Consider the following 72,089-nt stretch of genomic DNA (forward strand, 5'->3'; position numbering starts at 1 on the left):
CCAATCAGACTCACACCCGATTTCTCAACAGAGACTATGAAAGCTAGAAGAGCCTGGACAGACATCAAGCACTCCTTAAGAGAGCACAAGTGCCAGCCAAAGCTGCTATACCCAGCAAAACTATCAATCGATGGAGAGACAAAGATATTTCAAGACAAATCAAATTTCACACAATATCTGACCACAAACCCAGCACTACAACAAATTATAGGTGGAAAACCCAATACAATGAGGGAAAAAACAGCCTAGTAAAAACAAGAAAACTCCTAAACAAGAAAACTAAAAGAAGGAAAAAACACAGACAAAAATTAAACCCAAAAAAGCAATAATGGCAAGAAACAGAAACAACTATTTCTTGATATCTACTAACATAAATAGTCTCAACTCCCCAATAAAGAGACATAGACTATCAAACTGGATACATAAACAAAATCCAGCCTTTTGCTGCATACAGGAAACTCATCTCAGAGACAAAGACAGACACTATCTCAGAGTAAAAGGGTGGGAAAAAAACATCAAAGCAAACAGCTCCAAGAAGCAACCTGGAGTGGCTATTCTAATATCGAATAAAGTAAATTTCCAACCAAAAGTTATCAAAAAAGAAAAGGAAGGACACTTTTTACTCATTACCGGAGAAATCTGTCAGGAGGAACTCTCAATCCTTAACATATATGCTCCAAATAAAAGAGTACCCACATTCATAAAAGAAACCCTACTAAATCTCAAAAAATACATCTCACCCCACACAATAATAGTGGGAGACTTTAAGACCCCACTCTCACTAATGGACAGATCATGGAAACAGAAACTGAACAAGGACACTGCAAAACTAGCAGAGACTTTGAACCAACTAGAATTAATAGATATATACAGAACATATTATCCTAAAGTAAAAGAAAACACCTTCTTCTCACCACGCCAAGCACCTTCTCGAAAATTGACCACAGATTTGGACACAGAACGAGCCTCCATCGATATAAGAAGATTGAAATACTCCCATGCATCCTCTCAGATCACCATGGTCAACGACTGGTCTTTAACAAAAACAAAGACAACAAAAAACCCACATACACATGGAAACAAAACAAAGCTCTGTTAAACGATAGCAGGGTCAAAGAAGAAAGAAAGAAAGAAATTAAGGATTTTCTAGTATTCAACGAAAATGAAAACACAACATACCCAAACCTACGGGATGCAATGAAAGCAGTATTGAGAGGAAAACTCATAGCCCTAAGTGCTTTCAAAAAGAAACTGGAGAGAGCCTACATCAGCAACCTGACAGCACAGCTAAAATCCCTAGAACAAAAGGAAGCAAATATACCCAAAAGGAGTAGACGGCAAGAAATAATCAAAATTAGGGCAGAAATAGAATAAATAGAAACAAAAAGAACCATTAAACAAATCAACAAAACCAAGAGTTGGTTCTTTGAGAAAATCAACAAGATTGATAAACCCGTAGCCAGACTAACTAGAGGGCAAAGAGAGAGTATCCAAATTAACAAAATCAGAAAGGAATGTGGCAACATAACAACTGAAACTGAGGAAATTCAAGAAATCATCAGATCCTACTACAAAAACTTATACTTCACAAAATTGAAAACCTGGAGGAAATGGACAAATTCCTAGACAGATACAAGATCACAATGTTAAACCAGGACCAAGTAAACTATTTAAATAACCCTATAACACCTAAAAAAATAGAAGAATTCATCAAAAGCCTCCCTACCAAAAAAAAGGTCAGGTCCAGAAGGGTTCAGCACAGAATTTTATCAGACATTTATTGGAGATATAACACCAATACTCTCCAAACTATTCCAAAAGATAGAATCAGATGGAATATTACACAACTCATTTTTTGAGGCTACAATAACCCTCGTACCTAAACCACACAAAGACCCTACAAAGAAAAAGAACTTCAGACCAATCTCACTTATGAACATTGATGCAAAAATACTCAACAAAATCCTTGCAAACTGAATCCAAGAACACATCAAAACGATCATTCATCATGACCAAGTAGGCTTCATCCATGGGATTCAGGGATGGTTTAACATAAGGAAATCCATCAACGTAATCCACCATATAAATAAACTCAAAGATCAAAATCACCTGGTCATCTCACTAGATGCTGAGAAAGCATTTGACAAAATCCAACACCCCTTCATGTTAAAAGTCCTGGAAAGAACAGGAATCCAAGGTCCATACTTAAACATAATAAAATCAATATACAGCAAACCAACAGCCAACATCAAACTTAATGGCGGGAAACTTGAAGCAATCTCACTAAAATCAGGGACTTGACAAGGCTGCGCACTCTCCCCCTACCTATTCAACATAGTACTGGAAGTCCTGGCTGGAGCAATTAGACAGCAAAAGGATATCAAGTCGATACAAATCGGAAAGGAAGATATAAAAACATCACTCTTTGCGGATGACATGATAGTGTACTTGAGTGACCCCAAAAATTCCACCAGAGAACTCCTACAGCTGATAAACAAGTTCAGCAAAGAGGCTGGATACAAAATTATCTCAAACAAATCAGTAGCCTTCCTATATTCAAAGGACAAACATGTGGAGAAAAAATTAGGGAAAAGGTACCCTTCACAATCGTCACAAAAACTATGAAATACCTTGGTGTGACTCTAACTAAGAAAGTGAAGGACCTGTATGACAAGAAATTCAAACCTCTAAAGAAAGAAATTGAGGAGGATATCAGAAAATGAAAGATCTCCCATGCTCATAGATTGGAAAAATCAACATCTTAAAAATGGCCATCCTACCAAAAGCAATCTACAGATTCAATGCAATCCCCATCAAAATTCCAACCCAGTTCTTCATGGAATTGGAAAGATCAATGTGCAATTTCATATGGAATAACAAAAGACCTAGAATAACCAAATCCATCCACAACAACAACAACAAAAAAAAAAACATCTGCGGGAATCACTATCCCTGACCTCAAGCTATATTACAAGGCAATTGTGCTGAAAACTCCATGGTACTGGTACAGAAATAGGCATGTGGATCAATAAAATAGAATAGAAGATCCAGAAATGAGCCCTCATGTATATGGTCACCTGATTTTTGACAAACGAGCAGGAAACATTCAATGGAAAAAGGACAGCCTATTCAACAAATGGTGCTAGTCCAACTGGCACTCAGCATGCAAAAGAATGAAACTAGACCCTTTCTTATCTCCTTGTACAAAGCTCAAGTGCAAGTGGATCAAAGATCTCCACATTAAACCAGATACACTGAAACTATTAGGTGAGAAAGTAGTGAAAACCTTAGAACACATAGGCACAGGAGAAAATTTCCTGAACAATACACCAGTGGCTCAAGCTCTAAGGTCAAAGATTAACAAATGGGACTTAGTGAGATTGCAAAGTTTCTGTAAGGCTAAGGACATCGTCAAGAAAACAAAACGGCAACCAACACAATGGGAAAAGATCTTTACCAACACCACATCAGATAGAGGCCTAATATCAAAGGTATACAAGGAACTCAAAAAGCTAGACACCAGAGATTCAAATAACCCTATTAAAAAGTGGGGTACAGAGCTAAACAAAACGTTTTCAGTTGAGGAACACCGAATAGCCCAGAAACATCTGAGGAAGTGCTAGACATCCTTAGCCATCATGGAAATGCAAATCAAAACAACCCTGAGATTCCACCTCACACCAGTCAGATTGGCCAAGAGCCAAAACTCAGATGACTGCAGATGCTGGCAAGGTTTCGGAGAAAGAGCAACACTTCTCCACTGTTGGTGGGGTTGCAAGCTAATACAACCACTCTGGAAATCAGCCCGGCGGTACCTCAGAAAATTGGATATAGCACTATTTTAAGACCCAGCTATTCCACTTCTGGGCAGATACCCCCAGAGACACTTTAATACATAACAAAGGTATAAGCACCACAATGTTCATAGCAGCTCTATTTATAATAGCCAGAAGCTGGAAAGAACCCAGATGTCCTTCAGAAGATGAATGGATACAAAAAGTTTGGTACATTTACACAATGGAAAACTACTCAGCCACCAGAAACAATGACTTAACCAAATTTTTAAGAAAATGGCTGCATCTAGAGAATATCATCCTGAGTGAGATAACCCAGTCACAAAAGAACAGACATAATATGAAGTCACTGATAGTGGGATGCTAACCCCAGAGGCTTGCACTCCCCAAGAAACAACTCACAGACTGTATGAAGTCCAAGAAATAAAGAAAACAAAACAAAAAAAATATTTACAAATCAAGAAAACTTTAACTATTCCATGTTACACGTTATTTTACATGTACTTTATGCTCATTTTAACTATTAAGTTTTCAAGGCATACTATCAAACCTTGAAAAAAATCAAGTACTGACTAAAAAATATATTCATATAGTTTTATGTAAAAATTATGTTAAAATCTGAAAAATATGTACTGACAAAAATGTATAATTTTAAGCAAAAAAAGGTTTAAATCTGTACATTTATCTTTGTTTTGTAAAATAAAGTTTTTTAAAAAAATAGACATGAAAGAACCCATACTGGAAAAAAAAAGAAACTGCATTTTCCTGGTAAACAGATAGGAATGTGAATCAATGGAATAGAATAGAAGATCCAGAAATGAACCCTCAAATATATGGTCACTTGATTTTTGAGAAAGGACTGTAAACATTCAATGGATAAAGGACAGCCTCTTCAACAAATGGTGTTAGTTCAACTGGCACTCAGCATGCAGAAAAATGAAAATAGACCATTTCTTATCTCCTTGTACAAAGCTCAAGTGCAAGTGGATCAAAGATCTCCACATTAAACAAGGTACACTGAAACTATTAGATGAGAAAGTCAGAAAAATCTTAGAACACATAGGTACAGGCGAAAATTTCCTGAACAAAACACCAATGGCTTGTGCTCTAAGGTCAAATATCAACAAATGGGACTTAACGAAATTGCAAAGTTTCTGTCAGGCTAAGAACACTGTCAAGAAAACAAAATGGCAGCCAACAGATTGGGAAAAGATCTTTATCAACCCCACTTCTGATAGAAGTCTATTATCCAAGGTATACAAAGAACTCAAGAAGTTATACACCAGAGAATCAAACAACCCTAGCAAAAAATGGGTTACAGAGCTTAACAACAAGTCTCAGTTGAGGAATAACGAATGGCTAAGAAGCATCTAAGGAAGTGCTTCACATCATTAGTCATCAGGGAAATGAAAATCAAAACAACCCTGAGATTCAACCTCACACCAACCAAAATGCCTAAGATCAAAAATTTAGATGACAGCAGATGCTAACAAAAATTTGGTGAAAGAGGAACACTTCTCCACTGTTGGCGCGGTTGTAAACTGGTACAACCACTCTTGAAATCAGTCTAGCGATTCCTCAGAAAATTGGACATTGTACTACCTGAAGACCCAGTTATTCCACTTCTGGGCATATACCCCAGAGAAACTCCAACATTCAACAAAGACACATGCACCACAATGTTCATAACAGTCCTATTTATAATAGCCAGAAGTTTGAAAAAGCCCAGATGTCTTTCAGTTGATGAATGGATGCAAAAATTGTGGTATATTTACACAATTGAGTACTACTCAGCTATCAGGAACAATGACTTTATAAAATTCTTAAGAAAATGTATGCATCTAGAGAATATCATCCTGTGTGAGATAACCCAGTCACAAAAGAACAACATAATATGCAGTTGCTGATAATTGGATGCTAACACCAGAAAGCTCTGAACACCCCAGAAACAACTCACAGACTATATGAAGTTCAAGAAAGACAAAGGCCAAGAAAAAAAAATCATTATGCTTAATTTTTACACACCAAGAAAACTTTGACTAATTCCATTACATCTTGTTTTATATGACTTTATGCTCATTGTAACGAGTAAGATTTTAAAACATACTATTAAACCTTTCAAAAAATCAAGTACTGTCAAAACTGTATTTATATACTTTTATGCAAAAATGCTTAAAATCTGTACATTTATCTTTGTTTTTTAAAATAAAGTTTTTAATTAAAGAAAAGAAATAAAAGAAGTGTCAGTTATTTATTGTGTCATTGTTCTACTAGCAACTTACATATTATAATATTTTGTATATTTTATATATATATATATATATATATATATATATATATATATTACAAGAACCTTGTTTAAAGGTACTTTGATGTGTTATACAAAGGTTAGTTGAAGGAACCTAGAATTAACTAATAATATTTATATTTCTGGTGAATTTTTGTGGCAAACTCTAGAGATCTATGCTTAGAAACCTTTGGAAATCAAGCATCTGAATTTATGTTAATGTCTAATTTATAATTTTCAAATCTTTCTGCTTCATAATAAGCATCTCTATGTTGTACACAGAGCAGAAGGCTTTCTCTTATTTGTTAATTGAATATAATTTTATTTACATTTTAAATGTTATTCCCTTTCTCAGTTTCCCCTCCATAAACTCCCTTTTCCATTTCCCCTTCCTTGCTTCTATAAGGGTGCCCCCATCTTCCTATTCTCTCCACCCTCTCCTACATCCCTTCCCTGACATTTCCCCTAAACTGGGGCATCAGGCCTTGGCAGCACCAAGGGCTTCTCCTCGTACTGATGCCCAACAGGCCATCTTCTGCTACATATGCAGCTGGAGACATGGGTCCATCTATTTCTTCTCTTTGGAGAGTGGTCTAGTCCCTGGGAGCTCTGGTTAGTTGGTACTGTTGTTCTTATTGGTTGGCAAACACCTCCAGCTCCTTCAATCCTTTCTTTAATTTCTTCATTAAGGGTTGATCCTGATTTCATTTCAGTGGTTAGTTGTGAGCATCCACCTCTGTATCTGTTATGATCTGGCAGAGATTCTCAGAAGACAGTTTTATCAGTCTCCTGTCAGCATGTCTTATTTGGCATCAACAACATTGTCTGAGTTTCATGGTTGTACCGTCTCTGTATGGCCTTTGCTTTAGGCTCTACTTCAAATTTGTCTTGGTATTTCCTCCTGTGGATATTCTTGTTTCCCCATCTAAGAAACAATGAAGCATTTTTACTTTGAACTACCTTTTCTTGAGCTTCATGTGGTCTGTGAATTGTATCTTGTGTAATCCAAGCTTTTGGTAACTTATCATGTGTGCATGCTGTATTTGTGTGTGTGTGTGTGTGTGTGTGTGTGTGTGTGTGTGTGTGTGTGTGTGTATGTGTGTGTGTGTATGTGTGTGTGTGTGTATGTGTTTGTGTGTGTGTATGTGTGTGTGTGTATGTGTGTGTGTGTGTGTGTGTGTGTGTGTGTGAGAGAGAGAGAGAGAGAGAGAGAGAGAGAGAGAGAGAGAGAGAGAGATTGGGTTATCTTACTCAAGATATTTTCTAGTTCCATCAATTTGCCAAAGAATTTCATGAAGCCATTGTTTTTTAATAGCTGAGTAGTACATAATTGTGTAAATAATGTACCACATTTTCTGTATTCATTCCTCTGTTGAAGGACATCTGGATTGTTTCCAGTTTCTAGCTATTATAAACAAGACTGCTATAAACATAGAGGACCATGTTTCTTGCTGTATGTTGAAGTATTTTTTGTATTATAAGCACAAAAGTGATATAGCTATGTGCTCAGGTAGTACAATGTCCATTTCTATGAGGATCCCCCAGATTGATTTCCTGAGTGGTTGTACCAGCTTGCAATCTCACCAGAAACAGAGAAGTGTTCCTCTTTCTTCACATCCTTTCCAGCATCTGATGTGATCTGAGTGTTTGATCTTAGCTATTCTGAGTGGAGTGTGGTGGAGTTTCTCAAATCTGAGAGCACAAGCGAGATCACCACTTCTGCTCAAAATGCAGCCTCCCCCCAAAAAAAACTGCCTAGAGAACTCAGCTCACAGAAAACAAGGACCAGTGTGGGACAGATTTCTTCTGATTTCTTCATGTGTCCTGAGCTGACCCTGTGCTACAGTTCTTTATATCCACCACCCCCACCCCAGGGAGACAACTAGTCCTGCAGAAGTGCTGACACACCGGAGAATACAGATAAAACCACCACTTTTGCTTTGAGTTCTTTCCTGGAACACTTGACACACAGGAATAAAGAAACAATTTGGCACAATATACTTTGAGTTTCTATCTGCATCCTGTACTGAACATGTGCCACAGTTTTCTGTACCCAAACCATGCTGAAAGAGAGCTGGTTCACCAATGGTTCTTACACACAGTTTGACAGGAGGATCAAAGCACTGTAAAAATCAGAAAGACCAACTCACACTAGAAATAAGCAGATAGTGAGATGCAATTCCAAGCACCAAAGCAACAGAAACAAAAGACACTTGGCATCACCAGAACCCAGTTTCCTCACCACAGCAAGTACTGGATACCCTAACACACCAGAAAAGCAAGATTCTGATTTAAAACCACAACTCATGATGATGTTAGAGGACTTTAAGAAGCTTATAAATATCTACTTTAAAGAAATACAGGACAAAACAGGTAAACAGGTAGATGCCCTTAAAGAGGGAACAAACACACAAACAAAATAACCACAAAAACTTTTTAGAGATTTCACCTAACCCAAAAATAAACAGCTGCACAAGCATAATTCCACTTCTAACAACAAAAATACCAGGAAACAACAATAATTGGTACCTAATATCTCTCAATATCAGTGGACTCAATTCCACAACAAGAAGGCATGGAATAGTAGACTGGACACAAAAAGAGGATCCAACATTTTCCTGCCTACAGGAAACATACCTCACTGACAAAGACAGGGAAAAAGGCTAGGAAACTATTCCCCAAGCAAATGGTCCTAAGAAACTGCAGCAGCCATTATAAAACAAAATTGAATTGACTTTCAACTAAAAGTTATCAAAGAAGATTAGGAAGGACACTTCATACTTGTCAAAGGAAAAAAACCACCAAGATGAAATTTCAATTCTGAATATCTATGCTCCAAATGCTAGGTCACCTAGATTTATAAAAGAAATCTTACTGAAGCTCAAAGAAGACATTATACCTCACATAATAATAATGGGAGACTTCAACACGGCACTCTCATCAATGGTTAGATCATGGAAAGAGAAACTAAACAGAGACACAGCGAAACTATCTGAAGCTTTGAACCAAATGGATCTAATGGATATCTTTAGGACATTCCATCCCAAATAAATAAAGAATATAACTGCTTCTCCACAACTGATGGTGCCTCCTCCTAAATTGACCAAATAATTGGTCACAAAATAGGCCTCAACATATCCAAGAAGATTTAAATAATCCCATGCATACTATCAGTTCACTATGGACTAAGATTTGTTTTCAATAACAACAAAAATGACAGAAATCCCACATAAACTTTGAAGCTGAACAATGTTCTACTCAGTCATAAATTCATCAAGGAAGAAATAAAATAAATAAACAAATAACTTTAGAATTCAATGAAAATGAACATACAACATACCCAAACTTATGGGATACAATGAAAGCAATGCTAAAAGGAAAACTCACAGCTCTGAGTGCCTCCAAAAATGAAACTGGAGAAAGCATACACTAGCTGCTTGATAGCACACATCAAACTGTAGAACTAAAGGAAGCAAATACAACCAAGAGGAACAGATGGTACGAAATTATCAAAGCTGAAATTAACCAAGTAGAAACAAAAAAGAACTATACAAAAAAAATCAACAGAACCAGAAACTGGTTCATTGGGAAAAATCAACAAGATAGATAAACCCTTAGTCAGACTAACCAGAACACACCGAGACGGTATTCAAACTAACAAAATCAGACAGGAAAAAAGGAAACGTACCCACAGAAACTGAAGAAATTAAAAAGAATTATAAGATCTTATTACAAAAGTATATATTTAACAAAATAGTATAGTCTGGATGAAATATACAATTTTCTAGACAGATACCAGTTATCAAAGTTAAATCAGGATCCGATAACCCATCTAAATAGTCCCATTACACTTAATGATATGAAATCTGTCATCAAAAGTTTCCAAACCAAAAAACAAAATGAATCAAAACAGGACCAGATGGGTTAACTGAAGAATTCTATCAGATTATCATGGAAGATCTAATAACAATACTCTCCAAACTGGTCCACAGAATATAAATAGAAGGAAAACTACCCAATTCCTTATATGAAGCGACAATTACTGTCATACGTAAACTCCAAGACCCAACAATGACAGTAAAGTTCAGAACAACTACCGTTGTTGAATCTACATGCAAAAATACTCAATAAAATTTTCACAAACTGAATCCAAGAACACATCAAAATAATGGTCTGTCATCTGTCACGATCAAGTAGGCTTCATCCCAGGGATACAGGAATGGCTTAATATAAGGCAATACATCAATATAAACTACTAAATAAACAAATTAAAAGGAAAAACCACATGATCATCTTATTAGTTGCCGAGAAAGCATTTGACAAAATTCAATACCCCTCGATGTTAAAAGCCTTGGAAAAATCAAGAATTCAAGGCCCATACCTAAACATAGTAAAGCAATATATAGCAAACCAATAGACAATCTCAAATTAAATGGAGAGAAACTTGAAACAATCCCACTAAAATCAGAGACTAGACAAGGTCACACCCCCCCAACCTATTCAACATAGAAATTGAACTCCTAGTCAGAGCAATTAGACAAAAGAACGTCAAATGGATACAAATTGATAAGGAAGAGGTCAAAATATCACCATTTGCAGATGATATAATAGTGTACTTAAGTGACCCAAAAAATTTTGCCAGAGCACTTCACAGCTGATAAACAATTTCAACAAAGTAGCTGGATATAAAATTAACTCATGCAAATCACTAGTCTTCCTCTATTCAAAGGAAAAACATCCTGAGAAAGAATTTAGGGAAATGACACCCTTCACAATAGTCAGAAATAAAATAAAATACCTTGTTGTGACTCTAAGCAAGTGAAAGATATGTATAACAAAAACTTCAAGTCTCTGAAGAAAAAAATAAACTATCTCAGAAGATGGAAAGATCTTACATTCTCATAGATTGGCATGATTAATATAGTAAAATTGACCATCTTGCTAAAAGCAAACTACAGGTTTAATGCAATCCCCATCAAAATTCCAACTCAATTCTTCATAGAGTTAGAAAGAGCAATTTTCAAATTCTTTTGAAATTAAAAAAAAAACCCATGATAGCAAAAACTATTTTCAAACATAAAAGAGCAGCAAGATTTTTATTCCTACACTTGTACTACTTATGACAGTAAGATTGACCTTCAGGAGACTTTTACTATTTCTAGAAATCTCTGTCTTTTCTTGATAATGAAAACACTAACTATTTTCTACTTAGATAAAGGGACATAAAGTTGCTGCTCTCACACAGTTAATGAGAGTATTCTTTTAGTTAAGTGTGAGAATAGGACCTCTCACACAGATCACCTGATTCTCAAGATCAAACTGGTTCTAAGTATCATAACTGAGAATCCCCTGAGTATGATTTGTAAGAGCTTTGTTCATATTTTCATAACCCAAAGTCCATCACAACTTTCAAAGTTACTTTATCATATGTATTTGTAGCTCTATTTTAAAATCAAACTAAAATCGTATTCCATCCTGTTCTTTTCAAGTTGTAATCAATTTTTAGAGTTAAGAGTATACAGACAACCTGAACAGCACTTTTCAGACATATTTTTTTCAGATAATTGGAACATTGCAACTCTAAATAAACTTAGTCATTTCCCTCATCTGAAAACATGCCCATAAGCCTCTTATGAAGCTCTCTGAAATCATAGATCACTTTGCATTTATATTTCTTTAAAATCAGGATTATTTACCCACTCTCATACGGTGATACTTCACATGCTAGCATCCTCCAATTCCACAGTCCCTGAAATGCTGCATATCAGTGCTAACTTGCAGTCTCTCTGAGCCCTCACTTCATTTACTGTGTAGAATTGTATCTGACACATTTGCATTTACTCCTGAATTTCATAAGGTGGAATGCCTATTTTAAAATGGATGCTTATTTGACATTTTGTTGTCTTTTTGCTTTCCCTAATACAAGACCATGGTTTCTTTCTATGATAAAATTATTCTCCATCTCTCTGGACTCTTTACAGAATAATCACCTTTGAAACATTTGGTGGAAAAGGTGAGAGACTCACGATGTTCATAAATACCAAGGGAATTACATTTCACCTTTTGTATATCCAAATTAATTCAAATATAATATTAGTATGTATTGTAGTCACTCTCTTTACATTATTTACATTAATTACTACCATATGTAAATAGCTGTATTGTATTTATATTTTCATTTTCATCTTATTAAGCTTCAGTTCACCAGAATATAACAGACAAATTCTCATTAGTTCAGCCAGTTTTGATACTTTAACATTAGGATCATTTGGTATCCATGATTTCCAAAGTTTCTCCTTTTATTAACAATTAAAGCAACATCATGAGATAAATTTAAATTCAGGTTGTAATTATAAATTAGATATTAAAGTTTTTTTAAATACTAAAATATACTTGAATACATATGAAAAAGACATGAAACAGTTATAATTTTCTAACTTTCTCAGGTAAATGAACTTAATAGTATAATAATTGTATATACAACACACACATACTTTATACAGTAATGAAAACCTAAAAATATTGGTTGAATTAATTAATTGACCATTAAGTAAAAAAGTAGCTATATTTTATTTAAAATATTTTTGAATATATAATTATTCTGTGACATTGAAAAAGTGGATCACTAAGTAATTATATTTGGCAAGATAATCCATATCAAAGTTATAAAATGCTTCAGTGTAGAATATATTTATTACATTTTTGTTTTTTAAGTAGAGAGGCACCATGTTATTGAACTCACTGATACCATTATTTCTTATCAGAGAACATTGGTATCCATTTTTATGATATATAATTTTTTCTTGTAATTGTAAAGAAATAAAATTTCTGCCAACCAAAATTATATTCCAAATGTTTATATACAACCCATGCAACAAGTTTCAGAAATTATTCTACTAAATAATTTTGATTCATGTTCCAGGGACACAGGCCTGGAGAGACTGTGCTGTGAGTAGCCAATGCACAGAAAGGTATAGGCCCGAGCACTTGGAAAACGCAGCCCTCCAGTTGGTTCAGGGGAGCAGGAATCCTGGCATAGGGACTTGGTATCTGCCGAGAAAGTCATTGTGTGCAGACCAAAAGCTCATGCCATTTACCACCAGGAACAGTGGAGATCCAGCGGCACAGGCCAGGGGATACTGCCCTGTGAGTAGCCAAAGTAGAGAGAAGGCCAGACAAAGCACACAGAAAATGCGGACTTCCAGTTGGTTCAGGGTAGCAGAAACTCAGGCATAGGGACTCAGTATCTGCCCGGAAAGCCCTTGCATGCCGTCCAAACGCTCAGGCCATTTGCCACCTGGAACAGCGGATATCCAGGGACACAGGCCTGGTGAGACTGCACTGTAAGTAGCCAAAGCACAGAGAGGACAAAGCAGAGCACGCGGAAAACGCAGTCACTCTGTTTGTTCAGAGGAGCAGGAACTCTGCTATAGGGACTCAGTATCGGCCTGGAAAGCCCTTGAATGCAGACCAAACACTCAGGCCATTTGCCACCTGGAACAGCAGAGTAGCCAAAGCATAGAGTGGTCTAAGCTGAGCATGAGGAAAACCCAGCTCGCCCATTGGTTCAGGGGAGCAGGAATCCTAGAATAGGGACTTGCTATCCACCCAGAAAGCCATTGTGTGTGAACCAAATGCTCAGGCCATTTGCCACCGGGAACAGCAGAGATCCAGGGACACAGGCCTGGTGAGACTGTGATGTGAGTAGCCAAATCACAGAGAGGGCTAGGCGGGTCATGCAGAAAACTCGCCCTCCAATTCAGTGGAGCCAGAACTCTGGCAAAGGGACTCGGGATCTGCCCGAAAAGCCCTGGCTCAAAATCTACACACACAGGCCCACAGTAAGGCACAAGCCCTTGTCAATGGGAGCTGGCGTTTGCCCAGGAAAGACTGCTTGAACTTCAGACCCTCTTACACCTAGACTAGAGAGGAATCTGACATATAGGCCCAGGGAGAGAAAATCTGGAGTCCTCAGAGAGCAGAAAGTACTGTGCTATTGAGAAAAGGGTCCATAGTGGCCTAAAGAAAGAGCCAGGTCCCTGCCAGTAGTACTCAGGACCTGTGAGCACAGGGTTGAGCTACCAGAATAGCCTTACAAGAGCTCCCACATCTGAGTCCACAAAGACAGAGCTGAGTCACTGCTAACAGAACTCACTGCTTGCCCACCAAAAGCCAAACACTCAGAATCAGTTCTCTTCCTGAAGACTTGGGCCCTCAGGTACATGAGAGACATGGGTACCAATCAATGAAAACTAGAACATGTATAATCACAGACAAGATGGAAAGAGGAAAGAACAGACATAATATGCAGTCACTGATAATTGGATACTAACCCCAGAAAGTTCCGAACACCTCAGAAACAACTCACAGGGTATATGAAGCTCAAGAAAAACAAAGACCAAAATTAATTAATTAATTAATTAATTAATTAATTAATAAAAGCCTTAGTTCTTCTTAAGAAAAAAATAAACGTATAGCACTCTCTCAGAGTGTGGTACACCTGGACCTTAATCATTAATAATCCAAGAGCTAAGATAATAGCCTAGTGGCAATGTTTGGTATTCACAGATCATTATGCTTAATCTATACTCAACAAGAAATTTGTTTCCATGTTAAGTTCTGTCCTACATGTACATTATGCTTATAGTAACTAGTGGGATTTCAATGCATGCCATCAAACATCTAAAAGAATTAAGTACTGACAAACATATTCATATAATAATATGCCAAAACACCTTTAAAATTTGTATATGCATACTTTTTTAAAAATAAAGTTGTAAGGAAAAAATTTGATTTTTAAGTAATCAAGAAAAGATAATTACTAAATCTCTTATTAAAGATGTTGGCATATTCCCAAGTACCCATGAATGTGTAGTTCTGCACATGCTACCAGTGCCTTGTAGATCCAGCAAGAAAAAGGCTGCTCTGGGGATCACCTTCACTCTTCTGATTGTATTTCAAGCCTGGTCCACAATAGAAAATACAGTTCTGAACTTCAAACACAATCAAAAATATCTATGGCTGGAATGTCATAGGTCATATAAGTGAAATTACTACTATTGCTTTGCTCTACGGATATTATGTCAAACACTGCCTTCAAACTATTTATGTTTATACCCATAGATTAGTACTTGAATTAACCTCCCTCTCAGAAGTTTTTTTTTTTTTTTTTTTTTTTTTTTTTTTTTTTTTTGCAGTGGACAACAGGCAAAGCAGACATTCATTACCAAACCAATTGCAAATAATAATTCACTTAAGTTAGCAGTTCAAAGTATGAAGGTGACATTAAAAACTCCTACAAAGGCACAGAGAACATCTCAAATAAAAGATAGAAAAAATGTAAGAGCCAGAAGATGGGAAACAATGAATATAATGCTTTCTTTTGGATTAGACATGTTTGTTGTACTTACAAATTTAGTAGCCATTATTAATTTCATGAAATATGGAAGACAGCAACCCATGCCATGACTTCTGAGTTCTGTTCTGTAACTGAAAAGAGAGAGGGAGAGAGAGAGAGAGAGAGAGAGAGAGAGAGAGAGAGAGAGAGAGAGAGAGAGAGAGAGAGAGAGAGAGAGAGAGAGAATGTGAGTGCATTTGGGGGTGAACCACCATGTATACAGTTCAGAAGTCAATGTGGAGTGCTTTTCAGGATAACTTTCCATTTAATTTTAGACCAGTCTCTCAATGGTCTTAGAGATCACTGACCAAAGAGATTTCCTGGCCAGTGATCTCCAGAGATCTGCTTCTCTTACCTTTAGCACTTCCAGTTAGAGACACAGTCTACTATACCTAGCCTTTGTTTGTGTGAACTTGATGCTTTTGTGAGTGATTTCAAAATCTCACTCCTACAGAAATACAGCATTAAGGCATTTTACTGTTATCTTTAAAGATTTAAATCTTAGTTTCAATTGATGCATATTTTGAAATATCTATGAGTTACTATGCAATATTCTGAGTCATATTTATATAGAATAAATAGTTAAATTAAAATAATTAGCACATCTATCATATTAAAATCAAGTTATAATAATTAGCATATCAACCCCTATTAAAGGCTTATAATTTGTTTCCAGTAAACAGATTTAAAACTTCTCTAAAAATAGAGAGAGATTATTTTTCATTCATTTTCTTTTGTTGTGTCACAAAATGGCATACATTTCTTTTAAATTATTACATTCTACTCATGTAAATAAATACTACTCTACTGTTTCATGACTATGCTTTGGAATATTTTCTGCATGTAAATTCATTACATATGCCATTGGAGTAAGCACAGATATAATAATCTTGTATATAATTACATTATTTTAAGATAAATTTTCTTTGTGGATTTCTTAAATAGGATACACTGATTTATTATATTTTAGTAAATTTATATATTCAGATAAAACACACACACACACACACACACACACACACACACACACACACACACACACATATATATATATATATATATGAAACAATTTGTTTTTAATATTATAAAGGTAATTTAATGGTAAGTTTAAAAGTTGCAGAAATAAAACGCTATCTGTGGTTATCCATGCCTATAGTCCTAGCATTTGGAAAATAGATCTAGGAAGGTCTTAATTTACAGTTAAGCATCAGTTACACAGGTATTCACAACCAGTTTGTTCTACATATAAGATCTTATTGAGAGAGAGAGAGAGAGATAGAGAGAGAGAGAGAGAGAGAGAGAGAGAGAGAGAGAGAGAGAGAGGGAGGGAGGGAGGGAGGGAGGAGGAGGGAGGGAGAGAGGGACAGTGATTGACAGAGAATTGTCTTTATAATTTCTTAGGCCAGATTTAGAAAGATATGCTGTGGACTTGCCTTTATAAATCTAACTTGATTTTGTGTTAAAAACACAATTTAGTTTCTATTACCAATCTACCCAAAGGTAGCTCGTTATAGCCATCTGAGTATTCACTTCTACTGTGGCATCCAACTGTGGTTGTTGACTGGAAGTTATGTATGTAAATATGGGAAGATGTTATAGTGTGCTTCAGTGGATCCAACACGCACTCATTGTCACGTCAATCAGCTGCAATGCACATAGTCTTACTCCAAAGTGCTTGTTTTATTTTCTGTTAGCTCTGTAACATACTACATACCAGTTTGTGAATGGGTCCTACTGCTGGTGTAGCCAAGTGTTGATGGTGTCTAGCCTTTGTCCCTGCTCACACCTCATCCAGTGTCTGCAAAGACACGCCAATGGCAGCACTTCAAAGCCTTCAGGAATTCTTTCATGCTAAACCTAAGTCCAACTGTAGAACCTAAAATTAAAATTACATGATTGTTTCCTTACTAAACCAGAAACAGTCTCTTGATGTATCTTTTCTGCTCACCAGGTACAGGTTGGGCACCTTTTTATTCCAGTTTTCTAACCTTTTTAATCCTCCTTATGAGAGTTTGTTATGAATTTCTGTTCCTAGAATGCTGTATCAACTTATTGTGGTCTACATGGTATGGCAGGACATGCAGACCTCAACTTCATTCTTTCCTCCTAAAACAGGAAGACAAATAAGCCCTGCTTGTGAGTCTTACATCCACTAGATGACTCCATGCCATCCCACTTACTTGTATAACTTTATGTCTGTCTTCTACATAATTTTAGCTTCAGAATCTAAAATTATGTGTAGATTAATAAAGAAAACAATAAAAATACACGACAGAAAACAGTATAAAACTCTTGCTGTTTTGTATCAGTGTTGCTATCTTAAAGAACACTTTGTTTAGTGGAGACCAAATATAAAGTAAGAAATATTTGCATGAACGCCTGTGAATAGTTTTTTTTAAGTATACCAAGCTTAAATAGCACAGAGTACAAGAAAGACTCTTGCTGTGACCACAACTTTAGAATGTTAATAATAATATATTTGATTTGACTGAATAGTCTAGCTAAGAGTCACCCATTCAATTCTAGAGAAAAATATTCAATGTACATAACTTATAAAAAACTAATTAGACACTACTGTTGTTTCTTATTACTGTAAGTCACAAAGTTTCTTTAAAGTTGCCCCACAGAGTAAAATGTATATGTTCAAACAGAAAAAAAGAAGTTTCAAAGTGTCTCCTTTCCAACTCTAATAGCAACGAAGTATATTTAATTTCACTTAAAAAGTCACAGGGTCAGCTCTAAGCTTAATAATAGTATTTAGGTAACAAAGACATGGGCTCTGGTTAGAGGATTCTGAAAATACTCTACAGAAGCCCGGTATCCATTAACGTGTCAGAGATGACATGAAAGAGTAACAGCAGCTGACAGGTCACACTATTAATCTGCTCAATCTGGTCATCTTGTCAGTGGAGTTAACTGGGCTGAGACACAGGATATTGTCCCAAAAAGTGCTATGTCAAAAGTATTTTTAGTTCATTCTCCTTCTGCAAGGAAATTCCCAGATTGAATTTTGCTATAACAAAGTAAAAATCCAGGCAAATTATATGTTAGAACTTCAACTCATGGCACAGAAGGAAGAGAAACCAGATCCTGCAACCTATTTCAGTTCAGAGCTGCATTTATTCCCAGGAAGAACTAACAGGAGTAGAAAGTAATTCCATTTGGCTGAAACATCTAAAGACTCTAGAGGATAGACAACACTGGTCAGCAAAGCTTTTATCGGGTTGTCTCGGGAAGGACCAGCAGAGTTGGTGGCTGAAACTTCAGTTGTTTATTGCTTGTCTTCACATGGCTAATGGGATGATGTCACTGCTGTGAGAATAGAGGTCTGTCATTACAGAGGGATTCATCCTGCTAATAGCTGGTTAGATGTGACTTGAGATTCTGTTAAAAAGCCTTCCATATGTTTCAGGAGTTTGGATTTTTTACTGACTCTCTCTACCTGTGACACATCCTTTAGCTGCATGAATTATCTGAGTCTTGTCTACTTTCCTTCATTTTCTATCAGTTGAGGTAAAAGCAAACTCCCAGATGAGTATCTGAATGAGACACATTTCATCACCATACACCACAACTGTGAATAGAGGCTTATTTGCACACTATTTATTAAATGAGGAAGATAACAACTACATATGAAAACTTCTGAAACAGGCATCAAAGCTGAATACATTGGGCCTCCGAGTTTTATTGTCTCTGCAAAGTTACATCATCAAATCTAATATCTTCTTACTTTCAAATGTAATATTAAAAAGTCATGACTATAGTATGGCAGACATTAACAGTGTAGTTTCATAATTGCATAACTTGAAATCCAAATGGCTGATTGGTGATCAGGAAACACCTAGGATGAAGAATGTCTGGGAAAAAGAATTTCAGAATAATTTAATTTTATTTTTATATTTTTATTGTATATATTTTGTACTTTCATTTTAAATTTTATCCCCTTTCCCAATCTCCCCTCTGGAATCCTTATTTCCCATCCCCCATCCCCCTGCCTCTATGAGAGTGTTCCCTGACCTAGCCACCCATACTTTCCCACCTCCCTATCCTGGTATTTTCCTATTTCCCTACACTGGGGCATTGAGCCTTCACAAAACCAAGTCCTCTATTCCTGTTGATGCCTGTTAACAACATCCTCTTCTACATATGCAGCTGGAGCCATGTGTGTATTCATTGGTGAGAGGTTTAGGCTCTGGGAGCTCTCAGGGTTCTGGTTGGTGGATATTGTTGTTCCTCCTATGGAGTTACAAACCCCTTCAGCTCCTTTAGTCCTTTCCCTAAGTCCTCCATTGGGGACCCCATTCTCAGTCCAATGGTTGGATGAGATCCTGTATACAGTTACCAAACCCAGACAATATTGGGAATGCTAAGAACTGCATGCTGCCAGGAGACTGATATAGCTGTCGCCTGGGAGGCTGTGTCAGAGTCTGGGAAATATAGAGATACATGCTCCTCTTATTCATAACATTAAAGAAATCAGTTACCTCTTTAGCTAGGGAAACTGGTAAACAAACTGCAGAATTTTACCTCTTTTTTCCCTTCATACAAATCCAGTCCTGACTGACATCGCCAGCTCTGTAGCAGACTACCTAGTTGGTCATCATCTTTCTTTCTGAACTATTGGATGACAGTGATCCTACCCTCAAATTCCCTTCCCTCTGCTCATCTATCATCCCAGTTCCCAGCAACAGCATGTATTTTGTGGGTATCAAGTAATCAAGAAAAAGCAGATCAACTACAGATGTTCACTTTTTCTCCACTCCACCCTGTACAATCTCACTGTCTTATATCAGCACTGCAGCAGACACTTGATGTTCACTAAGCAGATCTTTGCCAAATATAAGGCCCCTACTACCGAAAACCACTTTAACCATAAAGCTCCAGGAGTCACATTTGGAAGGATCTCAGAAGCATTGCTCCCAGGAGACACAGAGCCAAAACACTATCCTAAGAGACAGGTAATGACAACGACAATGGAATAAACTACTAAAAAACAAATGCTGATAAATACCTGATATTATATTCTTCCAAAATCCAGATGATTAGATGACAACATAAAAACACGATAACACCCAGAACAATATGCCTCCACTAGGGCCCAGCAACCCTACCACAGCAGACTGAAAATCGCAACCTAGTAGAGGCATAAGACAAAGAGACCTTAAAACAGTCTTTAGTGATATAATAGCAGTCTTTAAAGGAAAATTTAAAAAATATATTAAAATATGAAAACATACACATACAATGAAAGAATACATAAAAGATTACTAAAATAAAAATAGAATCAATAAAGAAAACTCAAAACAAGGAAAATTTGGAAATGGAAAACATAAGAACTTGAACAGGAACCACAAAGGCAAGGGTTACCAACAGAATTTAAGAGATGGAAGAAAGAATCTCAGAATCCAGGAAATTTGGGATACTATGAAAAGACCAAATCCAAGAATGAATGTGTAAAGAGAGCATACCCAGATCTAATACAAAGAATATTCTTTCAACAAAATTAGAGTAAAATTTTTGCAACCTAAAGAAGATTCCCATTAAGGTAGAAGAACCATAGAGAACACCAAATAAACTGGACTATAAAAGAAAGTCTATTTAGTATATAATAATCAAAATATTAAAAACAAAACAAACAATTTTAAAACGTGCAAGAGAAAAATACCAGGTAATATAAAAGCAGGGTTATGAGAATAATATGTGACTTCTCTAAAGGATTCTGATGGACAGAAATAAACATCTGGACAGATGTGCTACAGAGTCTATGAGACAACAGAAGCCAGCCAAGACTACTGTCCGCAGGGGAAAAAAACAATCAAAATGGAAAGAGAATATGATATTTCCCATAATAAAATGAAATTAAATAGAAACAATAGCTATCTTCAAATCTAGCACTATGAAAATTTTTAGGCAAAAAAATTCCAACCTAAAGAGTTAAGCACATGCAAGCAAACACAAAGAATAAATAATCCCAGAACAGTAAATCATCTAACCAGTACAGGGGAAATAGACACACACACAAACACACACACACACTCAGCAAAATACCAAAATTAGAAGAATTAGCATACACTGTTCATTAACATCTCTCAAATAAAACAAACAAACAAACAAAATAAAAACAAAACAATACAGCAACAAAAACACTTACTAACAGACATAATGTCTGTTAGAATTCACCCAGGATTCATCCTTTCCCTGCATCCCAAAAAACACACATTAACAATAAGGATTGACATCACCTAGAGGTAATTGGATAAACAAACTGGTATTTCAATTTTTAAATCTGAAAATATAAACTCCAAACCAAAATTAATCAGAGGAACACTCCATACTAATCGAAGAAAAAATCTATCGAGTGTACATTGCTTGTTCTAATGCCTATACACCAAGAACACAGGTTACCATGTCCATTAAAGAACCACACCTCCATCTTAACTCAAAAATTGACCCTTACAAGCAAACTGTAGAAGATTTCACTACCCAACTCTCACAAGTAAATAGATCAATCTCACAAACCAATCCAGACAATTGGAAGAGCTAACTGATTATATAAACCAAATGGAACTATCAAATACTTATGGAATATTTCACCCTCACAACCCCCACAAAAAACAAAAAAAAAAAAATGTTTTCTTCTCATAACCTCATAGAACTTTCATCAAAATTGACCTTATATTCAGAATCAGAGCAAATGTTATCAGCTTCAAGAAAACTGAAAGAGCACCCGGAATTCTGTCTGAATATCACAGAATAAGCCAGAATATCAACTACAAAAGACAAAAAATGAAAATTCATGGAAGCACACAAATCACTATTGAATGATAAATAGCTGAACAAAGAAATTTAAAAGGAGTTTATATAATTGAATAAAAATTAATATACAACATACCCTTTTTTAAATTAAACAACTTTATTTTAAAAAACAAATAGATGTACAGATTTTACACATTTTTGCATAAGAGTATATGAATACATTTTTGTCAGTGCTTGTTTTTTTTTTAAGGATTGATAGTGTGCATTAAGATCTTACTACTTACAATGAGCATAAAGTACATGTAAAACAAGATGTAACCTGGAATTAGTCAAAGTTTTCTTGGTGTGTAAAGATTAAGCATAATGGTTTTAGTATCCAATTATCAGTGACTGCATATTATGTCTGTTCTTTTGTGACTGGATTATCCCACTCAATATGATATTCTCTAGATGCATCCATTTTCTTAAGAATTTCATAAAGTAATTGTTTCTGATAGCTGAGTAGTACTCCATTGTGTAAATATACCACAATTTTTGTATCCACTCATCTACTGAAGAACATCTGGGTTCTTTCCAGCTTTTGTCTATTATAAATAGGGCTGCTATGAACATTGTGGTGTATGTGTCTTTGTTGTGTATTGGTGTGTCTCTGGGGTATATGCGAGAAGTGGAATAACTGGATCTTCAGGTAGTACTATTTCCAGTTTTCTGAGGAATCGCCAAACTGATTTCCAGAGTGGTTGTATCAGTTTACAACCCCACCAACAGTCGAGGAGTGTTCCTCTGTATCCAAATCCTCACCAGCATCTGCTGTTATCTGAGTTTTGGAACTTAGCCAATCTGACTGGTGTGAGGTGGAATCTCAGGTTTGTTTTGATTTGCATTTCTCTGATGGCTAAGGATGTTGAGCACTTACTTAGATGTTTCTCAGCCATTCGATATTCCTTAATTGAGAACTTGTTGTTTAGCTCTGTACCCCATTTTTAAAATGATTGTTTGATTCTCTGGTGTCTAGCTTCTTAAGTTCTTCGTATACCTTGTATATTAGGCCTCTAACTAATGTGGGGTTGGTAAAGATCTTTTACCACTCTGTTGGCTGCTGTTTTGTTTTCTTGACAATGTCCTTAGCCTTCCAGAAACTTTGCAATCTCATTAAGTCCCATTTGTTGATCTTTGACCTTAGAGCACAAGCCATTGGTGTTCTGTTCAGGAAAATTTCTCCTGAGCCTATGTGTTCTAAGGTTTTCCCTTATAGTTTTCCTAAATGTTTCAGTGTACCTGGTTTAATACCCTTATAAGAAACAATCAAAAGGATTAAGTAGTAAGTTCGTAGCAATAATTATCTACAATACAAAAATAATGCAGAGATCTCATGCTAGCAACTGAAGAGCACACCAAAATTCTAGAAGAAAGGGGGTAAAATCACAAATAGAAAAAGTTGTGTATAAATAATTAAACATAGAGTTGAAATCAAGTCAGTGTATAAGCAGTATAAAGAATTAATGAACCAAAGAGTTGGTGCTTTGAAAGAAATCAGTAATTTCCATTCATTTGCCAGCAATTTTTATGAATTTGTTGTTTTTAATAGCTGAGTCGTACTCCACTGAGTAAATGTACCACATTTTCTGTATCTACTTCTCTGTTAAAGGAAATCTGAGTTGTTTCTAGCCTCTGCCTATTGTAAATGAGGCTGATATTAACACAGTGATACAAGTTTTCACATTATATGTTGAAGGACCTTTTGGGTATATACCCAGAAATGATATAGCTGGATCCTCATGTTAAACCATATCCAATTTTCTGAGAAACCACTAGACTGCACAGAGACCATACAGATACTGCCCCACATAGGGAACAATCCTTCATTTGCAGACAACAAACCCAGATATTATTGCTGATGCCAAGAAATGCTTGCTGATGGGAACATGGTTTAACTGTCCCTTGATGGGCTCTGCCAGAGTTTGACCAGTACAGATGTAGATGCCTGCAGCCAACCATCAGGCTGAAAATGAGACACCAATGGACAAGTTAGGGGAAGGAATAAATAAGCTGAAGGAGTTTGCAGTCACATAGGAAGAACAATATCAACCAACCAGATCCACCAGACCTCTCAGGAACTAACCCACCAACCAAAAAATACACATGGAGGGACCAATGACTCTAGCCGCATATATACTAACAGATATTTTTGATGGGCATCAATGGGAGGGGAGCCTTTTGGTCCTTTAGAAGCTTCCTGACCCAGCATAGTGCAATGCTATGGTGTTGAGGGCAGAGTAGTGGTCTGGGTAGGAGTTTACCATCATTGAAGCAGTGGGAGGGGAGAATTGATAGGAGTTTGTGGAGGGGAAAGTGGATTCTATTCCCACATGAAATATCTCAATTATGGCTTGCTATCTCTCTACTCCTCCCAGTCCCTCCCCCATCTCTCTCCACGTCTGGATCAACCCCTTTTTTTCTCTCACTAGAAAACAAGCAGGGTTCTAAAGTATTGTAGCAAAATAAAATAATATAGAATAAAATAAGTTTAAACAGAAATGAACATCATTAATTATTTTTAGAAAGGATAGTCTTAGAGAGAAATATAGTTTATTATAGAATCTGTCAATGAGAAATGTAGATTTCTTCCAGACCCCATTCATGTCATAAGTAAAGATCTTTGCTCTTCCTTGATTAAATGCCTGAAAAACATGCCTTAATTTACTTGGTGATGGAAAGAGAAACAGTGGATTTTCTCTACACTTGCTTGAGAATGCTTATAGGTAATTATTATGTCTCCTTGAGGACAAGAGTCATGTTTCTCATATTTTAATATAAATCTTAATTGTCTAGAAGAATCCACATGAACATCCTAACTGTCAAGGATTTAACTTTCCTGACCTACTAGGATAGCCTAACAGACTAGGTCTTCATACTCCACAGAGTCTATGATGTCCACTGTTCTCTAATCTCCTGGATTCCCCATTGTAGTTTTTCACAATGTGGGTCTGTGGCTGGATTTCCTAATTGCAGTATTAATAGAAAATCAGTGTTTATTTTATGTATGTAGCATAGTATTTCAGAAGATTCAAGGTATGTCAGTATGCAGGATTTATTCTTTGCAAGGAATTAGATGCCCTCTAGCCTGCAGGAATGTAAGATTTGAAAACTGTGTGGTGTTCAAATACAATGACCAGTCACTGAGCCTTGTCTAATAGCTTATTTAAGTGCAAATATGTTCACTTCTTTTGTGGCTAAATTCTACAAACACAGAAAAAAATCTAATAAAGAAATCCAAGTTTTTAAACATATATTGTTCAATGTTATTCTACATGATTAGAAAAGTGATTTCTAAAAAGAGAGATCTCTGCCATGCATACAGAAAGTGCACCCCTGCCTGGCTTGATCCAGGGACCCAGGAACTCAGCATTGTGCTCTCTGTTCCCAGCCAGCAGCATTTGGGTGGAGAACAGGCAGACAGACGATCCTCCACCAGGAACAGCAGAGTCCCAGAAACACAGGCCTGGTGAGAAGGAGTTCCGACTAGCCAGGGGGCAGAGAGATATGAGTCAGGCGCATGCACAGAAAGTGCACGCCTGCCCTGCTTGATCCAGGGAACCAGGAACCCTGCATTGGGACCTCTGTTCTTGGCCTGCGGATTTTGGATGGAGAACAGGTGATCGGACCATCTGCCACCAGGAGCAACCGAGATCCAGGGACACAGGCAAGCTATGAGGGAAAGGCAAGAACTAATCACTGACAACAAGATGGCAAGAGGAGAGTGAAAGAATGTATTACAGAGAAACTAAGACAAGATATCAACACTAGAATCAAGCTCTCTCATCACAGCAAACAGTGGAATGCCAAAAACTCCAGAAAAAGAAAACTCAGACCCGAAATCACACCTCAAGATGATGATAGAGATCCATAAACAAGAACGGGAGGAAAAGCATAAAGAATTAGAAGCTTTTAAAGAAGAAACAAGAAAAACATGCAAAGAATTAGAAGAAAACAGAACCAAAGTGATGAAGGAATGGAAGAAGGAATTTAAAACAAAAATGGACACAATAAAGAAAACACTAAAAGAGACAACCCTAGAGGTAGAAATCCTAAAAAAAGAAATCAGGAGTTACAGATGCAAGCATTTCCAACAGACTACAAGAGATAAAAGAGAGAATCTCGGGGGCCGAAGACAAGATTGAAAACATAGACAAAACATAGAAGATACAAAAACCAAAAAAATCCTAACCGAAAATGTCCAGGACTTCCAGGATATAATGAGAAGACCAAACCTAAGAATAATAGGAATAGAAGAGGGTGAAGAATATCAACTAAGAGGCACAGTATTGTCTTCAACAAAAGCATAGAAGAAAACTTCCCTACCCTTAAAAATGAGATGAACATGTGCATAAAAGAAGCTTACAGAACTCCAAATAGGTTGGACCAGAAAAGAATTCCTCCCAATACATAATAGTCAAAACACCAAGTATCCAATGCAAAAAAAAAAAAAAAAAAATACTGAAAGCAGTAAGGGAAAACAGGTCATGTAACATATAAAGGCAGACCAGTCAGAATCACACCCAATTTCTCAAATGAGACTATGAAAGCTAGAAAAGCCTGGACAAACATCATGCAGACCCTAGGAGAGCAGAAATGGCATCCCAAGCTACTATACCCAACAATGTGCAATTTCATCTGGAATAACAAAAGACCTAGAAAAACAAAAATCTATCCTTAACAGCAAGAAAACATCTGCAGGAATTAGTATCGCTTACCCCAAGCTATATTACAAGGCAATTGTGCTAAAAAATGAATGGTACTGGTACAGAAATAGGCATGTGGATCAATAGAATAGAAGATCCAGAAATGAGTCCTCACATATATGGTCACCAGATTTTGAAAAAGGGGCTGTAAACATTCAATGGATAAAGGACAGCCTCTTCTACAAATGGTGTTGGTGTAACTGGCACTCAGCATGCAAAAGAATGAAATAGACCCGTTCTTAACTCTTTTTACAAAGCTCAAGTGCAAGTGGATCAAAGATTTGTGAAGAACATTCTCATTCAAGTCTTATGATGCTATAATTATCTTACATAGCTCTATCAACTTGGCAATAGCTGGAAATCATCTGAGAGTGAAGTCCTAATAGAGATGCTCCCTCAATTGAAATAGCATGTTACAATGCATGTTTGTCTTAGTTGCTGACTGGCATACACAGCTCAGATTAACACAGGTAGTTACTATTCCATGACAGGTGGTCCTGAGTTATATAAGGAAGCCAGCCGAGCTGGAGCATGAACAAGACAGCAAGCAGCATCCCTCCATAATGTGTACTTAAAGTTCATGTTTGAGTTTCTGTCCAGATTTCACAACTGGACTTAACTGTAAGCTTGCATAAACAAATAACCATCCTAAATTGCTTTTATTCTGGGTTCTTGGTTCTTGAAATGAGATAAACTTAAGTATAACAAATCGTCCATATATGTTGAATCTGAATCAAGAAGGAGAATTCTTAGGTTAGACCCTTTTCAGAAGTATAAATTATAAATATTTTTAATACTTTATGGGCTTTTTGAACTCATTATCTCCTTTGACATTTGAGATATTTATCCTCTTCTATCCATTTTCCACCTGCTTTTTTCTGTTGTCTGTATACCCTATCAGTGGCCTGTTCTTCTAGCTCTCTATATCTGAAATTTGTAATTGATGACAAACAGGGATCTAGACAACTAATTTTATATCTGAATATCTGGTTTTCCAACTACCATATGAAAAAAAGCACATTACTTTCTTGTGCTATGATATTGAAACTTCTGTGAAAAGCAGTTGGCTATAAATATGTGATTATTTATGAATCACTCAAATCAAAATGTCACCTTGTATTATTAACTATGGTTTTGCCTTACTAAAGCTTTCCAGTTTTATGAGCTCTTATTTATTACTTCTTGATCTCAGAGCCTGAGCCAATGAAGATCTGTTTAGAAAAGTTTCTTCTGTGCCGAAGTGTTCAATGCTCTCTCCTACTTTCACCTCTATTAGATTGAGTGTGTCTGGCTTATGATGAGGTCCTTGATCCACTTGAACTTGAGGTTTGCGCAAGATGACAAATATGAATCTACCTTCATTTCTTTTCATACAAACATGCAATTAGACCAGCACCATATATTCAAGATGTTCTCTTTTTCCATTGTATACATTTTTGCTTCTTTTTCAAAGATCAAGGTTTCTGTAAGTGTTTGAGTTTGTTTCTGGGTCTTCGATTCCATTTCATTGTTCCACTAGTCTGTCTCTGTAACAATACCATACAGCTTTTCTGTTTTTATCACTATTGTTCTGTAGTATAGCTTGAATATAGGGATGGTGATTCTCCTAGAAGTTATTTTATTGTTTTAAGTTGCTTTCACTATTTTAGGTTGTTTGTTATTTCAGATCAATTTGATAATTGCTTTTTTGATATCTATGAAAAATTGCATTGGAATTTTGATAGGGATTGCATTGAATCTGAAAATTGGTTTTGGTTGAATGAAGTTTACTTTGTTAATTCTACCAATCCAAGACCATGGAATATCTCTCCATTTCCTAAGGTCTTTCTTGCTTTCTTTCTTCAGGATCTTGATGGTGTTGTCGTACAGATTTCTCACATGTTTGGTTAGAATTACCCCAGTATATTTTGTATTATTTGTGACTATTGTGAAGGGAGTTTCTCTAATTTCTTTCTGAAACTGTTGATCATCTGTATAAAGGGAGGCTTCTGATTTATTTGAGTTAACTTTATATCCAACCACTTTGCTGGAGTTGTTAATCAGATGTAGAAGTTCTCTGGTAGACTTTTTGCCCTTGCATATCTATACTATCATATCATCTGCAAATAGTGATAAGCTGAATTCTTCTTTGCCAATTTCAATCCCCTTGATTTCTTTTTGTTGTCTTGTTGCTCTAGCTAGAATTTCAAGTATTAAATTTAATAGATATTAGTAGAGTGGGCATCCTTTCCCTGCCCCTGATTTAAGTGAGATTGCTTCATGTATCTGTCTACTTTATTTGATATTGGCTCTTGGTTTGCTATATATTCTTTTTATTATGTTTAGGTGTGGGCCTTGAACTCCTTATATCTTCAATAGGTTTTTTTATATTTGATTTGATTTTTTTTTATACTCCAGATATTATCCCTGTCTGAATCCACCATCTGACTGTTTCAAATTCCATACCTCTTCCTCTCATACTTGTCTTCATTTTGAAGTACCCCCCTCCCATCACCAACATCACCAGACCTCTCCTTTTGGGGCCTCCAGTCTCTTGAGGGCTAGGTGCATGTTCTCTGACTGAACACATACTAGGCTGTCCTCTGTTTTATAAGTGTTGGGAGCATCTATCAGCTCTATGCTGCCTGATTGGTAGTCCATGTATAAGATATCTTGAGGGTCTATGTTAATTGAGATGTTGGTCTTCCTTCAGCGTCACCCTCTTCTTCAGCTTCTTCCACTTTTTCTCCAGTTCCACCACAGGGACTAGCATCTTCTGTATCCTTTGCCTTTCAGAAGATCTTCAATTTTATGAGGTCCCATTTCTTGATTGTAGATCTTAGGGTATAAGCCATTGGTGTTCTGCTCAGGAACTTTTCCCATGTGCCCAAGTATTCAAGTCTTTTCCCCACATTCTCCTCTATTCAATTCAGTGTATCTGGTTTTATGGAAAGGTTCTTGATCCATTTGGACTTGAACATTTTACAGAGAAATAAAAATAGATCAATTTACATTCTTCTACATGTACAGTGTTAGTTGAACCAGTACCACTTGTTGAAAATGATGCCAATTTTTTCCACTGGATGGTTTTAAACTCTTGGTAAAGAGTCACTCAAGTGACTGTATGTGAGTTGGTTCATTTCTGGGTCTACAATTTTGTTCCATTGATCTACCTGCCTGTTTCTATACCAATATCATGCAATTTTTTATCACTATTTCTCTATAATATAGCTTGGGGTCAGACAAAATGATTCCTCCAGAAGTTCTTTTATTGTTAAAAATAGTTTTCATTATCATGGGTTTTTTGTTATTTCAAATGAATTTGAGAATTGCTCTTTCAATCTCTATGAAGAATTGAGTAAAATTTTGATGGGGATTGCATTGAACCTGCAGAAAGGCACAGAGATTGCATCCAAATTTACAAAATCAGGAATGAAAAAACAGAAAAAAAAAACCAACAGAAACTTAGGGAATTGAAAAAATAATCAGATCATACTACAAATGTCTGTACTCAACAATACTGGAAAGCATGGTGACATTTTATACACATTCCAGATACCAAAGTTAAATCAGGATCAAATAAATCATCTAAACAACAACATAACCATCAAGAAAATAGTAGCAGTCATTATAAATTTTCCAACCAAAAAAAGCCCAGGGCCAGATAGTTTTAGTGCAGAATTCTATCAGACCTTCAAAGAAAATCTAATTCCAATACTGCTTAAACTATTTCATAAAATAGAAATATAAGAAACACTGCCACATTATTTTTAGTGGTGCCAAAGTAAAACTGATACTTAAACCACAAAAAGATCCAACAAAGAAAGAGAACTACAAATCAATTTTCCTTATGAAAATAAATGCAAAAATACTAAATAAAATTCTTGCAAAATGAATCCAAGAATACATCTAAAGGAATATCTACCATGATCATGAGAGTTTCATTCCAGGAATACAGGGATGGTTTGAAATACAGAAATCTATCAATGTAATCCAATATATAAGTATACTCAAAGAAGAAAAGCATGATCATCTTGCTAGATGCTGACAAGTCCTTTAACAAAATACACTACCCATTCATGCTAAAAGAACTGGAGAGATTAGGAATTGAATGTTTATATCTATATTCTATAAATTTATTTTGATTATTTATTGATTTATTATAAATAATTATAAAGTTATTGATTTATTATAAGTAATAAAATCAATATACAGAAAACCAATGGCCAACATCAAACTAAATATAGAAAAACTCAAAGCAATCCCATTAAAGACAGAGACATGATAGAACTGCCCAAGCTCTCCCTACCTATGCAATATGGTACTTGAATTTTTAACCAGAGCAATTAGACAACAAAAAGAGATTAAATAGATACAGTTGTGGAGGGGGGAAGTCAAAATATCACAATTTGCAATGGTACATAAGCAACTCCCTAAATAATACCTGATAGCTCCTAAAGCTGAAAAACAGATTTAGCAGAGTAGCTAAATATAACATTAACTCTAACAAATCAGCAGCCTTCCTCTACTCAGAGGATAAAATGGCTGAGGAAGAAATTAGGGAAACACAATTGTCACAAACAATATAAAATATCTTGATGTGACTTTAACCAAACACATGAAAAATCTGTATGACAAAAAATGTCCAATTTCTGAAGAAAGAATGCAAAAAAGACCTCAGAAGATGAAAAGATTTCTCATGCACACATATTGGCAGGACTAATATAATAAAAATGGCGATCTTGCTGAAATAATTCTACAGGTTCAATGAAATCTCCTTCAAAATTCCAACTTAATTCTTCATAGATTTTAAATTTACTAAATTTAAAAACAATAAAAGACCCAAGGAGAATGTCTTAAAATTTCTCATAAGAAAGAAAATAAACCTAAAACATCTGTGATAAGCTACATCAACTTTCATGAGTAAGTCCAAAGCTCTCTCTATGTCCCTGTCCTTGTCTCTCTCTTCCTCTCTCATGTATGTATGTATGTATGTATGTATGTATGTATGTGTGTATGTATGTATGTATGTATCTATCTATCTATCTATCTATCTATCTATCTATCTATCTATCGATCTATCTGTCAGTCTGTCTATCTATCTCATAGGGATTTAGGATATTTATTGTCTTTGTATCTACTATATCTTCATTTACCCAGGAGATAGAGAGAAGAGGTAAAGCAAAGAAGAATAAAATACCATGGGATGGTAACTGTTTCAAAGGCCTACAGTCAAGCCTAACATCCTCAGTTTAGTCTCTCAGAGCCATATGGTAGTATCCTGAGTCTTCTTGTCCTCTGTTATTTGAAGGTAACAAAATCATGTATATTTATGCACACATACCACAAACAGACACACACACACACACACACACACACACACACACACACACACGAAAACACACAAGTGAAGGTAATTTTTTAAAGCTAAATACAAAGATGTAGATGCTATCATAGTCAAAATGTTTTCTTTCTGAAGCTGTCTCAAAGCCTGTGCACCTCTGGTTTGTCAGTGAAGAAAGTTCACTTGAGAAAAGATATTTAGAGAGAACGAAAGTTTACTAAGATAATCATTTGGTAAAATGGGATCCATGAGGATTAAACACTTCTGTCTGTTGTGTGACTACTTTCTTCAGAAAATATTAACAAATATCTACTTATCCCAGAGGTCAAACTGACAACAGACAAAATAAATCATCCCACTCGAGGATAATTTAGTAAAATGAGATTACCAGGCTTATTTTTGGAAACAGGGATGAGAGGTCACTTATGTATGCAATGGAAAACAAAAAAATTAGCTAAGTTCAGGTAAGGACTTTAGAATGCTGCATTCCCAAATCTCTCTCCACAGCTTGCAAGTAGCTCTACCTAAAATTTTCTTTACCTCCAGTGGTTGTTTGTTGCTTTTATTTGCTTGGGTATAAACTGTATTTACTGTTTTCTCAGCTTGCTAAATCCTGTAAAATTCATTAGCTTCCTGTTGCTTATGGCTTTTCTTCCCTGTTCCTACCCCTCCTTTCTTCCTCTGGGTGGGGAGGGGTAGTTTAGATTGAAAGGATCTAATACTACACTCTAATATTTATCTACCTTCTTTAATGTTCTCTTTTGTCTTCTACTTTCTTCCATGATGTCTTTTATTGAAGGTATTCATGTTAAAATTTTTACAGGTGCACCTGTGGTATAGAAGAGTTTTCTACTGAGTATAAATTCAAAAATTCCAGTATTAACATAATAAAATCTCCAAATTGTACCGCAATAGTTTTAAAAAGAAAATGAAATTAATTTATCTTTCATGATCAGGAAGATAATTACTATGTTAAAAAACTCAGACATCAAAACATTATTGAAAATAACACAAAAAATTTGCTATATAGTAGAGTTTAATATATGGAACTTTGATGCACAGTACTTGATAAAAACCTTTCCAATATATATGATTTCAATGGTTTAGTTCAATAAAAGGTGCATACCTACAATGTGAATCAAATTCCAATTTTCACACTGCATGAACTGAAAGTGCATGATATTTAAACTTCAGTGTTTTCATTCAATGCAATAATTATTGTATAAATAATATCAAATTTCTGATCAATCCTTACTTACCATTATTTCTTGAGATGTTACTGATGAGAAGTCATAATACATAACTATTCAATTTACATACAAATAATTAACCAAAGAGATGACTAGCTTCTTCAAACCCCATCACCAATTCATTTAACAAACTTCAACATTTACTGTTTAGGATCATCTGGAAAAGTTTAACTCTTTTCAATGAAGTCTCAGTTTCCATTGGCTATGATCTTGCTACAGAACCTAGAAAGCATCATTTTTCTATAAATTGTGTTTCTTAGATTCTCTGCATATGGAAGAGTGTCTGGTATTAGTTTTTCTATTTTATTATTAGTTTTATTAACAAAGTTAGAAGAAGTTTGAATATTGGTAAATAATCTTATAGAAAAAAAATTCTGGTTTTATCTATTGATTAAGAGTATGTTTACCCCATTTTCTCTCCTATTAATTTCAGTGTATAAGGCTTTATGTGAAGGTCCTTGATCCACTTGGACTTGAGCTTTGTACAAGGTGAGAAGAATGGATTGATTTGCATTCTTCTACAGGCTGACTGCCAGAAGAACCAGCACAATTTGTTTAAAATGCTGTGACTTTTCTATTGGATGGTTATTGGCCCTTTGGTAAAGATCAAGTGACAATATATGTGTGGGTTCATTTCTTGGTCTTCAGTTCTATTCCATTGGTCTAACTGCCTCTTTCTCTACCAATATCTGTGGGTTTTAGTACTATTGCTCCATAATACAGCTTGAGGTCAAAGATGGTGATTTCTCCAGAATTGCTTTTATAGTTGAGAATAGTTTTTGCTATTCTGTTTTTGTTGTTGTTGTTGTTCCAAATGAATTTGAAAACTGTTCTTTATAACTCTATGAAGAATTGATTTGGAATTTTGGGGAGATTGCATTGAATCTGTAGACTGTTTTTGGCAAGATGGCCATTTTTTCCTATCTTAATCTTGACAATCCATGAGCATGAGAGATCTCTCCATATTTCTAGATTTTCAATTTCTTTCTTCATAGACTTGAAGTTCTTGTCATACAGATCTTCCATCTGCTTGGTTAGAATCACAGCAAGGTATTTTATATTTGACTATTGTGAATATATATTGTGTCCTTAATTTCTTCCACAGTTTGTTCCATCCTTTGTATAGAGAAGTGACACTGTTTTGTCTGAGTTAATTTTATATTTAGCCACTTTGCTGAAGTTCTCTGTTATAGGAGTTCTCTAGTGGAATTTTTGGGGACACTTGGGTATTATATCATTTGCTAATAAGGATATTTTGACTTCTTCCTTTCAAATTTTTATTCCTTTGACCTACTTTGGTTGTCTAATTGCTCTGGCTAGGAATTTGAGGACTATGTTGAATAGGTAGGGAGAGAGTAGGCAGCCTTGTAAAGTCTCTGATTTTAGTGGAATTGCTTCAAGTTTTTCTCCATTTAATTTGATGTTGGCTATTGGTTTGCTGTATACTGCTTTTACTATGATTAGCTATGAGGATTGAATTCCTCATCTTTCCAAGACTTTTACAATGAAGGGGTGTTACATTTTGTTAAATGTTTTCTCAGCATCTAATGAGATGATCATGAGCATCCATCCCATATACAGTCAGCAACTCAGATAATATTTTGGATGCCAAGAAATGCATGATGATAGAAACCTGATGTAACTGTCTCCTGAGAGGTTCTGGCAGAGCCAGACAAATACAGAGGCAAAAGCTTACCACCAACCATTGGATTGAGACTAGGTTCAGATTAGAGGAGATAAAGGGTTGAGGAACTCCATAGGAAGAACAACAATATTCACGAACAAAATCCTTCAGACCTCTCAGAAACTAAACCACCAACCTAAGTGTACACATGAAAAGACCTGTGGAGTTTCATCAAAACTTGCAACTTGTCCACCCACAGGTTGCTGGGAGCTCCGAAGGGCTGCAGCATTGCATTCCATCCTGACTGGAAGGGTCACTGGGAGCTACGTAGAGCTGCAGGAGCACTCTACAACTGTATGGTGCTGTATACAGGACACTCATAGGTGTCCCGCCTACCCACAGGTCCCTGGGAGCTCAGAAGAGCTGAAGGAGTAATTTTGCATTAAGTGGAAGGGTGAGTCAACTTCTTTTGCATGGGAGAGGATTTCCAGAACTCTCACAGTCCAGGCAGAGTGCACACTTCCAGCCCAAGGCCAGACCCGACCCAGGTACATGAGGACTAGGATCTGCCATCAAAACTCACAACCTACTCTGAGAGAGGAACACCCAGAAACAATCTTCCTCTCAAGACCACAGGCTCACAGATTCACAAGAGAGACAGCCTCCAGTCAGAGACAACACGATCACATATAACAAGGTGGCAAGGGACAAGCGCAAGACTGTAATCAACTGAAACCAAGACAACCTGGCAACATCAGAATCCAGTTCCCCCCACCACCGCAAATAGTGGATATCCCAAACCACCAGAAAGACAAGATTTAGACCTAAAATCATACTTTATGATGATGATGGAGATCTTTGAGAAGTGCATAAATAACACACTTAAAGAAGCACAGGAAAACCAGGAGAATACATGAAAACAAATTGAAGCCCTGAAAGAGGAAACACAAAAATTACTTAAAGAGCACAAATAACCAGGTGAAGAAAATGAAAACAGAAATATAAACAATGAAAAAAAAAACTAAAGGAAACAACCCTGAAATTGGAAAACCTAGAAAAAACATCAGGAGTCGATGCTAGGATCACCAATATAATACAGGAGATAGAGGCAAGAATCTCAGGAGCAGAAGATAACATAGAAGTCATTGATAAAACAGTCAGAGAACATGCAAAAATTAAAAAGGTTCTAAGCCAAACATCTAGGAAATCCAGGATACAATGAGAAGATCAAACCTAAGGACAATAGGTATAGAAGAAGGTGAAGAATATCAACTGAAGGGCACAGTAAATATCTTCAACATTATTATAGAAGAAAACTTCCCTAACTTAAAAAAAAGAGATGAGCATGAACATAAATGAAGCCTATAGAACCTCAAATAGACTGTACCAGAAAAGAAATTCTTCTGGACACATAATAGTCAAAACAACAAATGTTCAAAACAAATAAAGAATACTAAAAGCAGTAAGGGAAAAAGCACAGGTAACATATAAAGACAGAAAGATCAGAATTACACCAGACTTTTCAACAGAAACTATGAAAGCTAGAAGATTAAAGGCTCAATGTCTCAGTAATGGGTAATGCCAGGATGGGAACATATGAAGGAATGGGTGGATGGCAGGGGGAGCACCCTCAAAGAAGCTGGGGAAGGGAGGTTGAGATAAAGGTTTCCTGAGGGGAAACCAGTAAAGAGGATAACATTTAAAATGTAAATAAAAAATATATTCAATAAAAGAAAAAAACAAATACTTAGATAAAACTCTATGAAGGCAGTACTTACTGAGAAAAAAATATTTTAAATGTGCAAATAATATATAATGTATATTAAGTACATACATTTTAGTAAATATCAAGAAAAAACAATTTGTTTAGCATGAATTTTGAGGTTCCTTGCTACTATTCAAAGGACTCTTATTCTCCAAAGTTTAATATATTCAATATGCAACTCAATATATTTACATGTGTTACCATATTAAAAGATAAATATATTTTGGTATATAAATATATTATTTTATAAGTTAAAAAATGAACCTAAAGAGTAATTTCAAAATTTGAAATCACATCTTACTACTGAGTTTTTACTAAACATTTCACTTTCATAGAATTTCATAAGGCAAATACTCTTCATAAAAGGCTTTGTTATAAAAATATTATGTCTTTTTGAGTTATGTTGTCCCAACCTAAAAATTAAGGTAAGGCATCTATTTAGACTATTACATTAAAATTTACTGTGCTTTAAACATTGCCAAAATGCCTTACCATTTGCATGTACTAAAGATTCCATTCTTGCCATATTATGCTAAGCATTAGAGTAATGTAAGACACCACAAAGTACAAAGTGTTTCTTCATGAAATTCTATTCACTCTGAAACTCTAGACAGGTTTTTTTCACTTTGACACATGAAAAAAGACACAGTTACTATGCTTTTAAATTATAGAGAAAGATGATTAATTTTTCATCTTGTAATCCTTGGTAAGGAAATATTATTTAGCAAATACTGCTAGAAATACTACTAGTCATTCAGTAAGTGTACTGATCTGCAGACAGACCTAGGTCATGAAGCACAGTCCACATAGACTTTATACTCAGAAGCCTGACTATTTAATCTTTGTCACTCCTCTTGGACCGGTGTTCTCACTTCCCTGTCCTGTCATTAGCAAGAAGATTCATTCTTGTAGGCTTTAGTGTCATTTGTCCCATGGGACTCAAAACCTAAATTATTAAAGATATCATTCCCCTGTTCTCATTGCCAACATGTAGCTGAAGCAAGTGTACCTTTCTGATTAAGTATCACTTCAGATGGAGACATTCAACCTATGTTCAACTGCCACTGTTCTACTGAGAAAATTCTCTGCTTTTTCCCCTTCTGCTTTTCCTCCTGCACTGCTTCTTTTTTTGTTGTTGTTTCATATTTGTTTGTTTATAAAGTAATAGATAATTATTTCATATTTAATTTTTATTAAATTATTTTATTTATTTGTCCGTTAACTGCTGTTCTCCATCACTAGTTCCTGCTCCCCCATTTCTTCACCCCATACATTCAAGGTATTTTTATAATGAAAGCTACCAGAAGTGAAATGGGTTCTTCAAGTACCAGGAACATCACAAGGAAACATGAATATCCCTAGTTCTCAACACATAAGAAGAGAAATGTCTTGTCTAGCATTCTGTTTCAGTTCTGGTAGCTTTCTTTATCCTATTTGCTACAAAGCTGATTATATATATATATAGATATATAGATATAGATATATGTGTGTGTGTGTGTGTGTGTATGTGTGTGTGTGTGTGTGTGTGTGTGTGTGTGTGAGTGTGTGTGCCTGGAAACCTAAAAAAGATTCTGTTTGTTTTTATGTTTACAAGCAAACACATATACACACGTTTCTATAGACACACAGTGTATACATACATGTACAAACAAGGCACTCCAAGTGGTAAAATGTGCCAGCTTACAAGATAAAGTCTGCTCAAACTTAGCTTTCTTACACCCTGAATTTTGCAAACCTGTCTACTACTAGAAGATTATCAATTTCTCTGACAAAGTGAGTGGGTACCCTGAGAGCAAGAAATCTCCTGATTAACAAATGTTTCATGCTGGTCCTTTATAATACTGTTCATTCTTTCTCTCCCAGTTCTCCTGTCATCTGACTGAGATTCCTAAAGCATTCTGTAGGAAAGTGTGGACTGCCTACACCTCAGTCCAGGTAAGAGGAATGGTTTGTCAAGACACAAAATGCTCAGAGCCAAATCATACCCTAAGCAATTTAAAGCCACAAGAGAACCAATCCTTCAAACACACAGTAAGGGTTTGTCAACCAACCAAGAGGAAAAATCAATGACTAAATACTTCTACGCCATGAAAGAGACAAATGTGACTAAACCAAGTTCTTTCTGAGCAAGCCATATATACAAGATACCAAAAAGGCATTTGTAATCCTCTGGGAACACATACAAGGAAATCCAATTTTTAGAAAACTAGAAAATACTATGGTTCTAGGGATTTCCCCAGTGGCCAATTATAATAAATGTTACTGTAAAAAAGTTGGCAAACTTCCTTATAACTAATCAAAACCAATTAATTAATATTAAAATATGTGATGTACTGATATGATTGTAAAAATCTCTCTTTGCCTTCATAGTTATCAGATTCATTTTTAGTTATATTTCTGGTTAAAATGTATAAAAAGGGGTAGAAGTTTCTATGCATTGTACTTTCTAGGAAGAAAATATTAAGTCAGAATCACCAATAGCAACAAAACTAATATTCCAAGAATATTTTTAAAAGCTAACTGAGGGCACAGTTGCATTTTATAACTGTCATCTGTGTAAAATAGATTTTTAAAAATGTCTTTGAACTAGAAGAAAATTTAACAAATGCCCAAGAAATTTCTCTGTTCATTTCAAACAATAAAACATAGCAGTAGGCAAGTTATTTTAAATGTCTTAAATCTATATACTCACAATTATTATTTTGAACATTGTTCATAGATATAATTGAAACAAAAGTAATTCTAAAGGAAATTGATGGGAAAATGAAAACACAAACAAACTTTTTGGAAGAAAATTCAAATTATATCAAAAATAAGAAATAACATCTTTTTCTTCTGGCCCAGAGAGAAGGTTGTGTGGCTGCAGAGGACTCAGGACCTGCACACAGCCAGCAGAGCTCCAGGAACTGCCTGGTAATTACTAAGACATGGGCAAGATGGAGTCAGCCACGCATCCCCACCAGCTATTCAGGGAGGAATCATCTAGATCTTAGAGCACAGAAAGCATGGTGCACTCTGGGATTGGGTTCTTTACAGCCCAGAAAGAGAGCTGTATGATCACAAGCAAGATTTAGGACTTGACTGCACACAGCTGAGCTTCCAGAACAGACTCACAAGCACTCTCACACTAGAGCCCACAGTGACAGAACCAAGTAACTGCCATCAGAACTCTCTGCCTGCCCTCAAAGAGCCAAACAACAAGAAGCAAATTCCATCCTGAGCCCATGAACCCTCAACACCACAGGTGAGACAAGCTCCAGTCAGAGACAACAAGATCACCTATAATCACAGATAATAAAATGGCAAGAGGAAAGCACAAGAACCTAAGCAATGGAAACCAAGACAACTTGGCAACATCAGAACGGGTTCTCCCACAATATGAAGTAGTAGATTTCCACTGGAAAAAAAATAGCATTTATACTTAAAATCAAACTTCATGATGATGATGGAGATCCCCAAGAAGAAATTGAATAACTTTCTTAAACAATTACAGGAGAACCAGGAGAAATCACTCAAAGAACTACAGAAAAACACAACCAAACAGGTGAAGAAATTGAAAATGGTAAAAGAAACAATAAAGGAATTATGCAAAAAGTGACAAGCCTGGAGATAGAAAATTTAAGAAAGAAATCAAATCAGGAGTCATAGATGAAAGCATTACCAACAGACTATAAGAGATGAAAAAGAGGATTTCAGGGGCTGAAGGCAATATAGAAAACATAGACACAACAGTCAGAGAAGATGTAAAATTTAAAAAAGTTCCTAACCCAAAATATTGGGGATATCCAGGACACAAAGAGAAGACCAAGCCTAAGAAAATAGGTATAGAAGAGGGCAAAGAATAACAACTAAAATGCATAGTAAATACCTTCAACAAAATCATAGAAGAAAACTTCCCTACCCTTAAGAATGAGATGTCCATGAGCATACAGGAAGCCTACAGAACTCCATGTAAATTGGACCAGAAAATAGATTCTCCCTGACACATAATAGTTAAAACATTAAATTAGCAAAACAAAGGAAAAAATACTAAAAGCAGTAAGGAAAAAGGTACAAGTAACATATAAAGGCAGACCAATCAAAATTACAGAAAACTTCACAACAGAGACTATGAAAGATAGAAGATCTTAGACAAACATCATACAGACTCTAAAAAAACACCAATGCCAGCTCAGGTTACTATTTCCAGAAAAACTCTCAATTACCATAGATGAAGAAACCAAGATATTTTAGGAAAAACCAAATTTATAAAATATCTGGCAACAAATACAGCCCTACAAAGGATAATAAATGGAAAATCCAACACAGGGAGGGAAACTGTACCCTAGAAAAAGCAAGAAAGTAATCATGCAAGAAAACCAAAAGAAGAAAGGCATACTAACATAATTCAACCTCTAACAACAAAAATAACAGGAAACAACAATCACTATTCCTTAATATGTCTTAACATCAATGGAGTCACTTCAAAAATAAAAAGACATAGACTATCAGACTGGACACGTAAACAGGACCCAGCATTTTGTTCCCTACAGGAAACATATCTCAGAAACAAAGACAGACACTACCTCAGAGTAAAAGGCTGGGAAATAAACTTCTAAATAAATGGTCCCAAGAAAAAAGCTGGAATAACCTTTATAATAACAAATAAAATAAATTTTCAACAAAAGTTTATCCAAAAAGATAGGGAAAGGCACTTTATAGTCATCACAGAAAAAAAATACCAAGATGAACCCTCAATTATGAACATCTATGATATAAATACAAGGGCACGCACATTCATATAAGAATCCTATGAAAGCTTAAAACATATATGTACCTCACACATTAATATGGGAAGACTTTAAAATCCCACTCTCATAAATGAACAGATCATGGAAGTAGAAATAGAACAGAAACACTGCAAAACCAGCAGAGTTTATGGTTTGATTAAAATGAACAGACATCTATGGAAAATTTCTTCCTAAAACAAAAGAATATAAATTTTTCTCAGCACCTCATGCTACCATATCCAAAATTGACCATATATTCGGGCACAAAACAAGCCTCAAGGGATATAAGAAGATAGAAATACTCCCATGTTTCCTATCAGATCACTATGGACTAAGGCTGGATTTTAATAAAAGCAAGACAATAAAAAGCCCAAATATACATGGAAGCTGAACAATACACTACATTACATAGGAATGATAACATAGGAAAGGAAGAAATTAAAGACTTTTTAGAATTTAATAAAAATGAAAGCACAACATACCCAATCCTATGGGATACAATAAAAGCAGTGCTAAGTGGAAAACTCATAGCTCTAAGTGCCTCCAAATAGAAACTGGAGACAACATACACTAGCAGCTTGACAGAATAGCTGAAAGCTTTAGAACAAAAGAAAGCAGATGCACCAAAGGGAATTAGATGTCAAGAAAAAGTCAAACTCAGAGCAGAAATCAAGCAAGTAGAAACAAAAAGTACTATATAAAAAATCAACAAAACCAGGAGCTGTTTTTTGGAGAAATCAGCAAGATCGATAAACCCTTATCCAGACTAATTAGAGGGCATAGAGAGAATATCCAAATTAACAAAATCAAAAATGAAAAATGAGACATAACAACAGAAACTAAGGAAATTCAAGAAATGATCTGATCCTACTACAAAAGCCTATACTTAACAAAACTAGAAAATATAGAGCAAATTTCTAGTCAGATACTAGATACCAAAGTTAAATCAGGATCAGATAAACCATCTAAACAGTACTATAACACCCAAAGAAATATAAGTAGTCATCAAAAGATCCCCAACCAAAAAAAGCAGATGACAAGATGGGTTCAGTGCATAATTTTACCACACATTCATAGAAGACATAATACAAATATTTTCCGAATTATTCCACAGAATTGAAACAGAAAGAACATCATCAAACTCATTCTCTGAAGCCACAAACAATTCTGCTCATACCTAAATCACACAAAGCCCCTAAAAATAAATCCAATTAAAACCAATTTCTCTCATTAACATTGATGCAAAAATACTCAATATGATTCTTGCAAAATGAATCCAAAAACACATCAAAATAATCATTCACCATGCTTAATAAGGCTTCATTCCAGACATGCAGGGATGGTTCAATATATGGAAATTTATCAACATAATACACTATATGAACAAAGTCAAAGAAGAAAAAATCTATATGACTATATCGCTATATGCTTAGAAAGCATTTGACAAAATTCAATACCCCTTCATGTTAAAAGTATTGGAGAGATCAAAAATCAAAGACTGATACCTAAACATAGTAAAAGCAATAAACAACAAACTGGTAGTCAACATCAAACTAAATTGTGGGAAACTTGAAGCAATTCCACTAAAATTAAGACTAGACAAGGCTGCCGACTTTCTCCCTACCTATGTAATATAGTACTAGAAGTCCTGGCCAGGGAAATTAGACAACAAAAGAAAGTAAAAAGAAATACATACCAAAAATGAAGAAGTCAAAAGATCACAGTTTGCCAATGATATGTTAGTATACTTAAGTGATCCCAAAAATCCCAACAGAAAACTCGTGTAGCTGATAAACAACTTCAGCAAAGGTGCTGGTTATAAAATTAAATAAAACAAATCAGTAGCCTTCCTCTCCTCAAAAGATAAACATGATGAGAAAAAATAGGGAAAAGATACTCTTCACAATAGTTACAAACATTATAAAATACCCCGGTGTGACACTAACTAAGCAAGTGAAAGAACTTTAAATCACTGAAGAAGGACATTGATGATCTCAGAAGATGGAAAAATCTCCCATGCTCAAAAAGTGGAAAGATCAACATAGTAAAAAATGGGCATTTTTCAAAAGCAATCTACAGATTCAATGCAATTCACATTAAAATTCCAACCCAATTTTTCATAGAGTTGGAAAGAATAATTTGCAAATTCATAGTGAATAACAAAAAAACCTAGGAGAGTAAAATCTATTCTCAACAACAAAAGTCTACGGTAATCACTATCCCTGAACTCAAGCTATCTTTCAAAGCAATTATGAAAAAAAAAATGCATGGTTTTGATACAGTTGGTACAGAGACAGGCAGGTAGATCAATGGATCAGAATTGAAGACCCAAAACTGAGTCCTTAAACAAATGGTAACTTGATCTTTGACAAAGGGGCTGAAAATATTTAATAGAAAAAGGACAGCCTCTTCAACAAATGGTGGTGGTTCAACTGGCAGTCAGCATGCAGAAAAATGAAAACTGACCATTTCTTATCTCCTTGTACAAAACTCAAGTCCATGTTGATCAAAGATCTTCATATAAACCCATGTGCACTGGAACAATTAGAAGAGAAAGAAGGGAAGAGCTTAGAACACATAAGCACAGAGATATTTTTTCTTAACACAATTCCAATGACTTATGCTCTAAGATCAAGAATCAATAAATGGAACCTCATGAAATTGCAAAGTTTTTGTAAGGCTCACGACACTGTCACAGAAACAAAATGGTAGCCAACAGACTGGAAATGGATTTTGACAATACCACATCTGATAGAGGGCTAATATCTAATATATACAAAGAACTCAAGAAATTAGACTCCAGAGAATCAAACAATCCTATTAAAAATGGGTTACAGAGGACACAGGCCTGGTTGAGACTGCCCTGTGAGAAGCCTGGGAACAGAGAGCTCTGTGCCTTGCGCTCGGAAATTGTGACCCCCCCCATGGGTTCGGGGGAGCAGAAACCCTGCCATAGGGTCTCAGTTTCCACCCAGTGGGCCCATGCATGCAGAACAGGTGCTCTGACTATCTGCCACTAGGAACAGCAGAGATCCATGGACAGAGGCCTGGTGAGAAGGTGTTGTGAGTAGCCTGGGCACAGAGAAGTCTGGGCCCAGCACTCGGAAAGTGCCTCCCCCTTCCCTGGATTGGTTCAGGGGAGCAGGAACTCTGCTGTGGGAAGTCAGTTACCACCCAGCGGGCCCATGCATGCAGACCAAACGCTCAGGGTATTTGCCACTGGGAACAGCAGAGATCCAGGGACACTGGCAAAGTACACAGGAGAGACAGGAACCAATCACTGACAACAAGACCGTGTATAATCACAGACAACAAGATGGCAAGAGGAAAGCAAAAAGACTTATTCAGTAGAAACCAAGACAACCTGGCAACACCAGAACCGAGCTCTCCCATCACAGCAAACAGTGGAATGCCAAACACTCCAGAAAAAGAAGACTCAGACCCAAATTCATACCTCAAGATGATGATAGAGATCCTGCGTCCCTGGATATTCGCTGTACCTTGTGGCTGCTAGTGTTCCTTCTTGGAGACAAGTAAACCGGAGGGTGAATAGGAAGGGAATGGGCAAATGAAATGATATTTCAAGTATAAATACAGAGAGTACCTAATAAAAAAGGGAAATAACATTTCTCTATTGTTGGAATTGAACAATGGATCAAGCAGTGTATGTAAAAAAATACATATTAAGGACTTCAAGACGCAGAGCAGAGCCTGGCCCACCTGCCACCAGGAACGGCGGCTCATAGAGGCTGAGCAACTGGCAAGTGGGAGACCTAGACAGCAGGGGAGCAGAGAGATCTCTGCGGAGTACACACGGAAAGTGCACACTCTAACTTTTCCCTGCCCTGCCTTGCCCGATCCAGTGATTGGGAACAGAAAATTAGAACTTCTGTTTCCACCTGAAGGTGACTTCCGGACTCAGAGCGGAGCCTGGCCCACCTGCCACCTGGAACGGCGGATCATAGAGGCTGAGCAACTGCGATTGGGAACAGAAAATTAGAACTTCTGTTTCCACCCGGAGGCGACTTCCGGACGCAGAGCAGAGCCTGGCCCATCTGCCACCCGGAATGGAGGCACGTAGAGGCTGAGCAACTGGTGGGTGGGAAACCTGGGCTGCAGGGAGCAAAGATATCTCTGCGGAGTACACACAGAAAGTGCAACCCCTGCTTGCCCTGCCCTGCCGTGCCTGATCCAGCAACCAAAAACAGAACGTTGGAACTTCTGCTCACACCCGAGGACTCTGAGGCATAGAACAGGGCTCGACCGATCTGACACCTCAACCAGTAGAGAACCACGGACACAGACAAGCGACAAGAGAAAGATGAAAACATATCACTGACAACAAAATGGCAAGAGGTAAGAGAAAGAGTATATCCCAAGGAAAACAAGACAATCTAGCAACACCAGAACACAGTTCTCCCATAACAGAAAACATCGGAATACCAAACACTCCAGAAAAAGAAGACATAGACATGAAATCATGCCTCAAGACGCTGATAGAGTTACTTAAACAAGAAAGGGAGGAAAAGCAAAAAGATTCAGAAGCTTTTAAAGAAGAAACAAGAAAAACACTCAAAGAACTAGAGGAAAAGAGAACCAAAGAAAAAAAGGAATGGAAGAGGGAAATTAAAACAGAAATTGACACAATAAAGAAAACGCTAAAAGAGATGACTCTAGTCAGAACACCAAAAAAAAAAATTAGGAGTCACAGAAGCAAGCATTTCCAATAGATTACAAGAGACCGAAGAGAGAATCTCGGGGGCAGAAGACAACATTGCAAACATAAACAAAACAGCCAGAGAAGATGCAAAAAACAAAAAGTTCCTAACCCAAAATGTCCAGGAAATCCAAAACACAATGAGAAGACCGAACCTAAGGATAATAGGAATAGAAGAGGGAGAGGAGTATCAACTAAGAGGCACAGTAAACATCTTCAACAAAATCATAGAAGAAAGCTTCCCTACCCTCAAGAATGAGATGACCACAACATAAAAGAAGCCTTCAGAACTCCAAATAGGTTGGACCAGAAAAGAAATACCTCCCGACACATAATAGTAAAAACATCAAGTGCCCAAAGTAAAGAAAGAATACTAAAAGCATAAGGGAAAAAGGTCAGGTAACATATAAAGGCAGACCAATCAGACTCACACCCGATTTCTCAACAGAGACTATGAAAGCTAGAAGAGCCTGGACAGACGTCATGCACTCCTTAAGAGAGCACAAGTGCCAGCCCAAGCTGCTATACCCAGCAAAACTATCAATCACCATCGATGGAAAGATGAAGATATTTCAAGACAAATCTAAATTCACACAATATCTGACCACAAACCCAGCACTACAACGAATTATAGGTGGAAAACCCAATACAATAAGGGAAAATACAGCCTAGTAAAAACAAGAAAACTCCTAAACAAGAAAACTAAAAGAAGAAAAAAACACAGACACAACTCAAACCAAAAAAGAAATAATGGCAGGAAATAGAAACAACTATTCCTTGATATCTATTAACATAAATGGTCTCAACTCCCCAATAAAGACACATAGACTATCAGACTGGATACATAAACAAAATTCAGCCTTTTGCTGCATACAGGAATCTCATCTCAGAGACAGAGACAGACACTATCTCAGAGTAAAAGGGTGGGAAAAAAACTTCAAAGCAAACAGCTCCAAGAAGCAAGCTGGAGTGGCTATTCTAATATCGAATAAAGTAAATTTCAACCAAAAGTTTTCAAAAAAGATAAGGAAGGACACTTTTTACTCATTACTGGGGAAATCTGTCAGGAGGAACTCTCAATCCTTAACATATATGCTCCAAATAAAAAATCACCCACATTCATAAAAGAAACCCTACTAAAGCTCAAAAAATACATTTCACCACACACAATAATAGTGGGAGACTTTAAGACCCCACACTCACAAATGGACAGATCCGGAAAACAGAAACGGAAAAAGACACGGCAAAACTAGCAGAGACTTTGAACCAACTAGAATTAATAGATATATACAGAACATACTATCCTAAAGTAAAAGAATACACCTTCTTCTCACCACCCCATGGCACCTTCTCAAAAATTGACCACATAATTGGACACAGAACGAGCCTCCATCGATATAAGAAGATTGAAATACTCCCATGCATCCTCTCAGATCACCATGGTCTACGGCTGGTCTTTAACAACAACAAAGAGAACAAAAAGCCCACATAGACATGGAAACTAAACAACGCTCTGTTAAAAGATAGCAGGGTCAAAAAAGAAATAAAGAAAGAAATTAAGGATTTTCTAGAATTCAACCAAAATGGAAACACAACATACCCAAACCTATGGGATGCAATGAAAGCAGTACTGAGAGGAAAACTCATAGCCCTAAGTGCTTCCAAAAAAAAGCTGGAGAGAGCTCACATCAGCAACCTGACAGCACAGCTGAAAGCCCTAGAACAAAAGGAAGCAGATATACCCAAAAAGAGTAGTCGGCAAGAAATAATCAAAATTAGGGCAGAAATAGACCAAATAGAAAAAAAAGAACCATTGAAAAAATCAACAAAAAAAGAGTTGGTTCTTTGAGAAAATCATCAAGATTGATAAACCCCTAGCCAAACTAACTAGAGGGCAAAGAGAGAGTATACTAATTAATAAAATCAGAAAGGAAATTGTTGACAGAACAACAGAAACTGAGGAAATTCAAAAAATCATCAGATCCTACTACAAAAACTTATACTACACAAAATTAAAAAATCTGGAGGAAATGGACATTTTCCTAGACAGATACAAGGTCCCAAAGTTAAACCAGGACGAAGTAAACCATCTAAATAACCCTATAACACCTAAAGATATAGAAGAAGTCATCAAAAGCCTCCCAACCAAGAAAAGCCCAGGACCAGATGGGTTCAGTGCAGAATTTTATCAGACATTTATTGGGGATATAACACCAATACTCTCCAAACTATTCCAAAAGATAGAATCAGATGGAATATTACCCTACTCATTTTTTTAGGCTACAATAACCCTCGTACCTGAACCACACAAAGACCCTACAAGGAAAGAGAACTTCAGACCAATCTCACTTATGAACATTGATGCAAAAATACTCAACAAAATCCTTGCAAACCGAATCCAAGAACATATCAAAACGATCATTCATCATGACCAAGTAGGCTTTATCCCTGGGATGCAGGGATGGTTTAACATAAGGAAATCCATCAACGTAATCTACCATGTAAACAAACTCAAAGATCAAAATCACATCGTTATCTCACTAGATGCTGAGAAAGCATTCGACAAAATCCAACACCCCTTCATGTTAAAAGTCCTGGAAAGAACAGGAATCCAAGGCCCATACTTAAACATAATAAAAGCAATATACAGCAAACCAACAGCCAACATCAAACTTAATGGTGAGAAACGTGAAGCAATCCCACTAAAATCAGGGACTCGACAAGGCTGCCCACTCTCTCCCTACCTATTCAACATAGAACTGGAAGTCCTGGCTGGAGCAATTAGACAGCCAAAGGAGATCAAGGGGATACAAATCGGAAAGGAAGAGATAAAAACATCACTCTTTGCCGATGACATGATAGTGTACTTAAGTGACCCCAAAAATTCCACCAGAGAACTCCTACAGCTGAAAAACAAGTTCAGCAAAGTGGCTGGATACAAAATTAACTCAAACAAATCAGTATCCTTCCTGTACTCAAAGGACAAACATGTGGAGAAAGAAATTAGGGAAAACGTACCCTTCACAATCGTTACAAAAACTATGAAATACCTTGGTGTGACTCTAACTAAGGAAGTGAAGGACCTGTATGACAAGAACTTCAAACCTCTAAAGAAAGAAACTGAGGAGGATCTCAGAAAATGGAAAGATCTCCCATGCTCATGGATTGGAAAAATCAACATCTTAAAAATGGCCATCCTACCAAAAGCAATCTACAGATTCAATGCAATCCCCATCAAAATTCCAACCCAGTTCTTGATGGAATTGAAAAAATCAATGTGCAATTTCATATGGAATAAAAAAAGACCTAGAATAGTGAAATCCGTCTTCAACAACGAAAAAACATCTGCGGGAATCACTATCCCTGACCTCAAGCTATATTACAAGGCAATTGTGCTGAAAACTGCATGGTACTGGTACAGAAATAGGCATGTGGATGAATGAAATAGAATAGAAGATCCAGAAATGAGCCCTCATGTATATGGTCACCTAATTTTTGACAAAGGAGCAGTAAACATTCAATGGAAAAAGGACAGCCTATTAAACAAATGGTGCTGGTCCAACTGGCACTCAGCATACAAAAGAATGAAAATAGACCCTATCTTATCTCCTTGTACAAAGCTCAAGTGTAAGTGAATCAAAGATCTCCACATTAAACCAGATACACTGAAACTATTAGATGAGAAATTAGGAAAAACCTTAGAACACATAGGCACAGGAGAAAATTTCCTGAACAAAACAACAATGGCTCAAGCTCTAAGGTCAAAATTTAACAAATGGAACTTAATGAGATTGCAAAGTTTCTGTAAGGCTAAGGACATCGTCAAGAAAACAAAACGGCAACCAACAGAATGGGAAAAGATCTTTACCAACACCGCATCAGATAGAGGCCTAATATCCAAGGTGTACAAGGAACTCAAAAAGCTAGACACCAGAGAATCAAATAACCCTATTAAAAAATGGGGTACAGAGCTAAACAAAACGTTTTCAGTCGAGGAACACCGAATGGCCGAGAAACATCTCAGGAAGTGCTCCACATCCTTAGCCATCAGGGAAATGCAAATCAAAACAACCCTGAGATTCCACCTCACACCAGTCAGATTGGCCAAGATCCAAAACTCAGATGACAGCAGATGCTGGTGAGGCTGCGGAGAAAGAGGAACACTTCTCCTCTGTTGGTGGGGTTGCAAGCTAATAAAACCACTCTGGAAATCTGTCTGGCGATATCTCAGAAAATTGAATATAGTACTACCTGAAGACCCAGCTATTCCACTTCTGGGCATATACCCCAGAGACACTTTAATACACAGCAAAGATATATGCACCACAATGTTCATAGCGGCTCTCTTTGTAATAGCCAGAAGCTGGAAGGAACCCAGATGTCCTTCAGAAGATTAATGGATACAAAATTTGTGGTACATATACACAATGGAATACTACTCAGCCACCAGAAACAATGACTTAACCAAATTCTTAAGAAAATGGCTGCATCTAGAGAATATCATCCTGAGTGAGATAACCCAGTCCCAAAAGAACAGACATAATATGCAGTCACTGATAGTGGGATGCTAACCCCAGAGGCTTGCACTCCCCCAGAAACAACTCACAGACTGTATAAAGTCCAAGAAATAAAGAAAACAAAACAAAACAAAAAATATTTACAAAACAAGAAAACTTTAACTATTTCCATGTTACATTTTGTTTTACATGTACTTTAGCTCATTGTAACTATTAAGTTTTCAAGGCATACAACCAAACCTTGAAAAAAATCTAGTACTGACTAAATAATATAATCATATAGTTTTATATAAAAATTATGTTAAAATCTGAAAAAAAGTACTGACAAAAATGTATAAAATTAAGCAAAACATGTTTAAAATCTGTATATTTATCTTTGTTTTGTAAAATAAAGTTGTTTAAAAAAGAATACATATTAAATATAAAGGATTACATTTTAATAATTTACAAATATATTTGAGGAGATACATATTTCTGACAGAGACATTTCATTTTTAGTTAAAAATTTCAAACACATTTGGAGCTATAAATACATAAAATATCATTAAAATTCTTGTTTTTATTTTAAAGTACCTAAGTCCAGATGACAGTTTGGTACATAAACTGTGAAAACTGCTTCAAGCTTTCTCTATGGCACTAAGAATGTAGGCAAATGTTTACTGAAATTTTTTGGTAAAATTAATTTTCCCATGTGCTTTTAAATATAGTCATTTTTCCACATGGATTAAAACCACGAAATTAATTTATTTTTTCCTATAGTTTTGTTTTAAATGAAAAGTTCAAAAATCTTTAATATCTAAATGTTTGCTCTAGCTTTGCTTATAGTAGTAAATCAAATGACTATTATCCTGTAAATTTGAAATTTTGATGACTTAATTTTTGCAATAGTATTATTGTTTGTAAAGTATACAGGCAAAGATAGTGTTAAATGAATAGAATAGAATACACCTATTATAAACTACACTTCTATATTTATACACAGACACACACAGAGAGACACGTATGTGTGTGTGTGTGTGTTTGCATGTTTTCTTTATTTTTGTTTTGCTATATAGTTCCAGGTCCAGCCTAAGGAGTTGTATTGCCTAGACTGTGCTAGCTCAATTAAGCATCAAGACAACCCCTCATAATCATGCCAGTCTGATTTAGATAATTACTCACTAAGACTCTCATCTACCAGGACAATTCTATGTTCAAAGAATTTGACTCATTTTATGTGTATAAAACTGAATTTACTGAAATTACTTAGAGGATCCCAATGACTCGAAAAGAACTGTACCAGTAAAATGCCCTTCTGAGGTGTGGAAATGACTCATAAATACCAGGTTTTGAGTTCACTGAACTTGCAAGAGGTTTCTATCTATCATCAATGATTCAAGCCTTATATAAATTTGGGGAGGAGAGTTTTGTACTTTGAAATTTTGTAATTTCTTTAAATCTTGTAAGACTCATGAGGTTCTTGAGCATAGTAAATATTTCATTACCTTTCAAAATCTCATGAACTTCCTCTCTCCTTTGAGGGAAATGATTTCAGAAAGGTGGCCATAGCTACCCAGCAGGTATTTTTCTTAGTATGTGGTCACACTAGCGAAAGGCATCACATGCTCTGAAAATAGTCTAAAATCATTCCATAATAATAATAGTATAATTTACACGTGGGATGTTTTCTTACTGTGGAGGTATGATGACAAAAGGACCTGAGCTCAAATCCCCTGGGAGCAGGTAACACTGGGTGAATCTATATTTCCACATTGTTGACAAAAGAAAAATGAAACTATGTTCTCCTTTGTGTTCTTACATGCCGGCTACCCTGGTTACACAGTGGTCAACAAAAAGAAGCCAGGACTCAACAAACAAGGTAAAAGATGAAAACCAAGTGCTGAAGCTGTCCTCAGACCTCAAAACACACACACAATCATATGTATATCAATGTGCACATAAACACACGTGTAGAGACCATACCAATCGAGCTTAAACACTGTGAAAAATGATATAATTAAGGAAAGGACCCGGTACTAGCCTTGTGTATACTTCTTCAGTCTCTGAAGCTTCACATAAATTTTCACTGAGTTGATTTGGGAAGTTTTCCATTTTTGTGCCTTCCAACAATTTTGGCTGTGAGATAATTTTGCCTTCTCTTCTGAGAGAATCAAAGAGCCCAAAGTGGGAGATTTGATGGGGATGTGCCTTTAGGGCTGAGTGTTTCAGGATTACCTAAGTCAGAGCAATATCGGTCTGTGTGTCTTTTCATCTGCTACAGAAGGAAACTCCTCTTAGGATGGAGGATCAAGCCCCTGATACATGACAGAAAGTATAGAACAGTGCCATTAAGATTCATTTTTCACTTTATAGATGATCTTTTCTCCAATCCCCGCTCTTCTATTTGTTCCTTTATTTTCTCCCATGAAGGAAATAAAACTTCGTTCTTCCTTCTAACAAAGACTGAGGCATCCACTTTCTGGCCTTCCTTATCTTTGGGCTTCATAAGTTCTGTGGATGGTTTCTTGTGTAGTCCGAGCTTTTTTGGCTAGTATCTGCTTATGTGTGAGTACATACCATGAGTGCTCTTTTTTGACTGAGTAACCTCAACCAGGATGATAGCTGCAAGTTCCATCCATTTGCTTAGGAATTTTATGAACTCATTTTTAGTAACTGAGTAGTACTTCATCATGTATATATACCACAATTTCTGTATCCATTTCTGTGTTGAAGGACATCTGGGTTCTTTCCAGCTTCTCACTATTATAAATAAGGGTGCTATAGATGTTGGAGATTCTTTAGGCTGTATGCACAGGAGTAGAATATTTGGGTCCTCAGGTAGTACAGAGTCCAATTTTCTAAGGAACTGACAGACTCCTTTCCACAGTGGTTGTACCTGTTTAAAATCCCACCAAAAGTAGAGCAGTGTTCCTCTTTCTCCACATTCTCTCCAGCGTCTGCTGCCATCTGAGTTTTTGATCTTAGGCATTCTGACTAATGTAAGGTTGAATCTTAGGGTTGTTTTGATTTGCATTTCCGTGATGACTAGGGATGTTGATCATTTCTGTAGGTGTTTCTCAGCCATTTGATATTTCTCAATTGAGAATCCTTTGTTTAGCTCTGTATGCCATTTTTAATAAGATTATTTGATTCTCTAGAGTTTAGCTTCCTGAGTTCTTTGTATATATTGGATATTACTAGACCTCTATCAGATGTAATATTGGTAAAGACTTTTTCCCAATCTGTTGGATGTCATTTTGTCCTTTTAACAGTGTCCTTTGCCTTCCAGATGATTTGCAATTACATGTGGTCCCACTTATTTATTCTTGATCTTAGAGCATAAGTCATTGATGTTCTGTTTAAGAAAACTTTCCCTTTACCTATGTGTTCTAACATTTCCCCCACTTTCAGTTCTATTATTTTCAGTGTACCTGGTTTTATGTGGAGGTCATTGATCGACTTGGAATTGAGCTTGGTTCAAAGAGAGAAGGAAGGATCTCCTTCATGCTGACTGCCAGTGGAACCAGTACCAATTGTTGAAGAGGCTGTCCTTTCCCCATTAAACATTCTTAGCTTCTTTGTCAAAGATGAGGTGACCTTATGTGTGTGGGTTCACTTCTGGGTGTTTGATTCTATTCCACTGATTGACCTGACTGTCTCTGTACCAATACCAGGCAGTTTTTAATCACAATTTTTTTGTAGTACAGCTTGTAGTCAGGCATGGAAATTCCTTCGAAGTTTTTGGTTTTTATTTGTTTTTTTAATTGATAAAAATGGTTATTTGCTATCCTGGTTTTTTTAGCATTCCAAATGAATTTGCAAATTACCCCACCTTGGGATCCACCCAATATACATTCAATAAACCCAAACCCTGTTACTAATGCCAAGAAGTACTTACTAGTAGGAGCCATATATAGATGCCTCAGAGGCTCTGCAAGAGTCATACAGATACAACTGAGCATGAAACACCAACCACTGAGCATATATGAAGAGACCCATGACTCCAGTTGTATATGTAGTAGAGGAAAAAAGTGTCTGGCATCAATGTGAGAAGAGATCTTTGGTTCAGTGAGGGCACATTTCCCAATGTAGGGGAATAATAAGGCACTGAGATGGAGAGGGTAATTGGGAAAGGGGACACCATCTTGGAGAAAAGTAGAAGTGCAGGGGGGAAGGGAATATGGGAAGAGGATAACAGTTGAAATGTAAATGCAAAGAGTATCCAATAAAACAATTTTTTAAAAAGAGTTCATTTTATAACTGTATGTGAGTGAGTGTTTGCATTTTTGTGTGTTCGCATGTGGGTGCAGGTGTGTTGTTCTTGCTCTTGGTCATGTGACTGTTATTGATTAAAGCAATATTTGTTGGTCTTATCCTTGATTCATAGGTTTTCTAATCTTTAGTGCACGGTCTCCCAACCAGTATCAGTAAGGGTTCTAACTTTTGGCACTGATATTGGTTGGACATTCCAATAAGCATTTTGACAACATTCTCCTAGCAAATAAAAGGGTTTTGGGATAAATTCATATTTATTTATTCTCTTTTGATAGTTTTCAGAGTACGTTTCTGTAACAAAGTTGATAGACATAAGAATGAAAGATTTATAAAGGCACAAACTAATCTTTTCTGTGTTTAATGAGTCTTGTATATACTGTGTTCAACAATGGAATATTGACATAAAATGGAATAAAGCAACTTAGAGTCTTAGTAGCAACCTGAGTTATAATGAGGATCCTCAAGAGACCCATTTTGCCAACAACTCAATTCTATACAACTTATACCCAGTATTGAAAGCATTATTTGATGTCAAGAGATGGCAAGTTGAGACTCATTTGCCCTGATTATTTGTCTCTGATTATTTAGATTTTCTTCTTTTATATGCAAATTTTAGGAAGATTCTGATATTTTAGATGGGTATTAATTTAAGCTGCCTCTCCCAATATTCTATTTCTTGGCCCTGTTCCTCTCCCCTCCTACTTTAAGCCCGTCTTCTAATCCTCTCACCCATCTATTATCTATCTAGTCTATTTCTATTTTCTACTGAGATCTCTGTCACTTTTACTTTATATATAAAACCTCATTTATAACAACTAAGGGATATTCTAGTTTGTAAGTGTACCACTATTTATCTTAATCCATTATTTTATTGAAAGTTCAATTTATACCTATTATGTATAAAGCTGAAATAAACACAGCTGAGCAAATGTCTCTGTGGTAAAAATCATATATTTTTGTGGGGGAGTTGTATTCTTAAGAGTGGTATAGCTAAATATTAGGGTAGATCAATTCCCATCATTTCAAGGAACTGCCACACTGATTTTCATGGTGTCCATAAAAGTTTGTACTCCCACCAGCATTGAGTGAGTGTTCCCTAACTCCACATCCTTGACAGCATGAGCTGTCACCTGCTTTATTGACCACAGCAAATTTGATAGGTATAACATAACAGCTAAAAATAGATTTAATTTGCATTTTCCTGATGAATAAGGGTGTTGAACATTTCTGTAATTGTTCCTCAGCCATTCTAGTTCTGAATATTCTCTCTTAAAATCTGTACACCATTTTAAATTTTGATTATTTATTTTCTTTGTATCTTGTTCTTTTGAGTTCTTTAAATATTGTGATTATTATTTTTTCATTCTCTAGGCTGCTATTTTATCAAAAATACTAATGACCTTTACAGCTCAGAAGACATAAAGTTTCAATACATCCAAGATATTAATTCTTTGTCTAAGTGTTTATGCTAATCATGTTCTGATCAGAATGTCTCTTCCCATGCCAATGAGCTCAAGCCTATTTTTAACTCTCTTTTCTATCAGGCTTAGTGTATCTGTCATTATGTCGAGGTTTTTGCTCCATTTGGAAGTGAATTTTGTGAGGGGTGTCTTAGTCAGTGTTCTATTGCCATTGAAGGGACATCATGACCACAGCAACATTTGTGACGACAAGCATTTACATAGGGCTTGCTTATAATTTCCAAATTTTAGCCCATTAACATTATTACAGAAACCCCAATGTCGAACAGGTAGACATGATGCTAGAGAATTGAGAGTTCTTCATCTGGATCTGCATGCTGCAGGAAAAGATAGCCAGTGGAACTAACTTGAACTTTTGAAACCTCAATGCCCACCTCCAGTGATGTACTTCCTCCAACAAGGCCACACCTCATAATCCATTCAAATGGTGTCTCTTATTGTGTCTTTCATTCCTGGGATTTTCTCCTTCATCTCTTTTATTCCGTTGGTGATCCTTGACTTTGAGGTTTCTGTCTAAGTTACTGCATCCTTTATTTGCAGAACCACATGTTTGAGTGATTTTTTTTTTTATTGATTCTATTTTCAGAATTTATCTGTTTCCTCTTTAAGGAGCTTTACTGTTTTCATAAATGCATTTAAAGAAAATATGTTGTCTTATGCTTCAGCTGTGTGGCACTACTTGGGGCCTGTTGTGATAGGGTTTCTCAGCTCTAATGTAGATATATTGTCATTATTGTTTGTGCTTTTAAGTTGTTGTCTAGTCATCTGGTATAAGAACTATTTTAATTCTAGGTGCTGACATCTGTATTGTCTTTATAAGGTATTTATATTGTTCAGTGGTTTCTAATGCCTTCTCCAGTTAGTGTTTAGGAGAGCATTGTTGCTGTTTGTTGCCCTGTATGAATCCTTCTGGGATCATGATAGATGTTGAGACTGGGATTTTCAGGTCAAACGTGTTTATAGATGTTATAAGTTGACACTTAGTAATGGATATGGCCTGAGGAGGTCCCCATGAGGGAGGAAAGCAGAGTCTTACCCCAAAATCTGCTTATCTCCTGGAAATTGAAGCAGGCAGTGAGGAAAGGACACAGCAGAAAGACTGGTACACAGCTGTGGATAAGACAGAAGATTTAGGTTTGAAGGGATGGAGGGAGAGGTGAGGATCTGTAGTTAGTCTACTTGATTCCCTGGCCAGAGTGTCATTTGAGTTTCCTTGAACTTCACACTGGAGTTATGGCCTCATTTAAAGCAAAAATTAAGACAAAAAAATTTAAGAGGAGAAAATATATGTGCTCTACTGAAGATAGAAGTTGAAGGTAAAAGGCTCTGATGTAAGTTTTCTGGTGCAGAACTGTGGGTGAGTCTATGAAATTGTACTTGAGAGAACACAGAGAGAGGTGAAGATCTGCTATTACCTTATCCACTTCCCTGGATAGAAAGGCCTGTGTATAAGTTGATATTTTAAAGCAAACCCACACACTATATATGAGTGTGAATGTGTGTTTATCCCTTCCATTACCTAAATAAAAAAAAAGATATTATTTTCATTTTATAGTGACATCAAGATAGTCAAAGGGGCTAAATGCACATTTCTTCACACATTTTACACAATGGAATACCTTTCAGCCATTAAAAACCTAGACATCACAAACTTTGTAAGAAAATGCATAAAACTTGAGAATATCATCCTGAGTGAGAAAACTCAGTTGCGAAAGGACAAGCATGGTACATCCTCTCTTATAAGTGGATATTAGCCATAAAATAATCCCGGTGCCATATTATACTCCATAGACCCAAAGAATCAAAACAAGAAGGAAGGTCCAAGCAAAAAAGCTTGAATTTTACTTAGAAAGGGAAATAACATAGTCATAAGAGGTAGATAAAGAAGGGTACTAGGAAGGCATGGGGATGGGAAAAGGAATGGGAGGTTCAAGATCATCAGTAAGGAAGGACAGAAGAAACATCTAGATGCCCAATAAAATGAATAGAAATCTGCAACAGATAGGAATGAGAAGGTGGCCTCTCCAGGACAAGATAGAGACCAGGGATTGAATAAGACCAAAAATCAATGTGTGTGACCTTAGCTGTGACTTACTACAATTAGGATATAAAACTTATCATCATTAGACAGGAATATCATATGACACCTCATGTAGCCAGACAGTCAGCTCAGTGAAATGAGAAGGGCACCAACACACCAACATAACTTTTAACCCAAAATTTATCCTGTCTACAAGAAATGCATGAATGGGGATAAAGAAGAGACTGAGGAAATAGCCAACGGATAACCTGCTTAATTTGAGACCCATCCCATGGGCAAGCACTAATTCCTGACACTATTACTGATAGTCTATTATGCTAGCAGACAGGAGCATGTTGTCCTCTGCTGGCTCCACCCAGCAGATGACTCAGACAGAAACAGATACATAAAACAAAATGATGAATGTGGCATAGGAACTCTTTTATTTTCTTTTATTGAGTATTTTTAAAATTTACATTTCAAATGTTATCCCTTTTCCTGGTTTCCCCTCTAGAAAATCCCTATTCCATCTTCTTCCCCCTGCTTTTATGAGGGTGCTCCCATACCCATGCACCCTCTCCCCCTGCCTCCCTACCCTGTCATTCTCCTATACTAGGGCATTGAATCCTCACAGGACCAAGTGCTTCTCCTTCCCTTGATATCTGACAATGCCATCCTCTGGTACATGTGCTGCTGGAGCCATAAGTGGCTCCCTGTATACTGTTTGGTTGGTGGATTAGTCCCTGGGAGCTCTGTGGTGTCTGGTTGGACCACTCTCAACCAACCAGAACCCCGGAACTTGGGAACCCTTGTGGAAATAAAGGAGGAAGTATTGTGGGCTCTGAGGGGTATAGGAACTCCAGAAAAAGACCAACAGAATCAACCAACCTGGACTCTTGGGGCTCTCAGAATCTGAACTGCCAACCAGAAAACATGCACAGGATAGACCTGGGCCTCCCTTCTCATATGTTACAAATGTACAGCTTGATCTTCATGTGGGTTCTGAACAACTGAAGAGCAGGCTATCCCAAAAGCTTTTGCCTCTACCTGGGATATGTTCTTCTAACTGGATTGGCTTTTTTAGATTCAGTAGAAAAGGAAGTGCATAGCCTCAAAAAGACTTGATATGTCAAGGTAGGAGCATAGCCAGAGGAACCCCCTCTTGCTCAGAGGAAAATGGGGGAAGGGATGGGGAAAATATTATAGGAAAGGCTGACCAGGAGGGAATGTTATGTGCCTGATAGAAAGTGAGTAGGTAGAAAAATAATAATAATAATATTAAATTTAAGACAAATAGTATTACTCTTTGGCACCACAGGCTGCATACTATCATGTGTACTGCCTCAACATATTAGAAGCTGACCCCATAAAATTGGGACCAAGTAAGACATTCCTGCTGCATTATATCACTTGTACAATTATTTCTATTAAAAAGATAAAAATATAATATCCACATATGAAACTAACATTTGAAAAAGTATGTATATCTTAAAATAGAAAAATGAAGGTATCTTTTACAACATTTGGTATTTTGTGTGTGTTGAGATTGAGGCATGTATGAAAAGACAAAAGGCAAGAAAACTGTGCTTCAATGTAAGGCTATCAGGAATCTTAACATCATAATTCCTGGGTCCTCTGAGCCAATATTATCTGTGTCTATTTCATCTTAGAAAATGTCATTCAGTGTTTCCTGGTGTAGACAGTTGTGATAAAAACTCACATGCAGAAAGTATGAAGAGAACACATTTTTGGCAGGCTGGAGAAATGACTCAAAGTTTACCAGCACTTGCTGTTCTTGGAGAGCACCATGGTTTATGTCCCAGCACTCACATGGTGGCTTTCAGCCACCTACAACTTCCAAAGAATATAATGCTCTCTTTAGCCTCAGAGGACATTTGTATGGGTACAGTATTCACAGACTCATGTAAACACACATATATAACTTATTAAAATCAAATAAGTAAAATATACCTAGTAATTAAAATTAATATACATTATGCTAGTTCAAATGAAGCCATTTAAGTAAGTTAAAAACATCTAAGCTTGAAGAGCAAAAGCTCTAATGAACTTTAAATACTGAATCCTATTGTCTCTGTTCATTAATGTTTTGGAAGCCCTAGTTTAAAAGCATACAAAGCCCAGTAATGTACCTATTAAAATACCTCTAACTCATATCATAAATAACTCAAAGGTGGGGCTCATTTTAACTGACCCCTGTATGAGGTTCATAGCACCAGAGTCACAGCCAAATTCCAGCTGACTAAGGAAGCTTTACAGACACAGAATGAGAAGAAAATAGAACCATTGGAGCTGCACCTATAAATATGGTGTACAGTGACAGGCTGTTCAGAAGTGCTTATTAAATGAAAAATGGTTTTATCACTCCGACTGCTGTATTTCAGTAACAGCCCCCAGAGCTGCCTGTCAATACCCTTTCTCACATATAATTGTCATGGGGACAGTACTCAGGACCAGCAAAGGCACCTTTGGCACAATAAGAATTCATCCTTAAAACTTTACAGGAAAAGATAAATTGAAGATATATTTGTAGCAGAAGAGTGTTTTTTTACTTACACTTTGACCTTTAGCACCCAAGGGACAAAAGAAAAAGAGATAAGGACAGTCTACAAGTCCCAAGAAAAAAGAAAAGCAATGAACAATGAAAATGTTTGCTGACCCATTCCATGGTCTGCCCAACCCAGACAGATGACCTAATGACCTAATTTATGCACTGTCCTCCAAAAGCAGTCAGGTTATTCTGAGAGTGCTCTCAGCTGCTGTTGTTCTCTGAGTCGGTGTTTGCTGAGAGAGAACTGTAATAATACTTACAAATTTAAAATGAACTCTATCTAAACACTTTCAGTTAATGAAAACAGGATCATAGGTCAAATCCTATAAAATGATGAGATAAATGGGCTTCACAAAACTTTCTAAAAGTACAAAATAATATAGCAGAGAACACAGCTGATTTTTTTCTCATACATTTAAACAACAATGTTCTTTCATACATAATAATTTGCTTAACTGTTCTTTTCATTTGGAAAACATATCTATAACTAATAGTCATTTTTTAAATAAATTAATATCTTATATAATACATCCTGACAACAGTTTTCCATCTCCATATTCCTCACATCTCTCCTCAACTCTCCCCTTCCAGAATAAATTTCCCCTTTCTTTTTCTTGAAAAAGGGGCAGGCTTCCAAGGGACAACAACCAAACAGAACAAAACAAGATCCAATAAGACAAAAAGCCTTCATATGGTCTGGAGAGATGGCTCAGTGATTAAAAACACTGGCTTCTCTTCCAGAGGTTCTGGGTTCCATTCCCAGCAACCAAATGATGGCTCACAACCATCTGTAAAATGAGAGTTGATGCCCACTTTTAGTGTGTCTGAAGACAGCTGCAGTATGCTCATATACATAAAATAAATAAATCTTTTTTTAAAGCCTCCATATTGACACTGGAAGACAATGCAATAGGAAGGAAATACTCTAAAGAGCAGGTATAAGAAACAGGCCTCTTCCACTGTTAGGACTCTAAAAACAATTCCCCCACACCAACAGCCCTAATGCATATGCAGAGGACGTGCTACAAACCCATGCAGGTCTCCTGTTTGCTTCTTCAATCTCTGTGAACGTTTAGTTGATTCCGTAGAACATGTTTTCTTGCCATCCTCTGTCTACTCTGACTCAGACAACTTTCCCTTCTCTTCTGCATGGTTCCTGAAGCTCTGAGGGGAGGGAACCAATAGAAAACTTCAATTTAGACTCTCTCTTCAGGAAATATGTGTCTTTGTCTGAACTTGCTCCCAATTTCTGCCACAGAAAATTTCTCTAATGACAGGACAGGACCCAGGTCTATGAGTATCAAAAAAGAATATCAATGAGAATCATGTCTTTGATATTTTTGACGGTCATATCTGGTTCTACGCAACTCAAAGTTTGTCAGTTTTATGCTAATTTGATTCATACATTATAATACAAGAAAGTTCTTTCTGTCACGTTTATGTGCAAATAACAGTTCTAACACAATTTAAAAACAAAACAAAAAATCAAAAAAACAAATATGGATGCTAAAGTGCTTTCAATATAATCATGAGGTATTGAATTTAATGCTTAGAACACAAGAACAAATTTTGAGACAGTAGTATAACTATGCAAACTTACAGCAGCAGAATTTGGGGAGGTACAGAAAAAAGGGTCCCTCAAGCTTTCTGGCCTGAGATCTTAGCATACTTATTGAGTTCTCAACACCAACTATGTTCCTTAATCTAAGACACAAAAGGTGAGTCCTCTCTGTAAAAAATATCAAAGGAAATTTCTTCTGGACTACATGAAAACACAGACACACACACACAGACACACACACACACACACACACACACACACACACACACGAGCGAGAGAGAGAGAGAGAGAGAGAGAGAGAGAGAGATTGAGAGAGACTTACATACTCCTATGCTGAATTGGCCTCTCTTTGAAATATTCTCTCAAGCAATGATGAGTGATAGGCAAGTACTGAAGAATCAAAACAAAGTATTAGATCTAAAAAGTCTTAGAAATTATATTTGCTTCCTAAGACTTCCATAAAAAAATACCACAAATTGGATGTCTCAAAAACAATAAAAATTTATAGTCTCACACTTGTGGAGACCACAAATCCAATTGACAGGTCTGCAGGTCACTCTTTTTGAAATGCAGGTGGTACAATCAATCAATCAATTCACCCATCTCCTATTTTCCAGTGGAATGAAGAAATCCTGGCTATTCTTTGAACTGAACATTCCATGGTTAAAATCTCTGCCTCTGTCACCTTGACTTCATCTGTCAGATACACCTGTCCCTGTTTCCTTCTTCCTCTTCTTATGACACCAGTCTTGCTGGATTCAGCACTCACCCTTTACAGGATGATTTTATCTTAGCCAGTTATTCCTGCAAACACTGTTTCTAAATGAAGTTGTTTTCTGAGGTTCACATTCTGTGGCCACAACACACATGCACATTTGAGGCATTCATTTTATCTTCTCTTTGCTAGTAGATCACAGCTGCATCTTTATAAGAGACATCAACAATTAAGTTAATAATTTAGAGAAACAACTTATAAATTAATTGCGTTCATGATTTGGCTTCTACTAAGATAAAATTTAGTTATAAATACATTGTAAACATATGCCTTCACTAGTAATATTAGTACTTTTTGATGTGTACATCGTATGTGTGTGTGGCTATGTGTTTGCACATGTATATATGTGTGTACGTGCATCTGCAATACTAAAACACAACCTAAAACTTTATGCACAGTAAATGTGCACCCTATCACTGAGCTATGCTGGCAGCCCAGCAATGATTTTCTTTAAATATTAGTTCCCTAAGAAGTAAATCAGAGTGTGATGGAACATGCCTTGGCCCAAGCACCTGGGATGCAGAGGCTGGCATCTGTTCTACAGACTCATTTCCAGGACAGCCATGACTACCCATAGAAACCCTGCCTTGAAGAAGAAAATATAAAAACCTCTGTCATAAAGAAGTAAATCAGGCATTTAGGGCTTCTATATTTGCTATCTTATATCATATGAAAATTTCTTTAATTACACTGCAACTGTTTCAAGTGCTCCCTCCTGAAATGCTTGATGCTTCTAAAATCTGACGTATGGCCATTTCACTATGCAGAGGTAGTACTCAAAGCCTTGCAATGAACAGAGACGAGTTGGTTCTTGGGGATTACTACTCAGAAAAAAAAAATAATGGCTCTAGTAAAATTCTTTCAGATACAATCTGGACCCCTTTACAGGAAGAAAACAAGCTGCAGCAGTGAACACCTCACTTCCTGTAGTAAAAGACATAGATCGTATGTACCAGGTAGAAGATAATTTCTCCCAAGCCTTGTATGTCAAGACAACGCAACCACACATGCTGCCAGCGGTGTATGACCCTAACATCCACCATTAAACAACTTGAAGTTCCAATATAATTTTAAAGTGCTTTGCACTTCCAAACATATTTTTATTGGGAGGGTTCATGAATCTGGAGTTGTTTGACAGAGACCATTGACAGCCTGTTGGACATACATGTCAGTGACATGACATACTGCCTCCATGGCTTGGCTTTTCTATCCATTTTTTGCAAATCTTCCTAAAAGGAATATATAGTAGAATATGTATTTGGGGCAAAATATGATCATGAAAAGATTTATGATGTCTTGAGTCATGTTGATGTGAAGCATACATGTTTCCAGCATTGAAGTGTAGGTTTCAATTCAGAATGAAACTCTTCCTCAACACTCACCCTCTATGACTGACAAAGGGTATAACTAACATTTGGAAGCTAAGAGTTTATGGTTTATTCATGTATGTTTTTGTAGTCTAACATCAAGTCAAAACCTTCTGGTGTTTAAATATATTATACATATACATATATATTATACATGTACTATATAACACATATAAAATGTATATGTGTATGAATGAAGTCACACAATCCATGTAATATTTTACTAAACATTCATTTATTCAGATTAAAAAGCAAATGAGAGAGAGAAAGAATGGGGGAAAACTGGGAGCTACGAGAGACTGAGTTGTAAGTAAAGAGAGAAGGGAAAGTGGAGAGAACAGAAACAGGAGGACAGGAAAGGAATTAAAAAGGTGGTAGATACATTAAAACACATACATTAATTGATATTTTTACAACTGATTAAGTCTTCACAAATATTAAAAATATATGTATTTTGAATATTGCTTAAAAAGAAAATTTTAATTATCTTTAAATAATATGTACATGAATAATGTCCCTCCTCATGCTTCCCATCTTCCTAACAGTTCGACTTCTCATTCTTAGAATATTCTCCCGTGACCACCAAGTCTGAGTTTTGACACAGCCTCTCTGGGTTTTCACACCCTAATTTGAATCCTAATCCCTGGGCTCCCTCTCTGAAGAAGCCAGTGCTTGTCATGGTGGCCATAGCACACACATTCGGTCAATCCAGGTACAATGAACAAGTGACCCTTTCATTGGTGATCATGGACTTTCAGGACAGATTCTTAATTTTTATGTTTAAATTATTACCACTAAAGTATTGAATTTTTACTTATCTCCTTACGTTAAATATATTTTATGCTTATGTATGTGCATGCATGCCTGTGCATGTGCATGCGTGTGTGTGTGTGTGTGTGTGTGTGTGTGTGTGTGTGTGTGTATGTCCCATGGATCTGAAGTTACAGTTGTTATGAGATGTCCAGCCTCGGGGCATGAAACAGAACTCAGACCTTCTGCAAGAGGAGTATGTGATATTAACAGCTGAGCAATCTCTCCAGCCCCTCATCTTTTTATTTCTGTATACTTGGGTTTGAAAGATTAGCAGTGCTTTATTTGCATCCTTATTAATTTTGGAATGTTGTTTTATTAAAGCCTCTATTTACATATAAATGACCACTGTCAAGCTGATCTTACATGCCAGGCCAGAATAAGAATGCCCGTGGAAGAATACTAAATAGAAGTAATACTTGAAAATTAGTGGTTTTACCGAGATGCACGTTTTTCTTTAGTGAAAGAAACTTTTTATGATATTTTAAAGTCATTTTTTCTTTAAAAATGTAATAGTCTGGGTTGTTTGTTTGTTTTTACACTCCATATTTTATTCTCCTTTCAGTCCACTCTTCGACTGTTTCACATCCTATACCACATCCCACATGGCCTGTCTCCATGCAGACCCTCCCCACCCATACCACTGGACCTCTCTACTCCCTGGAGCCTTGAGTCTCTTGAGAGTTAGGTGAATATTCTCTGACTGAACCCAGAGCTCTGCTCTGTATGTGATGGGGCTCTCATATCAGCTGGTACATGCTGCCTGGTTGGTGATCCAGTGCGTGAGACGTCTCAGGGGTACAGGTTAATTGAGACTGCTGTTCCCCCTGCAGGGTCACCCTCTTCCCCAGCTTCTTCCAGCTTTTCCCTAATTCAGACTTACGGTTCAGCAGCTTCACTCCATCGGTTTGGTGCAAATATCTGTATCTGACTCTTTCAGGTGCTTACTAGGTCTTTTGGAAAGGTAGGTCCTTTCTTGTGAGCGCTCCATAGCCTCAGGAACAGTAGGAGGGCTTTGGGCCTCCCCTTGAATTGGACCCCACTCTGGGCAGGTCACAGGGTTTACTTTTCCTCAGGGTCTTCTCTATTTTCATTCCTGCAGATCTTTTAGGCAGGAAGTATTATAGGGCAGAATTTTAAATGTGGAATAGCAAAGCCATTCCTCATTTGATGCCCTGTCTTTCTGCTAGAGGTGGGCTTTACAAGTTCCTTCTCCCCATTGTAGGTCATTGGCTAAAAAAATAAAATATTATGTGATATCAATCCTATTGTCCAACATCTTATTTTTATTGTTTATACAAAGCAGAAAATTATGTATTACTCTTCAATAGGTCTCACATGCTGTTTTTCTGTTCATGCTGCCTTGATTCCTTTATTTCCGTTTCTGTGTTATTTTCCCAATAATATCTTGGTAAACATGACAGTGTTGACCAGTTAGTACCAGACCTCATCTTTCTGGAATGCTCTCTCTCTCTCTCTCTCTCTCTCTCTCTCTCTCTCTCTCTCTCTCTCTCTCTCTCTCTCTCCCTCCCTCTCTCTCTCTATCACTCTCTCTCTCCCTCTCTCTCTCTCTCTCTCTCTCTCTCTCTCTCTCACTCTCTCACTTTCCCTTTCCCCCCTCTCTTTCTATGTGTGTTTACATCTTTACAACAGAAGTACTTTCACTTAATAAATTGTATATCAAGGATCAGGGTGCATAATAGAAAAAAAACATTGTTTTTCAATAAAAATGAGAAGTGAGACAGTGACTGTGACTTCCTGGGCCCCCATGGAGGAAAGAGAAAATGGTCTCTGAAGTAAGCACTGTCTTTGCACTGTCAGTTCAATTTTCCTCTTAACTTGTCACTTCCCATTACACAAAAGAAGATGGAAAGTGATGATGAATGCCAAGATGAGTGTGACAATACTGTATTTGTTGATGGACAGACTCCACAAAGAGAAACTGGCATGACTTTTGCACAGGGATGAACTAAGAGCAGCATTGTTAACCTCTGGTCTACCAAAGTTCAAATGAACCATGATTCATGAGTCATTTGATTTCCAGAACACTAAAATGTATGTACTGCAATAAAACATAGAACTGGACAAGGAGCAGTAGAGATCCAGAAACACGGGCCAGATGAGACTGCGATGCTAGTCACTGGGGCACAGAGAGGTCTAGGTCGAGCACCCAGAAAGTGCTCCCCTGACTGGTTCAGGGGAGTAGGAGCTCTGGTTAGGGACTCAGTTTCCAACAGGATGACCCGTACATGAAGAACAGGCACTCAGGCCATCTACCACCAGGAACAGCTCAGATCCAGGGACACAGGCCAGGTGAGACTATGCTGCGAGTAGCCAGGACACAGAAAGGTCTGGGCTGAGCAACCGGAGAGCACACCCCTCATTGATACAAGGGAACAGAAACTCTACCGTAGGGACTCAGTTGCCACCTGGAGGGATCCTGCCTGCAGAACAAATGCTCAGGCCATCTAACACCTGGAAAAGTAGAGATCCAGGAACACAGGCAATATACATGGGAGAGAAAGGATACAATCACTGACAACAAGACCACACAAAACCACAGACAATAGGATGGCAAGAGGAAAGTGAAAGAACTTACCCAAGGGCAGCCAAGACAACCTGGCAAAATTAAAACATAGTTCTCCCATCACAGCAAACAGCAGACTGCCAAGCACTCCAGAAAAAGAAGACTCACACATGAAATTATACTTCAAGATGATAATAGAGATCCTTAAACAAGAACAGGAGGAAAGCATAAAGAAAAAGAAGCTTTTAAACAGAAAACAAGAAAAACACACAAAGAAAACACAGAGCTAGAGGAAAACAAAACCAAAGTAATGAAGGAATTGAAAAAGGAATTTAAAATGGAAATGGAAACAATAAAGAAACCATTAAAAGAAACAACCTCAGAGGTAGAAACCCTAAAAAAAAAAAATTAGGAGACACAGATGCAAGCATCTCCAACAGACTTCAAGAGACAGAAGAAAGACTCTCAGGGGCAGAAGACAACATGGAAGACATAGACAAAGTAGTAAGAGAAGATGCAAAAGCTCATAGCACAAAATGTCCAAGAGATCCAGGACACAATAAGACCAAACCTAAGGATAATAGGAATAGAGGAGGGCAAAGAATATCAACTAAGAGGCACAGCAAGTATCTTCAACAAAATCGTAGAAGAAAACTTCCCTACACTTAAGAATGAGATGACCATGAGCATAAGAGAAGCCTACAGAACTCCAAATAGAAAAGAAAAGAAATTCCAGAAAAAGACCAGAAAAGATATTCCTTCTGACTCATAATAGTTAAAACACCAAGTGCCCAAAGCAAATAAAGAATACTAAAAACAGTAAGGGAAAAAGGCCATCTAACATATAAAGATAGACCAATGAGAATCACACCAGACATCAAAACAGAGATTATGAAAGGTAGAAGATCCTGGACAGACATCATGCAGACCCTAAGAGAACACAAGTGTCAGCCCAAGCCGCTATACCCAGCAAAACGCTCAATCACCATACGTGGAGAGACAAACATATTCTAAAAAAAACTAAATTTACACAATTTCTGACAAGAAACTCTGCACTACAATGAATTATAGGAGGAAAACCCAGGACAAGAAGAAAACTTACATCCTAATAAAAACATGAAAAAACAGATAAATGTACAGATTTTAAGCATTTTTGCATAAAAATATGCAAAAATATTTTGGTCAATACTTGATTATTTTAAAGATTTGATAGTATGCAATAAATCCTTACTAGTAACAATGAGCATAAGTTAGATGTAAAACAAGATGTAACCACGAAATACTCAAAGTTTTCATGCTGTGAAAAGATTAAGCATAATGGTTTTTCTTTTTTTTTTTTTTTTTGGCTTTTTTTTTTTCAGAAATTCATGTAGTCTGGGAGTTGGTTCTGGGGTGTTCAGAGCATTCTGGGGTTTGTATTCAATTATCAGCAACTGCATATTATGTCTGTTCTTTTGTGACTGGGTTATATCACTCAGGATGATATTCTCTAGAAGCATCCATTTGCTTAAGAATTTCATAAACTCATTGTTTTTGTTAGCTGAGTAGTATTCCATTGTATAAATATACCACAATTTTTGTATCCATTCATCTACTGAAGGACATCTGAGTTCTTTCCAGTATCTGGCTATTATAAGTAGCGCTTCTATGAACATTGTGGTGCATGTATCTGTTTAGTATGTTGGAGGTTCTCTGGGGTATATGTAAGGAAGTGGAATAGCTGGGTCTTCAGGTAGTACTATGTCCAAATTTCTGAAGAATCGCCAGACTGATTTCCAGAGTGGTTGTATCAGTTTACAACCCCACCAACTGTGGAGAAGTGTTCATTTTTCTCTGCATCCTAGCCAGCATCTGCTGCCATCTGTATTTTTGATCTTAGCCATTCTGACTGTTGTGAGGTGGAATCTCAGGGTAGTTTTGATTTGCATTTCCCTGATGGCTAAGGATGCCAAGCACTTCCCTAGATGCTTCTCCTCCATTTGAAATTCCTCAATTGAGAACTTTATCTTTAGCCACGTACCTCATTTTTAATAGGGTTGTTTGATTCTCTAATGTCTAGCTTCTTGAGTTTTTTTTTTTTGTTTGTTTGTTTGTTTTTTTTTTTTTTTTTTTTTTTTTATGCCTTGGGGTATTAGGCCTCTATCAGATGTGGGGATGGTAAAGACCTTTTCCCAATCTATTGGCTGCCATTTTGTTTTTTGACAGTGTTCTTAGCCTTACAGAAACTTTGCAATCTCATTAAGTCCCATTTGTTGAAATTTGACCTTAGAGCACAAGACTTTGGTGTTCTGTTCAGGAAATTTTCTGCTGTACCTATGTGTTCTAAGGTTTTCCCTACTTTTTCTTCAAATAGATTCAGTGTACCTGGTTTGATGTGAAGATCTTTAATCCACTTGCACTTGAGTTTTGAACAAGGAGATAAGAAAGGGTCTATTTTCATTCTTCTGCATGATGAGTGCCAGTTGGACCAAGACCATTTGTTGAAGAGGTTGTCCTTTTTCCATTGAATGTTTATAGATCCTTTGTCAAAAATCAAGTGACTATATATGTGAGGGCTCATTTCTGATATTCTGTTCCATTGATCAACATGCCTATCTCTGTACCAGTACCATGCAGTTTCCAGCACAATTGCCTTGTAATATAGCTTGAGGTCAGGGATGATGATTCCAACAGAAGTTTTCTTGTTGTTGAAAATGAATTTCTCTTCTAGTACTTTTGTTATTCTAGATGAAATTGCACATTGTTCTTTCCAACTCTAAGAATTGGGTTGGAATTTTGATGGGGATTGCATTGAATCTGTAGAATTCTTTTGGGAAGATGGCCATTTTTACAATGTTGATACTTCCAATCAATGAGCATGGGAGATCTTTCCATTTTCTGAGATTTTCCTCAATTTTCTTCCTTAAAGATTTCAAATTATTGTCATATAGGTCCTTCACTTGCTTAGTTAGAGTCATACCAAGGTATTTAATATTATTTGTGACTATGTGAAGAGTATTTTTTCCCTAGTTTCATTCTCTGCATGTTTGTCCTTTGAGTAGCAGAAGGCTGCTGATTTGTTTGAGTTAATTTTGTATCCAGCCACTTTGCTTGCTATTCCAGTATTGTCTTTTTGTTACTTTTTAGTTTGATACTTACACTTTTTCCCTCCACTGCACATTCTAAGAACAAGTATCTGTCCAATACAGCTTTTCCCCAAAACTATATACTTTAGTGATATATATTGTGTTAGGAAGCTCCAATAAAATGGTTCCTTGTAATTTGCCCATGCCTAAAACTAAATGTCCATTTAAAGTATCACCAATATATTTAACAGTGATATTATATTTGGGATGGAGGAAAAGCTTTAGTAAAAGCAAGCAAAATTCATCCAGCATGAGTTACTTATTCTCTGAAAGTTTTCTTCATGAAAATATAAACATTATACGTGATAGCCATTGATGTTTCATAAATAATCATAAACCAGAATACTGTAACTTCCATTAAAGAACAGCATCAAAAATTGCATTTATCTTAAAACTCTCCTACTATGATATGTCTAGTGCATTACATTGAAATTTGCTTTCTACTTAGATACTTACTTTGCTTGGAATGTTAACATCCTATGCATTTTCTCAGATGCTGGTATCATTGCCAGCTTTTCTTATATCATAGTTCTGTTCATTTATCTCTTAACCATTTTGCGGCAAGGCCATTACTAAGTAGATTCAGGGATGTGATACAGTTCAGCTCAAGTTAACCCTGCTTCACAATAGTGACACAAGTTAATTTAATTCCTGTCACC

This window comes from Micromys minutus (genome assembly GCF_963924665.1).
Source record: "Micromys minutus genome assembly, chromosome: 14".
Taxonomy (NCBI): domain Eukaryota; kingdom Metazoa; phylum Chordata; class Mammalia; order Rodentia; family Muridae; genus Micromys; species Micromys minutus.